Here is a 72,089-nt window from a genome sequence, read left to right on the forward strand (position 1 = left end):
AAATAATATATTTTTGAAGCGCCGAATTCTCAAAAAATATTTCATGGAATAAGTTTTAATTTAGCTCGTATAGGCGAATTTGCATCACCATATTTTACACTGTTAGAGGAATTTTTCAATGTGGTTCTATATCAACATCGATTAATGTGGTCTGAAGTTACTTTGTGCAAATTTGGTGCTTTCATCACTAATTCGCACAATTTTCCCCTAATTCCCCAAGCTATAGAAGTTTATTTTTCTTTACAGTTATTCTTGTTTCTTTGTTGTAGCTGCTGTCTTTAGTCAGTATAACATTGATTCGCGATTAATGTACTATGAGGATATAAACTCGAGATTGACAGATTAATCATAGTTAGATACCTTAATGATGCCCGCAGACTAATAATTAATTCCAAGAAAAGTCTGGATATCTAGACAAATTATGAAAGATCACTGAAGATTACGACAGTTTACGTCATATTTTTATTGCCTGACTAAATCAACAGTCGTGGCGTCATTTCCCTCATAATGACGCATTGTAACTTAGTAACGGGTTCTAAACTTTCGGAACAATGGCGGACGCCCTTATGAAATACTTCTCCGACGAGCATAAATGTGTATCTAAAGGAGAAAAAAAAATATAAATCTGATCATGTTTTGACTTTTATACATTCTGATCACATGACCCAGCATGAAGAATAAAAAGTACCGTTTTTCTTTGTTTTAGAACCAACCTGCTCGTTGTTGGGCGGACGTGACATCAGACTATTGAATTCAATTAGGAGATACTGAATAGCCGTCTCCGAAAACCAAAACAAAACACGTAATTAAAATTTTGGCCAGAAATCTCGTCCTTCAATTATCAATCGATTTAACTCTCTCCTTACCAGCTATTTTTAGATTTTTTTCCCCGAAAATTCAGTCACACTTGTGTTAGACTTTTCTTACCCAAACAAAATAGTAACAAATGAGCTCTATAACACAGTGTTTAGTATTTATAGATGTAATCAAAGCATTTCTTTAAATGTTGTAACGTACAAGAGAAATCAGAATGAGAAAATGGTCGGTTGCATCGTAACGGATGTGACGATTTTTCTGTGGGTGGCAAGGAGAGGGTTAAATGACCTTCCTCGTAGCAAAAACTCTCAAATCTGGTAGTTACTAAGTCTCAAATCTGAAATTTTTTGCCAAGATGAGGGTCATTTTAGTCGATTGATGTTTGAAAAACGAGTTTTTTGGTCAAAAATTTAAATACGTGTTTTTTTACAGAGTGCACCAGTTTAGTTACAAAACTTCAAATCAGTTTTTTTTCCATTTTGTATCCTTCAGAGTCAATAGATCAATATGTGTCCCTGTTTCTATAGCATGAAACAGACAACAGTGATTTCTTGCTACCCTATTCATAGGACGCTTGTCTATCGCAAAGTACTTTCAGCTAGATCTAACAGACCCTGCTACTCATTCTGCTGGTGGGTGGGTGGGGGAGGGGGGGGGGTGGATGGAAAATCTTTATCGGTTCCTTTGCGTGTGAAGCGAGTGTTCTCGAACTGAGATACGTGACACCCTCACTTCAAAATGACGTAAGGAAAATATGGCACATTAACTCACTCAACCCTAACACCGACTTTATCCGTAGTTTATCCGGGTTACTTTTACCCAATGCCTGTTTATTACATTTTTCTGAGACAAATTATAGGCGTAGTATCAAAGTTATTATTTTTAGATTTTACATGTTAATGGTAGTTGAATAAAACTATCTATGTACATGCTCATTTTTAATACATTCTCGTTGTATAGACAGAGAGGTAGATCTATAGATGGGGAGAGGCAACGATATATATATATATATATATATATATATATATATATATATATATATATATATATATATATATAAATGATAAAAACAAAAACCATGAAATAATAGTGCTCAACTTTTGGATAAAAGGAGCTATTTATATATATATATATATATATATATATATATATATATATATATATATATATATAAGGAGAGAGAGAGAGAGAGAGAGAGAGAGAGAGAGAGAGAGAGAGAGAGAGAGAGAGGGAGACAGGAGGGGGATTAAATGAACCAGTAACGATTTATAATATACGATCAACTGACTTTATTTATTTCAACAACTAAAACACACACACAAAAACATCATTAACAACAAGATAAAGGTTACATTGACGAGAATTGTAGCGGATGAACAAAAATATAATTCATAGGACTTAACTTCAGATTACTAAAATCATTCCAATTAGCAGTTGTCTATTATATTATTTCATAGAGATGTTTAGATAAATTTACATTTTATGACTATTTAAAAAATATTATGAAAAGTGTACACAATGGCACACAATATATTTATAATAATAATAATAATAATAATAATAATAATAATAATAACAATAATAATAATAATAATAATAATATATAATAATAATAATAATAATAATAATAATGATAATAATAATTATAATAATAATAATAACGATAATAATAATAATAATAATAATAATAATAATAATAATAATAATAATAATAATAATAATAATAATAATAATAATAATAATAATAATAATAATAATAATAATAATGTCATATTTTCAAATATCAGTTGAACCTCGTCGTCTTGTCTTAATCTGAAAAAAAAATTGATTAAAAAGTTTTTGGCCAGAAAACTTGTTTTTCAATCGATTAATATGACCCTCACCTTGTCAAAAACTCTCAAACCTGAGGCTTCGTGAGTGACAACACGAGAGTCACTTTAATCGACCGATATTTCTGAAGAACGATTGGATATGGACCTACCGTCCTTGGAGGGGAATCCCACCCACCACTACAAACAATGTTAAAACACGACATTTTAAGTCACTTGAATGCCACTGCAGAAATGTGAATTGCAAGTAATTGAGCAAAAATAAATGTAAATAACATGTCTAAAAATATTGTATCGCCAATATGCCAAGTCTAAATGGCATTGTCCAGGATTCGAGAACAAATTAATAATGTAGTATATAAACCTTTACTTGAGAACATTTGGTAATGAAATATATTATAGACCTTCACTTGAGGACATTTGGCAATGAAATATATTATAGACCTTCATTTGAGGACAATTGGTAATGAAATATATTAAAGACCTTCACTTGAGGACATTTGGTAATGAAATATATTATAGACCTTCATTTGAGGACAATTGGTAATGAAATATATTATAGACCTTCACTTGAGGACATTTGGTAATGAAATATATTATAGACCTTCACTTGAGGACATTTGGTAATGAAATATATTATAGACCTTTACCTGAGGACATTTGGTAATGAAATATATTATAGACCTTCATTTGAGGACAATTGGTAATGAAATATATTATAGACCTTCACTTGAGGACATTTGGTAATGAAATATATTATAGACCTTCATTTGAGGACAATTGGTAATGAAATATATTATAGACCTTCACTTGAGGACATTTGGCAATGAAATATATTATAGACCTTCATTTGAGGACATTTGGTAATGAAATATATTATAGACCTTCACTTGAGGACATTTGGTAATGAAATATATTATAGACCTTCACTTGAGGACATTTGGTAATGAAATATATTATAGACCTTCACTTGAGGACATTTTCTATGTAATATCTTTATTACATTCTCTTGAGAACATATTATAGTAATGTAATATATTGGGCCTTATCTTGAGAACTTATTGCACTCATGAAATATATCTAACTTTTTCTTGAGAGCATATCATTGTAATGTAATGGGTCTTACCCTGAGAACATTTGGTAATGTAATATATTGGATAGTCTCTGGAAATCATAGTGTACTAATGAAATATATCCGATCTTATCTTGAGATCATATGGTAATGTAATGGATTTTAGATGAAAATATTTGGTAATGTAATATATTGGACTTTCTCTTGAGATCATAGTGTACTAATGAAATATATTCAACCTTCTCTTGAGAGCATAATATTGTCATGTAATATACTGGACCTTCTTTTGAAAACATATAATAATGAAAGATAGTTGACCTTCTCTTGAGGGCATATTGTAATGTTATGGAAGTTTTTTTTGAGAACATGGGTTAATGTAGTATATTGAGCGTTCTCTTAAGAAGAAATGGTAATGTAAAATACTGGAACACCTCTTGAGAACATAATGTAGTAGTAATCAAACACATTGGACCTTATCCTGAGGACAAATATTAATAGGTTACATTAGGCGTTGTCTTGGGAGAATATTATAGTAAAGGGAAATATTGGATCTTCTCTTGAGAAGATTGGTGATATAATATATTGGACCGTACATAGAAGTCTACACAAATAGTAATGAATAGCATATACAGGTTAAATTATATATAGAGCAATCGTATATGGACAATGGAGAAGGAAAGTTTGTCATAACAAATGCTTGGTGGTTTAGTTGATCATCATACCCGGGTATTACGTTAAACGTTTATTTAATGTCCAACCAAGAACTCATGAAAATATAGATAATAACAATAACAATAATATCAATGGATATGGTGATAATAATAATAATAATGATGATGATGATGATGATGATGATGATGATGATGATGATGATGATGATGATGATGATAATAATAATAATAATAATAATAATAATAATATAATGATGATGATGATGATGATGATGATGATGATGACGACGATGATGATAATGATGATGATGATGATGATGATGATAATAGTAATGGGGGCGAAGTGGCCGAGTGGTTAAGGCATTGAACTGTGGACCGGATGACCCGGGTTCGAGCCCCGCTTCAGGCACTTTCGTTTTTTTCCTTGAGCAAGATTATTAACCCCCAATTGCTCACTTGGACACAGGTGATTCTTTGAATCAATTTGTTGTGAGTTCTATATTCTCGTGGAAGCTAGGGACGATATCTTATGATTCGTGCGCAAAGTAATTCTAATAATTTTCTGAAATAAATAATATATATATAATAATATCAATAAAATAATTTAAAATAATAATAATAATATAATAATAATAATAATAATAATAATAATAATAATAATAATAATAATAATAATAATAATAATAATAATAATAATAATAATAATAATAATAATAATAATAATGACAATGAAGAGGATGGTGACAAAGAAGGATTGAACAGCAGACAAAACCTTTAAATGTGTAAGAATTTGGTGGCACAATAAAATGTGTTGAAGATTATAGATTTACTAATTTAATTCGTTTTTTATTCTCAGTTCTATCGAATATGTATGTCTTTGTTATGTTATATTATTTTGGTGAAGAGATGATTGGTTGTGAGATTGGATGTTTTAGATATTAACTCAAAGAAGATTTAAAAAATATGACGCCATTTTTATTGACCGGAGGAGCAGGAAGAACAGAATCCCTTGTTTATTATTATTATTACAAACGTAGATCGTACATTCTGTACTTCATAAAATTATCATGATCATTATTAATACATGTATGAACAAGGTACAGATGAGTTTATACTCAACAGTCTTGTCATTTGAAGCGATTTTATTGGGGATGGGTTGGTGGTAAATCCTCCCTTCAAATATAAATAACTTCGGCCCTAATTGAGATGATACAAAATTTCAACTGCATATTTTGTCCAGAAATAGTGCCATTATTTGAATAAGAATTAATATGGAGTTTGAATATTTCCGATTATGCCAGACCACCACAGAAATGGTTATACTTATTCACTAATAGCTTCATGTGTGTTTTCAATACAATCTCGATAACGTATTTCTGTCCAAATAAATTCTACAGAAAGAAGCCTTTGTGGTAATGAAATTTTAGATTGACCCATCAGCTAGTGTCAAGTCCTGAATGTCGTAAAATTGAGTGGCTGCTTATTAATTTATCTATTTATTCATCTTTTATTTCTAACAAAAAATGTCTTTTAATGTATTTACGGCTTAATCAAAAGTTAAAATACAAAAAATTGTAAACATCGTCTCATAATGAATGGTATTATGTCTGAATGATTAAGACGCTGAATATTGAATTTATTGATATCGTAACTTAGAATGCTAAATAGCAATAATTCAAAATTTTGACCAGTTTAGCCTTAATTTATTTTTTTTAAGGATCTGGTTCATTCCGACAAAATACCGTTTTGAGATAATGGGTCACCTATATTTAAGAAAAATAAGTCAATCATTTTTACGACATTAATCACTCTACGTGTGTTGATCAAAACAGCATTGTCTTTATCGCTTTTATTATTCTGATTTGGGGCGTTAAAGTTTTTATAAACATTATTCTCATTTATTTAGTACTTATTGCAAACATTCATTGTAATGTTTGCCATCTTTTGGTTAAGTACTACTTAATAATAGAAAGAAGTAAGTTATTATTGTTAAAAGTTGCTTTGGTCTTTCTCGTTATTCCATGGCTTTCCCCGTTTCATTTCTCGTTATACTTTCTCTCAGTTCCTAAAGGGATTCAAACGAATTCTCCTCATCAACATTTATATGATGAAAGTCAATTCTGAATCTCATTGGGAATTAAATTTGTTTTATCGATTTTGTGTCATCAAAGATCAAAGCACCCAATACTATTAAAGACGTCAGGAGGAAGTGAGCTTAATAGAATAATATGTCAAGTATTTTTGATTGATTCATCTTAAAATTAAACATAAAATACAGATTTTTTTAAAATGCAAAAATAGGAGCAATAATCTGCTTCATAAAAATTACGAAAATAGAATAAATAAAATTCAACGCAAGCTTATAATCTCACATGGAATTTACCATACTTTAAGAAGGTTTTTGTAACCAAAAAATGGTATTGGTAAAACAGTTTGACAAACATAAATTCAGTCGACCGGTGAGTTCAATTAAATGGTGAAGGGCTATGTTATATTAACAGAGAGAGCCAATCCGTTTGATGTCAAAATTGAAACTAGTACAGTTGACTCATCAAATGAGGCTTAATAGAAAATACAGTAAAAGGGCTCAGATATCCATTTTTATATTTGAAATTGAGTAGGATGGAATTCTTGGCCAGATTTTACGATTTTAAAGAAACTCACTACTTGGAATAAATTTAATATCTGAAAGCACTGATTTTATCAATATGTTTGCTCTGTAGCTTTGTTATACAATTCAATTTGTCCTGTTAGTCTTTACGATGAAACTGCCATGCACTTATTTCTTCTTCTTTCTGCAAACCCCTTGGGGTGTATTGTTGCAGACTTCGGTGTGCATGTTGGTGTTAAGAAGCGATTCTGTGTCTGGATTGTTTAACGTTTTCAGAGCTAAGTACATCCACAGGCAAGCTGTTCCAAATTCTAATCGTTGATGGAAAAAAAACAACTGCTCATGGCATTGCACTCTTGATCGTTGAGTTTGGCTAGGTTTTCCCCCTTGTTGTTGCTGGTCCAAGGTCGTGGGGAACTTCAACGTTGTGATTTCTGGTATTTCTCCTTGTTGTTGCTGGTCCAAGGTCGTGGGGAACTTCAATGCTGTGTCTTCTGTCAAAATCTCTGAAAAATTATTGGGCAGTTCTTCTTTGCACCATCTCAATCATTTTCTTGTTTTAATTAGTTAAAAAGTCCCACACAGTGCTTGCATATTCCTCGACATATCCTTACCAGAGTCGAGTAACATTTAGCCTTAATGTTGCTTGGACAACTTTTCTTTACATTTCGTTGAAGAAGCACGGTGTTTCCATTTGCCTTCTTTATAATTTTGTCGATATGGTCGTTCCAGGATAAAGTGTTGCCTATGTAGCAGGTCTGATAAACCAAATTGCTATGGGCTCATTGTTGTGGTGGGAGTACTCGTAAACCAACGCAAAATTGTCCTTTACAACAATGTTAAACCAAGCCCATGATTGTGTTCGGTCATCAGACGTGGAAGAAACCCATGTTTAAGTTGTTCAACCCTCTCCTTACCACCTACAGCAAAATTGTCACATTTGTTACGACACAAAATACAGTTGTTCTTATTTAGATTTATTTTGTACATCACAAAATTTGAAGAATCATCTTTGTTTGATAAATAAGAACATAAAATTGTTTTTTAAAGAGCTTGTTTTGAGTTTTTAAAAATCCATTTTTCTACTAGGTTAGCCTGCCATTTTTGGGAAAGTATTGAAAATGATCGGTAAGGAGAGCGTTAAAATCCAACATGGCCGCCGTCATTATGGCAATGTTAGAAGTTGCACACATTAGCTTCATTTTCAGGCCTTGATATGAGTTGAATACAGGAATAAGATGTTTTGACGACAGGTATCAAACAGGATGGCTAAGATGTTGTTTATATTACAATGAAGAAAGAATGTAATATAAATATTGGAAGAGTTAAGAGATTTACTTACATCACATTCATGATGTGATTCGCTCTATTTCAATAAACGGTAGGTGCATTGTAACTGCAATAGTTGTATCATTCCGAGGATCATCAACAAAACGATAATAAACAAATATAAAATTCCAATACGTTTAATGTGTCAGACAGCTAGAAAATGTCTCGCGTTTTGACTTCATTCATAGGTGTAATCTTGAATACGAATCAACAACAATAACAACATGGTGCTTTTGTGTGTGTGTGTGTGTGTGTGTGTGTGTGTGTGTGTGTGTGTGTAAATTTTGATGGTGTTGTTGATTTCGTTGTTGTTGTTGTTGTTAATGGTGGTGGTGGTGGCCGTGATGATGATGATGATGTTGATGATGATGATGATGATGATGATGATGATGATGATGACGTCAACAAGATATCAACGATCAAACTAATAACTGTATTTTGTCGGTAAAACGGGGTCAGGGCCCGTCGCTAATAATTGAGTATACATCTCTATAACGTGATGATCGTGATTACTATGTTAGTAACAGTAACAATGATGGCGTTATAATCATGATGAGAACGTTGACAATAACGACGGAAATAACCGTTATACCATTAGTAGAGGTTTCCATGTGTTTAAAATGATAACAAAGTAATATTTCTATTTGAAACATATAACAATATCAATACATTTTAAAAGCAAACAAGTCCCATGATGAATATGGTGACAAATTTAAATACAAATTTCCTGAAATTAATTTTTTAAATGAATACAATGTCTTAACAAAAGATGAAACTTATGTAAAGAATGTTTCGGTCTAAAAAACCCTCTTCAGGAACAAACAACACGATATGTGGAAAGACGACCTCAAGAATGAAATGGATGTTGTTATTGTTTGGTATAATTACTAATTAATAGCACACGTTTCTCTTTGTTGAATAAAGGTTTAACGATGTTACGTTCTTTGTTATAATACAATAACAGGGGTAACAGTATTTCCATTTTGTAAGCGAGCCATGGATTTATTTTGTTGTTTCAATATTCATTGACTATAATATTATGAAATTGAAATAAAAATGAAAACGTTTTGTATACGGAGTAAATTGACACAAAACAATACAACAGTTATTTGAGATTTGGATATGTATTTATTCTGCCGTGTTTTAGATAACTTTTCTCACAAGCACTTTGTCCCGAGTGAATACTCTTCATTCAACAGTCGTAACGTCACTTCCTTCCTAATGACGCATGGTAACTTAGTAACACTGGCTCTAAACTATCGGAACAATGGCGGACGTCCGTATAAGATATTTCCCCGGCGAGCATAAAAGCGTATCAAGAGGAAAAAGAAAACATAAATTTGATCATGTTTTGACTTTTACCCATTCTGATCACAAGGCATATGAAAAGTTCTAGCCAACATGAAGAATAAAAAGTAATGATTTTCTTTGTTTAGAACCAAGATGGCCGCCGTTGCCGGGTGGCGTGACATCAGACTACTGAATCCAATTACAATAGACACCTCGATAACAGTCGTCATAATGTAAACAATGGTAATGATTGGTAAACATAGCAAACTAAACAGGTTTTTACAATCGATGGTATGTGTATAAGTAAAACACCCGCTTGATCAACAGATAGTGTGCGCTTGACTAAGAAGCTCACAACATTGCCATCCGGAGTATATTGAACCAACACACAAAACAATGCGCAAACTTAAATGTTTATAGTCTGGTTAATACAGTTTAGTGAGAACTAATAATAAACGCGGATGGCAAAAAACAATAACAAAGACCTGAGTGACGTCACTTCATTCTATCTATAGATAGTTCGAAGTTGACGTCACTCAGGTCTTTGTTATTGTTTTTTTTTGCCATCCGCGTTCATGAGTAATTCTCACTAAACTGTATTAATCAGACTATAAACGTTCATGGTTACACATAGTTGTGTGTGTTGGTCCGTTATACTTCCGGGTGGCAATGTTATGAGCTTCTTAGCCAAGCGCATACTATCTATAGATAGTTCGAAGATGGCTTAACTCAAGCCTTTGTTATTGTATTTTGCCATCCGCGTTTGTGAGTGATACTAACTAAACTGTATTACCCCGACTACAAAAGTTCATGGTTACACAGAATTTTGTGTGTTGGTCCGTTATACTTCCGGATGACAATGTTATGAGCTTCTAAGACAAGCGCATACTATTTATAGATAGTTCGAAGATCACGTCACTCGGGTCTTTTTTATTGTTTTTTGCCATCCGCGTTTATGAGTAATTTTCACCAGACTATAAACGATCATGGTTACACACAGTTTTGTGTCTTAGTCTTTTATACTTCCGGATGGCAATGTTGTGAACTTCTTAGCCAAGCGCATACTATCTATAGAACGAACTCAGATAACTATGTGTAAACTTAAACGTTCACAATAATATAATCTAGAACATTATGTGATAACTAGTCACCCATTTTATTATGTTTATAGATAGTTCGAGGATGACGTCACTCAGGCCTTTGTTATTGTTTTTGCCATCCGCGTTTGTGAGTTGTTCTCACTAAACTGTATTAACCAGACTATAAAAGTTCATGGTTACACAGAGTTTGTGTGTTGGTCCGTTATACTTCCGAATGGCAATGTTGTGAACTCCTTGGCCAAGCGCATTCTATCTATAGATAGAATGCGCTTGGCCAAGGAGTTCACAACATTGCCATCCGGAAGTATAACGGACCAACACACAAACTCTGTGTAACCATGAACTTTTATAGTCTGGTTAATACAGTTTAGTGAGAACAACTCACAAACGCGGATGGCAAAAAACCATAACAAAGGCCTGAGTGACGTCATCGGCATACTATCTATAAACAACCACTATGTTTGACCGAGCAAGTGTGAAGGTGTGTCACAAATTCCATGTTTTTGATTGGTCAAAAATCTACTGGTTAATAGATCTGTCGTCAATAGATAGTATACGCTTGCCCAAGGAGCTCACAATATTGCCATCCAGAAGTATAACGGACTAACACACAAAACTCTATGTAACCATGAACGTTTATTGTCTGGTTCATACAGTTTAGTGAGAAGTACTCATAAACGTGGATGACAAAAAACAATAACAAAGACCTGATTGACGTCATATTCGTTCCATCTATAATACATGATATTTCAAATGACTCCTCGTACTATTAGTTCAATCATGTTTCCATGTTTTATTAAACAAGTTAGCCGCTAGAAAGTCATGTATTTCAAAACTTGATCAGAAAACGTCTTTCAAATATCGATCGATTGAAATTACCTTCATCTTGGTAAACATTCTCAAACCTGGGACTTCGTGAGACTTCCAGAAGTCCCAGGTTTGGAGAGTTTTTGTCAAGATGAGTGTCATTTCAATCGATCGATATTTTTTTTAAAAGACGAGTTTTTTAGGGGCATTAAAACAAAAAAACAAGTGTTTTTCCAGAGTGCCGATAAGTATTGAATTGTAAGCTTCTATTTATTAGACGAAGACAGATACTGTGGACGTTTCGGGTCTCCCCTTTATCAACAAAACAGGATGAATGAAACACTACAGACGAATGTGATAATTTAATCCTGTTTTGTTGATTATTAAGGAACGTCCACAGTACGAGTCTTCGTCTAATAAATTGAAGTTTACAATTCAATACTTATCATTATTATTTTCCCTTCGAGCTTCAAAAAGCAGCATTTTCATTTTTCCGGAGTACGGGAATTAACAGGTTAACTGTGTGAAGAATAATTTATCATGACCTAATTAAGTAATGTTATTTATATAGTCATTATTCCGTTACTGCCCTACTCATAAAAACACGTAGTTAAAGAATTGACCACAAAAACTGGGTCCGTCAAAAGTCGATCAATTTGACTCTATCCTTACAGCCCTTTTCAGGATAACTTGATTAAAAAAAACAACTCAAACTGAAGAGAAATAAGTACATACTTATACATATTTTTGCAGCATATCAAGCTTCACAAAACAAAGATTTTTCATAAAATTTTGTGATGTACAAAACTTTTCTGATTAATCAAAATGCTCTTTGAATCGTAACAAATGTGACGATTTTCCTATAGTTGGGATGAAAATAAATAAAAATAAATAAATAATAAATAATAAAATTCCCTTTATTCATCCCCAAGGGGAAATTTATGTTTAGGATCTATTCCAAGGGAAGATTGGAATAACCAGGCGTCAGCCGCAGTGCAGCGCCGCAAAGTGAACTAGGGCTCGGTGACTTGCTCAAGGCCACACAGCGCAGCTGCCGGTGATCGAACTCGTTACCGATGAGCCACCCTGCCCCTAATCTTAGTAAAAACCGTTAACTTTCTGGAAGATTTTGATCGATTGACTTTTGAAGGACGAGCTTTCTGACCAATTAGAAAAAAAAAACAACTCAGTCTGACCTTTTTGTCACAGCACTACGTAATCTTTTTGGGATTTGTTGTCGCTTGTGAACTATAAATAAACAAAATATGCTGCTTTCTCCATAATGATACAAATGATTAGATTCCGTGAGATGCATTGGACGGCTTGATCATAAAGTTCAATTAGCATTAAGGTTAAGGTAAGGACACTCATTAGACTTTGGTTTGAGTTGTCTTTGATTGCCCCTATTAAATCAGATCGGATACAAACTTTCATATAAGAGGTAGAGTGTCTGAAGTACTCTAAGAAACAAGGAAGAAAGACTTACGGACACATTTTCTTGACAACTCAGATACATAATATGGTCTGTAGTTTCCTGTATTTGTCTAAATATAAGGTGTCATGTTGGTTTTAAATTGTCAATTGTTCATTAAATTGTAAACTGGTCAAAACGAATTTGGTATCAATATCTATATAACCGCCTTTTATACTTGCCGTCTCTGAGAGGATACTTATTGTAAGTCATGCTCCTATGCGCGTCATTAGCACTTCATTATAAATTTCACTATAGGTTATAACATAAATTTTGACTGTCCTATTATTGATAATATTACTATTATTGTTTCCATTGTGTCTTCATTGAGATACACATTTACATGACACAACATTATTTTATAAGACCAACTTCCCGGCACAGTCTCAACGATTGCAGAATGAACAAGGCCGTTTAATGAGGCGCATACATTTGGTCCAAAGATATCTTAGTTTTTGTCTGTAAGTTGAGCTTAGCGCAAGGTAGATGATTGGATTTGAAAAGTTATTGATCATGTAAGATGTAGGAGCCAATTTCAAGGTGATGTGTTCATATGTCGAAATGGGGAATGTATATCCGATGAAAAACGCTTTGACTGTCGCATAGTAGGGAGGAATCCAACTGACAATGAATATGCTTGTCACAAGAAAAAGCAGTCCGGTAATTTTGAAATCCCTCCGCTGTCTTTTGGCGTATTGATTCTGTGAAAACAGGTTTAAACTTTGCGAAGCGATGCATTGTGAGTCGGCTGTTACCAATGGCGGTGTTGGAAGTGAGCGATTCAAATCGCTTTTATTCTCTTCTGATTGGTTGTTCTGCGTTTTGGTTGCATCCACTGATTTATTCGTGACTGTTTCCGTTTTTGTGTTCACGTTTTGTACAATAACTGTAGTCTGAGGCCCAGGAACGATGAAAAGCTTTGGTACAGAAAGTCGTGGAGTTCTGTTCCCGTTGGAACTCAACCGCGGGACGTTTAAATGAGCAGAGGACGTCGTTTCTTGACTTGTTTCTGCCTCAGAGCATTTTTGTCTTGATAAACCTTTTCCGGGGACGGTCTGGCTAGTGAAATTCTGCATGGAAATCGGCTGAAAAAAAATATTTTTGAAATGAAGAAATAGATTGATAAACGGTTATCCAACTACATGTCAGCTATAGGGAATGAGATTAACGGAAGAGTAGCGTCCCTTGATTGGACGTCACCCATAGTCTGTGACGTCACCGGCTGAAAAGTTATTAGAGAGAGAACGTCATGTTGGTTGTGCGCATGCGTCTCTCGTCCCTCATTCCCTAATGACATACTATGATTACTAAACGTTTTAAACCAATCAATAAAAACATTCTCAACTCGATTTATTTCCTTTCCATATTATAATTCCTTTGTGAAATATAATAAGTAATCAAAATATAAATATGTCACTCGATGCCTTCATTCAAAAAAATATAAACAAAAATGAAGAAATGTTAAACTTTAATAAATAACAGAGACGAATTGACTGTAAATCTATTGGGTATACCCCCCCCCTCTCTCTCTCTCTCTCTCTCTCTCCCTCTCTCTCTCTCTCTCTCTCTCTCTCTCTCTCTCTCCCTCTCTCTCTCTCTCTCTCTCTTATTCTTTCATAACATGCACGAAATATTAAACAACTAGATGCTGTTTTTTTTAAAACACCATACATTCGTTCCAGTTTTCATGCATAATGATTTGTCAAGATGAAGGGGAAACTCAAAACGTTGGAAATTATCTATCTTATGTTAGTTATACCAGCTTTACTTTTGTCTTTTGTTTTATTTATCTATTTCTTCTTTTTATTGTTTGAGAACTGGATAATTCATAAACTATATCCACCATTTCAAAAATATCAACCAAACAAACTCACCACAGTGCGATCCGCCATAACACCAACTGTTTTACGTCTCTTACGAACCTGGTGGGAAATGAAGAAGAAACGGATCAAATTCATATCCTTCTATTTGGCAACGTGGCTCAGCGGTACGGTCTTTGAAAGGTACCGAATTCGAAAACCCGCTGCGCTGTGTGGCCTTTAGCAAGTCGCTTCGCCTCAGATCAGGTTCAGCCCTGCACTGCGGCTGACGCCTGGGTTATTCCAGTCTTCCCTTAGAATAGATACTAAAGACAAATTTGCCCTACGAGATGATTATATGGAATTATTTACTATCTTTATACTTTTAACTCTTGCATTGTGGCCCATTGCGCTGTGATCCGGAAGGCCCGGGTTCGAACCCCGCTTCAGGAACTTTCGTTTTTTTTCCTTGGGCAAGATTATTAACCCCCAATTTGATCATTGGACAACATGGGTGATTCCTGATGACTTCAGACATCCTGTTTGATGACTTATCTATATCCCTTCATGGAATGCCTAGGCGACGAATTCTTACGGTGCCGTTGCGAAAGGGCGTAATTCTTTTTTAAATTGATGACCCGCCCAATCGGGAACACACATTATATTTATCTCCGTATTACTCTTGAATGTAAAATAAAAGCACACCATCTCGTAGGGAAAATTTGTCTTTAGTGTCTATTCTTGGCAGTCAAGGATTGCTAGGCACCAGGAGAAGACAACACTCCAACCCAGCGGGTCCCCAGGTCGCGGAAAGGGGAACGCCCTGTAATGGGGTAGCATCGAATATCCAATAAACAGCCCCGGACAAAGTCATGGGAGGCCCTTTGGCAAGGCCGAGTACCCATCAGCCACCTTGCTCGGGTCACAGCGACTTGGAGAGGAAATGGGCGCTGCGAAGTCTACCAAGCCCACTGAAAGGTCTCGTGGGATTTGACGTGGAACAATCTAATGAGGAAGGCCCAAGACCGTGATGAGTGGCGTCGAATCGTGAAGTCTGCATCCCGAGAGTCCCCCCGACGACCAACCGGTCATGGGATAGAGTGAGTGAGAGAGAGTCTATTCTAAGGGAAGACTGGAATAACCCAGGCTATGTGGTCTTGTGGTCTTGTGGTAAGACAGCTCTTTGTTCACATTCTATCACCGTGATCAGGTGTAAAATGAGTACCTGGTCGTAACCTGCATTGTCTTTCTCCAAAAATAATTTGTAATATTCCCTAACGGGCATTATGTTTTGTTAAGTGTTGTTGCTTTTGGCTAGAGGTTGAGCACGTCTGGTGGATATTGCGGAATATAAATGTTCAATTTTGTTTTATTGCTGATTAAGAGAATCACTTTATATCCGTTGGGACCAATCATCATTTTGACTATAAAAAAAGACTGAATATCATGTTATACTTAACAATGAAAAGCACATTCAATCATTTCAAATTGTGTGGTCAATGCAATTAATCTCTAACGACACATTAGGGATCAAGCACTGCGATGTAGGATAAAGATATGAAAAGTGTGTATGAAACAGTGCCAGACAAAGCAAAAAAAATATACAAAAAAAAAATAGCTCCCAAAGTTTGAGTCTTTCTCGAGAAAGAGAAAAGGAGAATATTATGGCGAAATCCATTGCGACAAAGGAAGTCCTAAATACAACTACAATAGGGTTCAATAGTCTTGACGTCACTTCCCTCGTAATGACGCAATATAACTTAGTAACTGGTTCTAAACTATCTGAACAATGGCGGACGTCCTTATGAGATACATCTCCGACGAGCATAAAAGTGCATCCAGAGGATAAAAACATTATAAATCTGATCATATTTTGACTTTTATAAATAGTATGCGCTTGGCTAAGAAGCTCATAACATTGCCATCCAGGAAGTATAACCGACCAACACACAAAATTGTGTGTATCCATGAACGTTTATAGTCAGGTTAATGCAGTTCAGTGAGCATTACTCATTAACGCGGATGGCAAAAAACAATAACAAAGACCTGAGTGACGTCATCTTCGAACTATCTATACATTCTGATCATATGACATGTGAAAAACGTTATAGACAGCATGAAGAATAAAAAGTACCGATTTTCTTTGTTTAGAACCAAGCTGCTCGTTGCTGGGCGGACGTGACATCAGACTATTGAATCCAATTACAGGATGTCGCAATCAACGAATGACTTATTAGTACCGACACTCTAATTATGAAAATCCTTTGTTTTCTTTTTTTTTTCGCTGTGTCTGGCACTGCATGGTATTCGTTGTTTCATATGTTCATCTTAACCAATCTCTAGACGGGAACTTAACATTCATAAATTTGTTGCGGCTTTTCTCTCTTACCTTGAGCGATTGAATTTATTTTAGACATACGACTGATTGAACATTATCCTTCGTTCGCTATTGAGCGTGCGGTTTATTATTTGAGATGAAGATTAACAGAACATACCATCAAAAGGAGAATATTATGGTGGAATCCATTGGGACAAAGGAAATCCAATACAACAAAAGCAGACAACCACAATTACAGGATGTCGATATCCCTGAATAACTTATTTGTACCGACACTGTGATGATGAAAATCCTTGAAACTGTATAGATTGCATGTATCGCTGTTAAATAATATTTATTGTCATACAGATTAAATGAAAAATTCAGATTTTAATCACGTCCTCTTTACAAGAATAATAGCCACCTAAAGACTGTTTGTACAACAAAAATGTTCTATTAATTATTATCTAGTTTGCATTCGTGCTTAGCTAAGTCTTGACATTTGACCATGAGGTTAATTTCAGGTCTGTCTGTTACAGTAGATGCCTCTTAAGAAATAAGATGACCAATGAAGTGGTATAGAAACCAACATGAACTCCATGCGTTTAATCGTCTGAAGGACTACTACAATTATATAGCGCAAATATTTAAAGCAATATGTGAGCCATCGTCCCAAAACAGTATTATGTCGGGATGAACTAGATACCAAAAAGCCAAATAAAAGCTAAAATGGTCAAAATTTGAATTATTGCTATTCAGCATTTTAAGATACGATATTCATTCTATTTAATAAAACATACAAACTCATTGCAAGTCGGATATTTCTGGAAATAAATTCAATTTTCAGCATCTTAATCATTCCGAAATAATACCGTTTTGAGACGGGGGGTCACCTATGATCTACATCAAGGTAATCTTACCGTCCAAATTATGGCCATGTAGCAAATTATTACAGCAAAAGTGAGGGCAATGAACAGAGCAATGATGATGCTGAGGATGAAACAGTAATTGGAATAAGGGCAAATTTGAACAATCATGGTAGTGATCACGATGTTTATGTTGATGATAATGATGATGATGATGATGATGAAGATGATGATGATGATGATGATGATGATGATGCTTATGATGATGATTATGATGATGATAATGATGACAATAATAATGGCAATGATGATAATGAAGAGTATTTCTATGGTGACGATAAAGATAGTGATGATTGATGATTTGATGATGATGATGATTATTATTATTATTATTATTATTATTATTATTATTATTATTATTATTATTATTATTATTATTATTATTATTACTATTTTCATTTAAATCAAACGACCTTTATCGAATAATAATATAGTTTACTTACCAATAATATGCTTTGACCCAGGTCTTTTTTGTAGCGCTTGCGGCCACTGAGCAAACACCATTTGGAGTATTTGTATACATAAAAACTGTTGGAAAACCCATGATAAACGTGATGACGGTCAAGACCAAGCAAATGTTTTTGGAACGTTCGGCAGTCATGTCAAGTTTGGTCTCACAGCAAATCTTGATGTAACTGGTGGATGAAAATGAAAAAAATAAAACGAGTAAAATTTATCCTTTTTAAAATCTGTCGATGCGTGTCAAACTGTTAACTAGAGGATTTTAAACTAGAGTATCTCTTTAGAGTAATATTCACTAAACATACTCAAAGCGCTTTTACAGGGAGTATTAAGCAAACAGCAAAATTTAACATGTAGGACGAGACATGATCATCGTTATGCAATATTACATTAATTTTATTTTTCAACACAGACAACGGTGTTAACGATCAGGTAATTATTATTTTACATGAGGACGGTGAAGGAAGGTGATCAAATAGCCCTTTCCAAGGACTCAACTATACGTCGTTCAGAGCAGGGACTAGAGCTCTGGACCTTCTAGTCAGAAGGCGATTGTCATGCATACCACTAGACCTCATAACCGCACTTTCACCTAAATCATAGTGTTAACATGGTATTATGCTTGCTAGATATTTCATAAATTAGAACATTTGGGATGGAGTTAAAAGTTGGTATATATGATTGTATTTCGATTGCAACCTAGACATCATGCTAGTCTTGTTCCAGAATAAAATTATAATGAAGTTGGTGATCGAATGGTTCAAAATTAAAACAATATATGGAGTGAAGTGTGTGACTTTTTTCCCCATTCGCATCTCAGCAATGGAATAAACTCGACACGATAACTAAGAAAGCACCCAACAGCTAGAGCTTCAAACGGTTTCCTTTCCTCCACGCCAATATGAAGACCAGACCCGGGACAGGCTTTAACTGTCTTTAATTTGCTGAAGTTTTGGTCTGAAAGGAAGAAGATGATGATAATAATGATGATGATGATGATGATAAGGATGAGGATGGGGAGGAGGAAGAGGAGGAGGAGGAGGAGGAGGAGGAGGAGGAGGAGAGAGAGAGAGAGAAGAGAGAGAGAAGAAGAAGAAGAAGAAGAAGAAGAAGGAGAAGAAGAAGAAGAAGAAGCAGAAGAAGAAGAAGGCGGGACATTAAGCATAAATCATTATAGACCATTATAATACCATTTCTTACCGTTCAATGGAGATGAGCCCGAAGAGGAAGATGGAGACACAAACACTGGTCTGTGATACCCAGCCCACGAAGATACAATACGATGTATTGGTCAGTTGCACCCAAAAGCCTAGAAACTCTAGCAAGTACCCGGTAACACGGAAGACACACGAGACCAGGTCGAACAATGCCACGAAGAAGATATACCAGTCACAGCTGCTTTTATTCTGGGCGGAGAGTAGCAAAAGAATGAAAACAATCCTGTTAATTTTAGCGAAAGATCAATCGGTCATTTTCAAATACCTATCATAATCTCAATTAACTGTGTTTTCTTCTTCTTTATCATCATTACATCATCATCATCATCATCATCATCATCATCATCATCATCATCATCATCATCATAAACATCATCATCACCATCATCATCATCATCATCATCATCATCATCATCATCATCATCATCATCATCATCATCATCATCATCATCATCACCATCATCATCATCATCATCACCATTACCGTATCATTCATCAAGAACATAATCACCACAACCACTTTAGCCATTACCACCACTGTTATCTAATACCACCATTTCCAATACTTACTACTCTAACACCACCAAGCTGTACGTACGCTGTCATTTCAAAGCCCTGACCTTAAGTGAGACAGTTGTCAGCATCATTGCAATAATCACTCCCAAGACTCCTATCATTGTCTCAATATCGTAATTAATCATCCCAGATCCCGACTAAATATTTCAATATTGTGGGACTATGTGGCCTTGTGGTATATCATTCGTTTTCGGATTGGAATGTCCTGGGTTCGAGCTTCGCTCGGCGCATAGTTGAATCCTTGGAAAAGGATCTTTACTCACATTCTGCCACCGTAATCAGGTTTAAAATAAGTATATGGACGTTTACAGCGTTGTCTCTTTTGGAAAAATTGTAATATCGCCCAACAAGCGTCATATCTCGTTCTTTATGTTACCCGTTGTTGTTGGCCAGGTACCCTGTGTGTTAAGCGCTTTGAGCACGTTTAGTGGATATTGCTCTGTATAAAAGGTCACGTTTTAAAATTAATTGATTCAAGGACACGATCAATAGGCCTCAACAGTCGTGACGTCAGTTCCTCGTAATTATGCATAGTAACGTAGTAACTGGTTCTAAACTATCGGAACAATGGCGGACGCCCTCATGAAATATTTCTCCGACGAGCATAAAAGTGTATTCAGAGGAGAAAAACATAAATTTGATCATGTTTTGAGTTTCATACATTTTGATCACATGACATGTGAAAAAGTTCTAGCCAGAAGGAAGAATAAAAATCTTAACCCCAACCCTATCATCTTTAAAAATAACACACACACACACACACACACACACACATTTATATATATATGGCCAATATATATATATATATATATATATCAAGGAGGACTTTAGAAAGGAGGTTCGCCCTCGATTTTCAGTCCCCGCTAGTGGGGGCCATTGGTTGGATAACGGTTTCAAGCAAAACTACCACTTTTCTGCCTTTACAAGTTCCTTGAATGTGCAATAATTGATTCCGTCCATATAATTTCGGTACTTTATAATAAATTTGTTAAATTGGCGACCATAAGTTTTAAACAATATTTCTTATGTCTTGAATGATATGAAAATATACAAAAAGGAGTGAACTATCAACAATTTTACAGGCAAGTATGAACTGTTTTTCTAAGACGCCCTCTTACAAACTGAATGACTGGGTTTGTTATCTTTTTTGAAATCGAAAGTACGAATCTGACTTCAATACCTTTTAATAACTATGGCTAGTTTATCGAACCAGAATCTTTGAAAAGCGGTAAGTACAAATAATAATTGCGTAATAATTATTTAAGACATGTTTAGAATTAGCATCTGGCTGTAGTTCCTGCAGACGATAGTTGGACCCATTGTCGTGCTTGCTCTAATGGTGATCAGACTCTGACATCCTGATTCGGATTACTGTTTCTTATTTTATTATGAATTATGGCCTGTGGCTTTATATTTATATATATTTTTTTCTATATGGTTAACTGATAAATATTGACTTTATTGTATAAGTCTAGAGGGCCCCTTTGCTCGTCACGTCAACTTCACAACTTGAACTTGAACAGTCCTTTCTATTTCTACTACAGTTGCTATCTAGTTAGTGGGTCTGATATCACCATGTCATATTCATATATGATGGAACTTGGACTCTGAATATATAGTTATGCCCATTACATGGATCTGGTGTTGCTGATATGACTGTCTATCGTATGGGACTAGTAACTATGACTCTGAATTTTGCCTCCTTTAATTTGAGATGTTACTGAGTTACTGTTACAGTTACACTCAATCACTCTACTATTACTATTATCTCTGTGACTATGGAAAGGAATTATGGATTTTGTCTCATTGATCTAAGATGTAACTCTATTAATCAATTCTATGACTATGGAAGGGAACTATGGATCTGATTCTGATGCTACTCATTGACCGTAAGGAATGAACAATAGTAGTCAGATTTCTTATGAATGGCGCATGTTTTTACAGTTTTTCTCAGATGTCCCTCTATCAAAAATTGTAAAACATATTGTCAATCTCCAAATCAATTTCTCTTAACCGAGTAAAGAATTTGGCCCGTATTTAATTGTGGTGCCATATCACAAAAAACGATTTCTTCTTCATGACCAATAAAAAGCCACTTTAAAACTGCTGTCATAAAATTAGAGATTTTACACTGCTAAATATGTAAACAGTTTCGCACCACAAAGTAAGAGATGAATTCATCGTTTTTCAATAAAATCTTGTGACACGGTAGTTCCGGCTAGTGGTTATGAGTTCACATCATACTGTTTTCCGAATAAAAGCAAGACACATTAACTGTTATAAAGTAACAAGATATGTAGTTTGCATCCCATTTTGACCCTATAATTTATTGCTTTTTATTTATATTACATCGCAATTACCGAAGACTGATATGAATCTCTATCTTTAACCCATTTGAACAAGTGATTAAATACTCAAAATTATCAAATTAACATCGAATGTTTATATTTAACTTTGAAAAATTGTATCTATGCATGAACGTTTCACATAGCATTTAAAGTTTTCTTTTAAACCTATAAGCTCTTAAACAATACGATGTGATACGGAATCTCTTTCGGTTCCTTTCTGGTAAAGCTGCGAAAAGAAGTCTACTTGTATCTATCGATCAGCCATTAAAGAGGACAGCTATGGAATTGGAATTTCACAATCAACCATGAGTTTCGCATGTTATTGTTGTTACGGTGTTGTTGAACACATGCACATTTTGTGGAAACACTGTATCATAAATTGATGAATTTCTACTTTTGACTGGTCTCCATTAATTTTATGTAATCCTCTTTGGCATAAATACCAAGCTATTTCTAAAAAAATGAACTCAAAATAATGTTCACTTTTATTTGTGTTCATCTATAACGTATATTTACTGTTATAAAATGTAAACTTGTCTGTCGTTCCTTCATATTCGGATTCTGTACGAACATCATATAAGTTTCAATTAACTAAACATTCCATTTTAACAAATTCTTTCAAAATGGATAAGCGGAAAATCATAATTTCGACACTATAAATCATTTTTTATTTCCAATCCTTACCAGTTATCGATTTTAATATAGCTGTAATAAGCGAAATACTTTCCTATTGTTTTAAAAATTCGTGAAAAAAAAATTTTTATTAAGAAAAAATGATCCAGAGGTTCATACACATTTGCAGCTGTACATCGTGAACAGCTAGCTGAGAAAAAGAAGAAAAAGACGCGCCCCTTATTAAAAATCCGACGATTGTATTCTGAATATATAGTTCTGTCTCATTGTTCTGATATGTTACTTTATTAATTAACTCTATGAATATGGAATGGAGCCAACAAATGTTGTGTGTTCAGATTGCCTAAAGAGGAACCAGAACGGTAAACATGGTTAAACAAACTCCCTCCTCGTGATGATATTGAGCCACATCCAACAAAATTTGTTATTTGTGAAAGACATTGGTCTGCAGGTGTTCCAATGAAAATTCTACCTGGCAGACGAGTGTCCCTTATAGGGATGAAATAGTGTTCAAAAATTTTTTTAAATTAATAAATTCGAGAGATCCTAATTACAACTACTATGTAATGCATACCTGAGTAGATATTTTGGTATTCATATTTTTCTTAGGATCATCCTCCACAGATTACCTCCCTTTGTTGATATTGTACATCTCCTTTCCCCTTCATCGAATTGTTCATCCTCATCCTCATCATTACTCTAAATGTACATTCATTAATCAAGCTTCTAAAGAAATGATCCTGAATCAATCACTATAAGGTCAGTTTTTAGAATATCTAACTACTCATCCTTTCCGTTTCTTGGCTACTCTTATTCACTGCTGATAATAATAATCATTAAATATTTTTTTGGACCCAGAATTCACAATCTCTCTCTAAAATGGTAGATCTCGCCATATAATGCCCTTGCTGTTATTTTGGTTTGAATTTTCTATATTTTTGTTGGCCCCCACTAGCGTTGCCTGAAGATTCCATATGAATGTCTTTTCAGTATAGCTGTCCTTGATATATATATATATATATATATATATATATATATATATATATATATATATATATATATATATATAGAGAGAGAGAGAGAGAGAGAGAGAGAGAGAGAGAGAGAGAGAGAGAGTGAGAGACTGAGTAAGTAATCTCTTGAGGGCCAAGCTCGTGATATGAATTAAAGTTGGGAGTAGATAATAAATGAACAACTTGGCCAAGAACAAATAATATAATCTTTCTGTCACGTTTCACGACACAAAAAGATCATTTCCACGGAGTATATTCAGGCACTATGATCTTTCTGTCACGTTTCATGACACAAAAAGATCATTTCCACGGAGTATATTCAGGCACAATGTCTTCTCGTCTCCTATAAAGGCTTTGTAAAGTAACGATATGCCGTACTCTGGAAAAACACATATTTAAACATGTGGCCAGAAAACTCGTCCTTCATAATATATCGATCGATTTAAATGACTATTTGAAGGACCAGTTTTCTGGTCAAATGTTTAAATATGTGACCCCTCGCCACAAAACAGAATTATGTCGGAATGATGAAGACGCTGAAAATTGAATTATTTGTCAGAAATATCCGACTTTCAATGAGTTTGTATGTTTTATTGAATAGAATGAATATAGTATCTTAGAATGATAAATAGCAATAATTCAAATTTCTCACCAGTTTAGCTTTAATTTGACGTTTTGATATCTGGTTCATCCCGACATAAAACCGTTTAGAGACGATGGGTCACATATGTGTTTTTTTCAGAATACGGCAGAGATAGTATTTCTTCTTTATTTCATACAGACGACCCGGCTAATAGATCATTATTCAAAAGTATTAGGGCAATTTGATGATTAGGTCGGAATTCGATTCAATAGTCTGTTGTCACGTCGCCCAGCAACGGCGAGCAGCGTGGTTCTAAACAAAGAAAATCTGTACTTTTTATTCCTAGAACTTTCCATATGTCATGTGATCAGAATACATAAAAGTCAAAACATGATCATATTTATAATGTTTTTCTCCTCTGGATACACTTTTATACTCGTCGGAGAAATATTTCATAAGGGTGTCCGCCATTGTTCATAGTTTAGAGCCAGTTACTAAGTTACTATGCGTCATTCTGAGGGAAGTGTCGTCATGACTGTTGAAGCCTATTATAATGTTCCAGTATAAGTAATGCAAATTTAGAAAATTGTGGAGCGTAAACAAAGATCAAAATAATAATAAAAATTAAAGGGAATACACCTTTAAAAAGATGATGTTAGGTACCCAACTTGTACAACTTCGATAAGAGAGAGAGAGAGAGAGAGAGAGAGAGAGAGAGAGAGAGAGAGAGAGAGAGAGAGAGAGAGAGCATAGTGTATGTAAGAGAGAGTGTTGGGAAGAGAGGAGGGGGGGGGGGGGGGGGGGGTAGCGGAAAGTGACAGCACTAGCGCTGAGTCTTCAACTGAGGACATTATTTTTGTTTTTGGTATTCATGGGTCTCGGGCAGTCTTGTAGAATGTTTGCTAAATGAGAATTCCTTAGAACATTATGCTATTTTGTCACAGTAAAAAGTCATTACATGCATATAATATATGTATATATAATTAGTTATCTATCTATCTATCTATCTATCTATCTATCTATCTATCTATCTATCTATCTATCTATCTATCTATTATATCTATCTATCTATCTATCTATCTAAATATTTATATATATATATATATATTATATATATATATATATTATATATAGAGAAGAGAGAGAGAGAGAGAGAGAGAGAGAGAGAGAGAGAGAGAGAGAGAGAGATTTTGATCGTTATCGGCTCAAAAGATTCGTCTCGTTCGATCTATATTAATTTCCACAATACAATACTAGTATCATAAATAAAACAGATGAATGCCCGTGTGTAAGAAATAGTTTTTATTTTCCCGAAAATATTGCGGGCTCTCTACTAGCAGTTTACTTACTTACTTACCAGCTGGCGGCGCTGATATGACCTAAATGTGTTGCAAGCGTCGTAAAACCCCTAAAAACAACAACAAAACAAACATAACAAAAAACAAAACAAAAAACAAACAAACAAAAATCAAAAAAAAAAAAAAAAAAAAAAAAACCCACAAAAAAACATCAGAACCATCGACCACCTGAGCTCTAGCCCTTCGGTCTTGTGCCATGACGTAGAAGTTAGACGTCTTTTGTAGTTGTTCCAGGTGACTGACTATACAGTATGTTACTGATGCCTGGATTTGGTTGGAGGAATGTGCATCTCTGGATTTCAAGTGGTTCTACTAGTTAGTAGACTAAAATAATAACAAAAATAGAACTGACAGTGCTCATCGCTAGTATCAAAGTACGTAATCGTTCTAGCCTCGATATGAGGGAGGTTTGATCTTTATCGGAAAACGATTATATGGGAAAATCGACAATTTGTTAGATTGTATTATCTGATGTGATTATTTTCCGAAAATTGCTTTTGCTACAACTAAAACTAAAACTAAAACTTAGCTAAGACGTCATTCCTTTGATGTTTACTCACTGTCAATATTCACTTAAACTAACACACACACACACATACACACACAAAAATTGAGCTTTTATACAGCGCAATATCCACTAAACGTGCTCAAAGCACGTTACAAGGGTTCCTGACCAACAGCAACATTTAAAATGTAGGACGTGACATAACGCCTTTTAGGCGATATTACAGTGCTTTTTCGGCCAGGTACTCTTTTTACACCCGAGTACGGTGAGATAATGTGAGTAAAGAGCCTTCTCCAAGGACTCAACTATGCGCTGAGCGAGGCTAGAACTCAGGATTCCGATCCAAAAGCGAGTGTCATACCATTAGACCACATAGCCGCACAAACACACACACACACACACACACACACACACACATTTCCACAAAATACAAAAACACAAGAAAACACTACGTAAAAAAACACACAATCACACACACACACACACACACACAAGCACACACAAACACAAATATGCATGCGCCAAACACACCCAGGCGCATAAAAAATACTCACACACACACACACCCACACACACACACACACACACACACAAGAACAAATAAGTTCACTAATTCCACCGTTGTACAAGGATATCTAATTTATCACTATTCAGAAAAAAAATGTCATAATCGAGTGAAAATTTAATTCAATTTTGGTGCAAAGACATTTTACGAGTATGTTTTCTTTTCAATTGGAAAATTCAAGGAATGATTATTGAATTCAAAATTATTAAACCCATTAAACCATTATAATACGTAGGCTATGCGTGGGATAATAACACCATACTCTGAAAAACATACACACACACACACACACACTCTCTCTCTCTCTCTCTCTCTCTCTCTCTCTCTCTCTCTCTGTCACACACACACATACATACATACACACATACATACATACACATTTTAAAATGTCCTTCGAATATCGATTTTTAAAATAACTCTCATCTTGTCAAAACAAACAACAAAAACTGGGGCTTTAATAAGGTGGTTCCTGGTATAAGAGTTTTTGACAATATGAGGGTCATTTTTAGTAAGTCCCATGTTTGACAGTTTTAGACAATAATATAAAGATCATCTTTAGTAAGTCCCGTGCTTGACAGTTTTTGACAATAATATAGGGGTCATCTTTAGTAAGCCCCGTGCTTGAGAGTTTTTGATAATATAAGGGTCATTTTTAGTAAGCCCCGTGCTTGAGAGTTTTTGACAATATAAGGGTCATTTTTAGTAAGTTCCGTGTTTGAGAGTTTTTGACAAAATGTATTCGTGATGTTTTCAATTTTTTTATAGATAGAACAAAGTCGACGTCACTCAGATCCTTATTATTGATTTTTTGCCATCCACGTTTATGAGTACCTACTTCTCACTTAACTGTATTATCCAGACTACAAAAGTTTATGGTTACACAGAGTTTTTTGTGTTCATCCGTCATACTTGTTGTGAACTTCTTAGCCAAGCGCATACTGTCAAAAATTCTATCTTGACCCTATTCTCATACACTTATTCATTAGTAACACCGACTCTGTTGATTTACTTTTCTTGTTGTTTTGGACGCTGATCTACTTAACCCTCTCCTTACTAACCATAGGAAAATCGTCACATTCGTTACGATGCAACCGACAATTTTCTCATTTTGATTTCTCCTGTAGATCACAAAATTTAAAGAAATGCTTTAATTAAAGCTATAAATAGTAAATACTGTGCTGTAGACATCATTTTGCCTTACAACAATCTGTGTAAACTGCACATGTTACTTTTTTATTTGAGTAAGAAAAGTATATTTTTGTGTTGGGTGGGTGTTAATTTTGGGGAAAAGTTCTAAAAATGGATGGTAAGGAGAGAGTTAAGCGTTAAGCTTATTAATAGGATTCAATAGTCTGATGTCACGTCCGCCCAGCAACGAGCAGCTTGGTTCTAAACAAAGAAAATCTGTACTTTTTACTCTTCATGCTGGCTAAAACTTTTTCACATGCCATATGATCAGAATGTATAAAAGTCAAAACATGATCAGATTTATAATGTTTTTCTCCTCTGGATACACTTTTTTAAAAAATACAGATAACATGAGACAATTGTTCACTGCATTTGTACGTCCCCACTTGGAATTTGGCAATGTAGCATGGGCACCACGGCTGCAGAAAGACAAAGACCTCATAGAAAGTGTTCTAAGATGCGTAACTAGGGTTATTTCTGAATTCAAAGATCTAGAATACACAGAAAGACTGAAAAAGATACGAATACCGAGCATGCTGTATAGGAGAGATAGAGACCTTATTGAAGTGTTCAAATATACGCATAATCTATACTCTGTAAACATGAGCCTTCTCAATCTTGATTCCACCAGCACCACCAGAGGACATAGATTCAAACTCTCCAAGGAAAGGTTTTCTCTAAACCTTAGGCAGAACTTCTTCTCAGTTCGGGTAGTCGACAAATGGAACCGCATGCCTGCAACAGTTGTCGACGCCACTTTATTGCAGGCATTCAAGTGCCGTCTCGACGATAATTGTGAAACAGAATAATACTGTTTGTAGAGTTTAATTCAGACACCTCCTTCCACTATCTGGCATGCCCAGCTTTGAGAGACGTGAATTAAATACGTTCACGAATGCACAAGAGCAGATAGAAGGCTGTAAAAGTTTGTCGGAGAAGCATTTCATAAAGGTGACGGCCATTGTTCCGATAGTTTAGAACCAGTTACCAAGTTATCATGCGTCATTACGAAGGAAGTGACGTCACGACTGTTTAAGCCTATTATTTTTTTCTATTCTTTTCCGCCTTGACCTAATTTATTTTAAATCTGTGGATATCTGGTTATTCACCCCCCCCCCCCGCCCCACCAAAAAAAAAAAAATCAATAAATTCCAACGCACCACATCTTAAAATCTATCCGTCATCATTATACCGCCAGCCTGACAACTGTGTCGAAAATTTCGTAGAATTACATTTGGCTCCAATTTTAAGGTTTTATACGAATCCCAAAGTAATTGAAACATATTGAAAAATGAAAGTTGATGCCAGTCAACACAATAATCAGGATTTTCAAGAGTTATTCAATCCTTTTGAGGGTAAATTGTTGATTGTTTAAGTTGACGAAAGTGACTACAAGTTGTATTTTCTCCTAAAAATTACGAATTTTAACATTTTCAGTAGGCAGGTCTCATTCCGTGATAAAATACATTTATAGGTTATTCCACTTTAACAATGATTTTCTTCTTTCGCAATATCTTTTCATTTACGGCTTTTTGGTCTTGTGGTATGCCAGTCGCTTTCAGATCCGAAGGTCTGGTTCGAGTCCCGCTCTGAGTTGAATACTTGGAAAAGGCTCTTTACTCACATTCAATCACTCACCGTAATCAGGTGTTAGGTTAGGTTATCCGAACCAGCGACCACCTGAGCTCTAGCTCTTAGATTTTGTGCCATGACGTAGAAGTTAGACGTCTTTTGTAGTTGTTCCAGGTGACTATGAAGTGACTTCACCGATGTCTCGGGTTTGGAAGTTTTTGCCAATATTGAGAGTCATTTAAATCGATCTATATTTGAAGGGTGAGTTTTCTGGCCAAATTTCAAATATGTGTTTTTCCAGAATACGGCAGTATACTTCCCGCCATGTTTGCCAGGATTAACCAGTTGTCTTTTCAGGGTAAATTAATGAATTAATGAGAAGAGCAAAATAAACTGACCTATTATTCTTTCACTATGGTTGATGACATGAGTACTGCCCGTAACAAAAAAATAAAAAATTAATAATGCTTGCAAAAGTCTTCCGGGTAGTACTCAATTCATCAACCAGAAGAGCAAAATAAACTGGCCTATTATTATTTCCCTATGGTTGATGAAATGACTACTGCCCGTAACAAAAAAATTAATAATACTTGCAAAAATTGTCCGGGTGAAGCCAAGGGAATGGAAGTGAATATCACCAAAACGGAATGCATGGTAATACAGAAAAACCCCGAAAACAACAACACCTGCAATATAACGATTCACGGCGAGCAACTTACCAACGTAGAAAGTTTTAAATACCTAGGTTCAATAGTGACAACAGATGGAAGATGTAACCGAGACATACGAGCAAGAATAACTCAAGCCAAACAGGCCTTCATGGACCTGGGAAACATTTTGAAAAACAAACAGATGTCGTTCGGGATTAGATTCCGAGTCTTGAAGTGCTACGTGTGGCCAATCTTGTTATACGGATGCGAAAGCTGGACTACAAATGCAGAAACACAAAAGAACATTGAAGCTTTTGAAATGTGGTGCTTGAGAAGGATGCAGAGAATATCGTATACTGCACACAAAACGAACGAAGAAGTGCTAAAACAAACATACCAACAAAGGAAACTAATGCCCTTAATAGTGGATCGACAACTATCCTTTTTCGGACACATAGTAAGGAAAGATAAGAATGAATACCTGGCAAGTTGTGGAAAAATACCTGGTAAACGCGCCCGGGGGAGACAAAGAAAAACACTCATAGACCAACTGAAGGGCTTCACCAACCTAACAATCCAAGAGCTGTTTGAAAAAGCAAGAGACAGGGAGGAATGGAGAGAGATAATTCATGCAGTATCCGAAGCATGGACCAGGCATGGAACCTAGAAGAAGAAGAATCGTCCGGGTAGTAGGTACTCAATTCATCAACCATAGGGAAAGAACAATAGGCCATCGAGTCTGAGATTATCCCGGTTTCTATTTAGTAAAACAGACAAAAGCAACTGCAAGCTACCCTTTAAAACTGCAAGCACTAAACGATAACGTTCCTAACTTAACCCTCTCCTTACCAACCATAGGAAATTCGCCACATTCGTTACGATGCAACAATAAACATCACAACATTGAAAGAAAATATTTTGTTATAGCTCTAAAAACTTGACACTGTAATTGAGAGATCATTTTGCAGGACAATTAGTATATTATATTATAGAATTTATTGGTTGCTTTGTTGTTTGAATTACTTAATCTACTTTTTGTTTAGAGTGAGTGTAAAATTTCTGAAACCGGCTGGTAAGGAGAGGGTTAAAGCGATTGACGACGTGGAAGAAAACGGATATCTGTCCTAAGATTGATTACAGATCTTCGGGGTTTTTTTTCCATGTCCTTCATCGATCGCTGTAGAATGCGAACGTAATGGTCAACGTATTATTACCAATTTGAGACGATGGGTCACCATTAGGTTTGCAAGGAATGTCCCGCATTAGGAATTATAATTATTTGTGAAGTCAGAAGCCCAATAAATAATTTAGTTAATGTAAAGGTGTTTTTCTCTCTCAACAAATATCCCCTTCGGAGTAAAGTCCTTTTAACACATTAAGGTTAGATTAAAGATTATTTCCGCCTCTTTATAATGTTATTATTCAAACATGCTCTCATTGGCTACATCTCGTTAATGGTGTGAAGTAAAAAAAAAAAAACCCATTGAAAATGAGTGTTTTGCAAAAACATCGTGTTATGTTTGTAAACACTTGTTTATTACGAGATGAAACCTTCAAAGGTGACGGCATAATTAAGTAATTTGCGATGAGTCCAGGAATTGACTGGAAGATAACTGACAAATCGTTGTTGATGTCCCGTGTCGTAATTGACATCAATTGGTCCCTTTTTAAAAATATAATAATTTTATGCGTCCAAACTTCTTGACAGTCCATGTGAACTGACAGTCACGTGATTCTCCATTTGTGACCCCACGTCTCAAAACGGTATTATGTCGGAATGATTAAGATGCTGAAAACTAAATTTATTGCCAGAAATATCCGACTTGCAATTAGTTTGTATCTATGTTTTATTGAAGAGAATGACTATCGTATCTTAGAATGCTAAATAGCAATAATTCAAATTTTTGACCAGTTTAGCTTTAATTTGGCTCTTTAGTATCTGGTTCATCCCGACATAATACCGTTTTGGGACGATGGGTCACATTTGTAACCCAATTCGTAATTGGGCTACGAGGCAAAGTCTATGTTTTGACTTTTATTTAGTAAGAATGAATGTTATAAAACAACTAAAAATAAATAATGGTTTTGATATATATCATGATTTTAGTACTTACGATAGTTTTTACAATTCTTCATTTCTATGTGTCATTACTTTTTGCTGATATGAGATGGTATGTTAAAACATGAGCTTTTATATAGCGCGATAATCATAAACGTGCTCAAAGCGCTTTACAAAGGGTCCCCTGTCCAACAGGAACACGTAACATGTAGAACGAGACATGACACCTGTTAGGCGATATTACAATTTATTTTTGGACAGAGACAACGTTGTTAACGACCAGGTACTCATTTTACACCTGAGTGCGGTGAGAGAATGCGAGTTGAGTAAAGAGCCTTTTCCAAGAACTCAACTATGCGCCGAGCGAGGCTCGAACCCAGGGCCTTTCGATCCGAAAGCGAGTGTCATCCCACTAGACCACATAGCGGCACAAACGTGAAATCAATGACATAATGTCTCCAATCAAGGCAAACTGCTCTTGTGTAGAGATGAACATGATTCTTAATATTAAAATCTTAAAGCTGTTTTTAAAAAAAATTAATTTGACCTTAAATAAATAGTCTTAGAATAAATGTTTCCTCTTACATGTTAAGTCTTAGATCGTTTTTGTTTATTCACTTTAACTACGCCATTCACACAATCTCATTTGTCCTTAGTGTTTCTTTCATCGTGTTTTGTTGATAAAGGGGAAACCCGATACGTCCACAGTATCTGTCTTCGTCTGATGCATTGAAGCTTATGATTCAATACTTATCTTTATTTTTTTCCTTCGATCTTCAAGCAGCAACACTTTCATTACATGTTAAGTGTTGAGCTTTTTTAAAGCTTTTTTATATAGCGCAATATCCACTAAAAGTGCTCAAAGTGTTGCTGGTGGCTAGGGATCCTTTGTAAAACGCTTTGAGCACGTTTAGTGGATATTGTGCTATATAAATTATCTATTATTGAGTCTTTACCTTCAAAAAAATAAATTTGATCCGCCGTTTTAAATTGGTATTATGTCGGGTAAACGACAATTTAATATAATATATAGATAGGAAAAATATGAATCGTAATTTTTACTTTTATTCTTTATGGTGTTTTGCAGCTATTTGGTTTAGTGGTATGACACAGGACCTTTCGGATCGAAAGGTACTTGGTTCGAGCCTCGCTCGGCACATAATTTAGTCCTTGGAAAAGACTCTTTACTTACATGCCCTCATCGCACTCTGGTGTAAAATGAGTACTTGACCGTTGACAGCGTTGTTTCTGTCGGGGGAAAAAAATTAATATCGCCTAATAGGCGTCATGTCTCCTAAATGTTACGTGCTGCTGTTGGTCTGGACCCTTTGTAAAGCGCTTTGAGCACGTTTAGTGGATAATGCGCTATATAAAAGCTCAACTTATGTGTTGGGGGAGGGGTTATGGTGAAGAATAAATTACAATTAAGCCTTAAGCAATGAGCGAGTTTTGAAGACTATTCTTACAAAAAGGACTTTTAACATATCGATGGCCCGTCGATCTAACCTCTTAAGTATAGTAGTACAAAGACGCAACTTCAGAAGTTAGGTCAACGGGCCATTATGAGTAATTCTCACTAAACTGTATTAACCAGACTATAAACGTTCACGATTACACATAGTTTTGTGTTTTGCTCCGTTAGACTTCCGGATGGCAATGTTATGAGCTTCATAGTCAAGCGCATACTATCTATTAAGTGACATTTACTTCCTTACCTTTACGCAAAAATATGCAAGCGCTGTGATGAGGTTTCCTGGGATTCCAAGGCCAATGGTCAAACATAATAAAACAAGGTAGAACGTTGACACCCAACCTGGAAGCATGGGCAGGATGTACATCCGGTATCTGTCTAACGACATAGAGTCATTGAGGTCCGTTGACTGATTGGACAGCTCAGATCTATTTATAAATAATATCGTGTCGTTTAAAAGAGTCAGGTTTTCTTTTGTAATGACATTCATAACTGCGAACTTGATTTAGGGTCTGTTCTGATAGATGAATTCATTTTTAGATACACCGAATTGACCCATTAAAATATTGTAGTTGTGAATGGTATTTCAAATTACATTCTCCATCGGTTCTTGTCCACTTGCGAGTATGTCATATTACACCTTCTATTTGAGGTTAAGGTCTTTGTTGTCCTTGGTAAATAGAATCATACCGCCCTTCTCTTGTGGAGTTCTGATCAAATCCTGCATGTCCTGCGGATATACAAATGATAGAATGGTATAAGCATTATTCCACCCCTCTCCCTGAATATTAACGCAATATAATATCATGTTTTCAGTAATAATATGTGTCGTTAGTCTATATATGTAAATCGTTATATATCACTAATAATGTGATTCTTTAAAAAGAAATATAATTTAAGCGTTTTTGAAAATGTCTTTTTTTTAGTCTTGTATATTTCTCTTTTCAGATCAATGTCTTACATCAGTGTCTGTCCCTTATTTTGTCATTATCTGGAATCTATTTAAGGCTAATAAAATACCAAAACCGTCATTTTTTAAATTGCGGCAAGTGCTGATTCCCCATAATTTATTAATCTTCATCAAAGGTTGCCAAGTTTGGCAATACTTGTTGTATTATACTTGGGGCTCAGGGTTCGAGCTCCGTTTCAGAAAACTCGTCCTTTAAATATCGATCGATTAAAATGACCCTCATCATCACGAAAACAGCTTTGAAAGTTTTTGTTAAAACGAGGGCCATTTTAATGGAGCGAAATTTGATGGACAAGTTTTCTGGCCTAATTTTTAAATACACGTTCTTTTTCTTGGCAGTTATAGATTTGCATTTATTTATTTATTTATTTTTATATTTGGGGGGGGGGGGGGGTTGTGGTCTGGTGCTCTCGCCTGCGTACCAAAAGGTCCCTGGTTTGAGTCCCACTGTGATCTAAACAAAGTTGAATCCTTGGAAAAGGGATATAAAATGAATACCTGGACATTAACGGCGTTGTCTTGGTCGGTACAAAAAATCTTAAAACCGCGTTTTAGTTGAGCTTTTTTATATAGCGCAACGTCCATTAAACGTGCTCAAAGCTCTTTACAGGGGGTTCCTGACCAACAGCAAAACGTAACATGTAAACGAGACGTGGAGCCTGTTAGGCGATATTACATTTTTATTCCGACAGAGACAACGCTGTTAACAACCAGGTACTCATTTTACGCCTGATTACGATGAGGAAATGTGAGTAAAGAGTCTTTTCTAAGGACTCAACTTTGCGCCGAGCGAGGCTAGAACCCAGGACCTTCCAATCCGAAAGCGAGTGTCATACCACAACACCACATAGCCGCGTTTTAGGCCTTATGTTTCATCTTGCATGTTAAATGTTGCAAGCCGTTGAGATTGAATTACAAACATAATCGTGCTGTCCCTATAACATAGGGATAGGCGAGTCAATCGAAATGTCAGGTGACAGCAATAAAAGGAACTACGTCACGGCTCTAATTGCACCACTCAGCTCACTGTATCCTATCACGGCACCGTTATGACAGTGAAAATCTCACGTTTATTGCAAGTGTTTTGATAGATACATTAATTAGTAAAATGCCATTAAGGAATTATTTTTTTAAATCCTTAAACCGCATTTCCGCCTCATGCATCGCCTTACATGTTATATGTTGCAAGTTATTGAGATTGAATTATTAATATAATAGAAATTCATAAAACAAATATAGTACATAATTAAATTCTGATCTCCGATCGTATGTTTTAACCAATTAATTCCCACCTTATGGAAAGACACGTATTAAAAACTGGCCAGAAAACTCGGCGTTCAAATATCGATCGATTTAATGACCCTCATCTTGTCAAAAACTCCAAGATGAGGGTCATTTAAATCGATCGATATTTGAAGAACGAGTTTTCCGGCCAAGTTTTTTTTTCTTCAGAGCAAGGTAGTTAACTGGTTCATATGGCGTGCTTGATTTCTAGACTCACTATATGTTTATATGTTAAAATGGCGTGTTTGATACAGAGGATGGTAGATAGCTTAATTTGCTCACCAATTAAAGAGAGTTTGCAGGGTTTGTTAGCCAGTCTCGTTGTGGTCCCCACGGAAGTCGGGAGAGAGGAGCGCACGATTGGTACTAAGTTTGAAAGTCATATTGTTGTATGGCTGGACAGCTCAGTCGAATGTGCGACCGCTCCTGTCTTCTCTCTCTCTCTCTCTCTCTCTCTCTCTCTCTCTCTCTCTCTCTCTCTCGGCCATGCATTTCATGTTACCATTGATAGTTATTTTTCTTCAAACATCAAGCTAAAATATTGTCGTTACGAAACAAATAAAGACCAGGTTCCGAGAAAGATTAAAATTAGAAAGATCTGTTTGCTAATTGAAAATTGAAAAACTTGTTTTGTGTAGCATTAGATTACATTTCTGCTTGGAATAGAAAAATGCAATAAATGTCACACCCAGAAATGCACTAACTCTCAATGTACAGCAACACCGGATCACATTACAATAAGATGAGGCACTATCCTTATTGTTGTTATTCTCAAAAGTGACTACTTTCAACGATCTTTGTGCGGCTATCATGTGGTCCAGCGGTATTACTCTCGCCTTTCGGACCGGAAGGTTCAGGTTTCGAGACCCTCTCTCTGCGCGGCTCATTGTTGAGTCCTTGGATAAGGGTCTTTACTCACATTCTCTCACAGTACTCAGGTGTAAATGAGTACCTGACCGTTAACAGCGTTGCCTCTGTCGGAAAAAATGGAATAAAGCCTAACAGGCGTCATGTCTCGTTCTAATGTTAAGCGTTGCTGTTAGCTAGGAACACATTCTAAAGCGTTTTTGAGCACGTCTGATGAATTTTATTCTATATAGTTGTACTAGTTTTATTAAAAATTACTTTTCAAAGAATGATACTAGTTTGTTTTGTGTATTTTTTATTTTAATAATTAATTTCTTAAAGGGGATATGTTTGTCAGAGAAGAATCTGAGGTAACGAAAATATATTAATTGACACATATTGGAGAGGAACATACCCACACCCCTCGGACAGTCATCTTAATGTAAACAAAGGCAGTTAGCGCTAAACTAAACAAGTACGGAGCTTTACCATCGACAGCTACAGTACAGTTAAGTAAAATTCAATTCTACACATATTGTTAATCATACCATCATCAATAAAGGCTATGCACACCTGAGCGTCTCTAGTGAGAACTAATCACACAATTTGCGTCCGAAAAAAAAACAATAACAAAGAGAAGAGTGATGTCAACTCCCTGCATTCTATCTCTTGTAGATAACAGATTTGTCCGAGCAGTTTGGCACAAATCCCGCGTGTTGGTTTGTTAAAAATCTAATGGTTAATTCTAAAGACGAAGGAGGGACGTGAGAAAAAAAACAACTAGAGGAACCTGATTGAATTAATTGAGATGTATACAGTCACAGTTTTTACAAGAGGAAAAAAAGACAAAATCCAATATCAAAGTTAACGAAGTCGTTAAAACGTAATCTAGCAGAAATTTAATAGGCATTCTCTGAGTTAATCAAGAAAAATACCGCTCAATCGATAGACTGAAAATTTGTTTGATTCATTAAAAAGTCTCCATTTAGGTCAATAGATTCGTCTTTGCATTTTTACTGCATTGGACTAAACGTATTTTACTTTCAACATTGCTAACTACTTAAGACCAAATGCATACACTTTGATTTTATGAACCATTAAGGGTTCCGGAAATTTCTTAACTCCTCCCAAGAGGGCCCTTGCAAAATTAAAATTGAATTGAAAGCCGATAACAAGCTTTATCGACTTGAGCAATATAAAATTTACTTAAATCAAATGCCAAAGACCAAGCTTTTCATATGTTCTGTATTTGTTCTAAAGCATTTAACCTGGTAACTGTCGTACATTAAAAACACCTATTTACAACTTTGGCCAGAAAACTCGTCTTCAAATATCGATGGATTTAAATGACACTCATCCTGGAAAAAACCTCTTAAACCTGGGACCTCGCAAAACAAGATTTGAGATTTTTTTCCAAGATGAGGGTCATTTAAATCCATCGATATTTGAAGGACGAGTTTTCTGGACGAATTTATTTTTAATGTGTTTCTCCAGAGTACAGCAGTCAACTGGTTAACTTGAATGATTTTCAATTAAAGTATGATGTAATTTTTTTATGAGCTTTAATAAAGCGCAATATCCACTAAACGTGCACAAAGCGCTTTACAAGGGGTCCCTGTCAAACAGCAACATTTAACATTGAGGACAAGACATGACGCCTGTAAGGCGATATTATTTTTTTTTCGGACAGAGAAACGCTGTTAACGGCCATGTACTCGTTTTACACTTGAGTACGGTGAGGGAATGTAAGTAAAGAGCCTTTTCCAAGGACTCAACTATGTGCTGAGCGAGGTTCCGACCCAGGACCTTCCGACCCGAAAGCGAGTGTCATCACAAGACCACATAGCCGCACAATGTAGGACAGTTACAAATCAAAGTAAACTCCCAAGAAGGAAGGGGTCAGAACACAATATGTGCGGATAAGTGGTCTTGTGGTATGACACTCACCTTCGGATAGGAAGGTCCTGGGTTCGAGTCACACTTTTAGTGGTACTTAGTTGAGTTCTTGGAACCCACCATACTTAGATATAAAATGAGTACCTGCCGTTAACAGCTTTGGTTTTGTCTGAAAAAAACGTAATTTCATCTAACAGCGTCATGTCTCGTCTTCCAATGTTCCTGTTGGCCAAGGGCCCTTTGTAAAGTGTTTGAGCACGTTTGGTGTATGTCACCCTATATAAAAGCTCAAGTTTTTTAAAGCGCATTGAGCACGACATCGTAATGGTTTTGCGCTATAGAAATGATATTTACTAGTTTTTACTAAGGATATTTACTAAGGAAATTGAGAACATTTCAAGTAAGGAAGAAAACTATGTTAAGAGTTTATGACTCATTGATTAAAAGTGTAATTGCGTTTGGCTGCACCATATGGTTTGGAGGATGCCGACTTAAAGATAAATCAAAAATTTCAAAATCTATCAAAAAGGCATAAAAAATAATAAACCATCCTCTTGATGGAGTAGAAAGAATTCATGGAAAAGCAATAGAAAGGAAAGCATTCTCAATTACCAACAATAAAAAACATATTTTATACCATGAATTTAGTCTTTTACCATCTGGGAGAAGGTTTTGTCAGATTAAATGTAGAACTAACAAGTATAAATCAACGTTCGTTCCATCAGCAATAAAAATTTTGAATATTTCATATGGTACAGAAAAACCAAGGATTGATTCGTTGACTGATTAACTGATTAATTTATTTAATGTAAGATTAACTGACCAATTGATAATGATGATAATTTTTGGTGTCGAATTGCCACAATCGAAACAAATTGAAAACGAAATGAATATGTTTATGTTGTGTATATCGCACGTGTGAAAGAAAGAGAGGAGAGAGAGAGAGAGAGAGAGAGGAGAGAGAGAGAGAGGGGGAGAGAGAGAGAGAGAGTAAAAAAAAGAAAGAAAGAAAGAAGAGAGAGAGAGAGAGAGAGAGAGAGAGAGAGAGAGGAGAGAGAGAGAGAGAGAAAAATAAGTAGGAGTGAAATATCTGTTCAATGTTACAGTTATCGTTTAACGTTATAACAAGTGTAACTAAATGACAAATTGCCATATTTATGGACAATAAAGATCTATTATTATTATTATTATTATTATTATTATTATTATTATTATTATTATTATTAGTTACCATTACTATGGTGTCCCACCAACGCACAATCCGGTCCAGTCGACTTAGTTGAGGACCTGACTACAGACAGTTACGGATATTGAAAGAGTTTTAGTACAAGAAGGACGTCAAAAAGGCAACTGGTGCTTCATGGAATGGAAATATGGTGTCATATGGCCGGCTTGGGGAAGGATAAATGAAAAAATGTGAAATGCATTGAGCATGGTTGTTGATCCTTTGAAATGAGTTAAATGTACGGTATGTCATCTAATGGTATGACAGTCGCCTTCGGATCGGAAGGTCCTGGGTTCGAGTCCCACTGTAAGTGGTGCATTGTCGACTCCTTGGAATATACTCTTCATTGACATTTTCTCATCTACTCGGGTGTAAAATTAGTATCTGACGATCAACAGCGTTGTCTCTGTCGGAAAAAAAATTGTAATATCGCCTAACAGTCGTCATGTCTCGTCCTTCATGTTAATTTATACTTTTGGATAGGGACCCCTTGTAAAGCGCTTTGAGCACGTTTAGTGGATAATGCGCAATATAAAAGATCAAGTTTTTTCTTTTTAAAAATGTTCATTTTGACGTATTTTGTTTGTTTTTGTTTTTCTAATGCATAATGTCGGATTGGACGTGTACGATAAACAGATCTATATATGAAAGAGTTCTTGATCGAAAGCAGGGAGAAAAATACAAGAAAAAAAGAGCATCCCAAAAAGTCAAACTGCCAGTCGATACATTTCTTTTAAATTGAGCTTTTATATAGTGAAATGTCCACTAAACGTGCTCAAAGCGCTGTACAGGGGGTACCTGGTCAACAGCAACACTTAATATTTAGGACAAGACATGAATGACGCCTATAGTCGATATTGCAATTTTTATTCGGACAGAGACAACGCTGTTAATGGCCATGTATTCATTTGACACCTGAAAACGGTGAGAGAATGTTAGTAAAGAGCCTTTTCCATCCTTAAGTCTCATTAAGTCTCATTAAGTCGAGGTAGGGTGGTTTTTTTATGTCTGATTTACTTGTGCGGTCTACTGGTATGACACTCGCTTTCGGATTGGAAGTTCCTGGGCTCTAGCCTCGCTCGATAGTTGAGTCCTTGGAAAAGACTCTTTACTCACATTCTCTCACCGTCCTCAGGTGTAAAATGAGTACCTGGCCGTTGAGCGTTGTGTCTGTCCGAAAAAAAAACCTTTAATATTGCCTAACAGGCGTCATGTCTTGTTCTACATGTTACGTGTTGGTCATGGACCCTTTGTAAAGCGCTTGGAGCACGTTTAGTGGATATGGCTCTATATAAAAGCTGAATGTTTTTGTTGTTTTTTTTTGTTTGTTTGTTTGTTTTTTTTTTTCTTGTTTTAATTTTATTCTCTTTATCTTGCAATGTTTCATACACACTTTTTACAGATCCTAATCTTAAGTGACCGAAATTGAGATAAACTGTCCTTACCAGCTATTTTCAGAATTTTACCCCAAAACTTCATAATCACACAGCACAAAAATAGATTGTTCAAACAGATTAGCAACGAGTATATTCTGTATTTTGTTCAGAAAAATGAACTCTGCAACACAATATCGCGTTTTTATGGCTATAACTATAAAAAACTGAAATCAGTATAAGAAAATTGTTGGCTGCATCATAACGAAAATGCCTATTTTCATATGGATGGTAAGGAGAGGTTAAAAGTATAATGATCAGAAATCGGAAATTCGAGTTTATTGAAGTTAAAGAATCAAAATGCTTTCTCCTCAATAAAGGCATTAAAAAAATCGTTCAGAGTCATAAGGCCCATGCGTGAAACGGACAACGATTAGCAATTACTTGTTACTCCTTGGATAGGACACTAGTCTATCGTAAAGTACTTTCCGCCAGATCTAATTGACCCAGCTACCCATTTACTGCTGGGTGGACAGTTGGGGTCCGAATAAAATCTTGACAGCACCCGGGATCGATCTTGGTCCCTTTGCGTGTGAAATGAGTGCTCTACCAACTGAGATATCGGGACCCCCACAAAGGCATTTGCATCAAATTTTATACGATAACCGATAAGACTAAAATGTCAATTTAAACATCAGGTTCCCCCTAGATCTAGGTGCACATCATTATCAGATCTGATGGCCAAACGCAATGATGGGCTGATTAAACCTCTCCTTACCAGCCTTTTTCAGAATTTTCCCCAAAACTTCACACCCACCCAACACGAAAACAGACATTTCTTACTCAAACAGAAAAGCAACAAGCACATTATATACATAATATTGTTCGACAATATGAGCTCAATTACAGAATGTCAAGTTTTTGTAGCTATAGCAAAAAGAAATGAAATCTGGATAAGAAAAGTGACGGTTGCATCGTAACGAATGTGACGATTTTCTAATATGTGGTAAGGAGAGTGTTAACAATGTTGTAATGGACAATAGTTTATGTTGGTCTGAGAGAATTCCCATAACAACAATGAGCCCAAACAATTCGGGTTATCAGACCTGCAAATAAGTATGACAAGAATGCTTACAATATGCTTCACTAGTCGTCACTTCCCTCGTAATGACGCATGGTAACTTAGTAACTGGCTGTAAACTATCGGAACAATGGCGGACGCCCTTATGAAATATTTCTCCGATGAGCTTAAAAGCGTATCCAGAGAAAAGAAAACAACATTATAAATCTGATCATGTTTTGACTTATACACATTCTGATCACAAGACATGAAAATTTCTAGCCAGCATGAAGAATAAAAAGTACCAATTTTCTTTGTTTAGAACCATGATGGCCGCCGTTGCAAGGCGACGTGACATCAGACTATTGAATCCAATTGCTTGACCATAATTTATTGACTCGCAGGCAAGGGAGCCGATTCTGATCCGGAAATATATTTTGAAGTCTCTATCAATGTTCCATATCAAGTATTTGATGAGCGATGTTTGTTGTTGTTGTTGTTGTTGTTGTTGCTGCTTGTTATTTGTCGGTTTTTTTCTTTTCTCATTTGTTTTGTTATTGTTCTAAATAATGTTATTGTTTATTATCATTATCATTGTTTATTATTCAAGTTATTGTTATTTTGATAATGATAATAATAATAATAAAATTTAAAAAATATAAAAAAAATAATGAAAATAATAATAATAATAATAATAATAATAATAATAATAATAATAATATAATAATAATAATAATAATAATAATAATAATAATAATAATAATAATAACCCAAAAAAAATAATACTAATACTAATAATAATAATGATGATGATGATGATGATGATGATGATGATGATGATGATGATGATGATGATGATGATAATAATAATTTTGTTATCATTATCATATTTTATCATTATTATTATCATTACCATTGTTATTATCATGTCTATTGATCCAAACATACCAGCAAGCAAAGCAATGATAATATTGTCCTCTATAAAATCCATGAATTTTTTTTTAGTTCGTCATAGACTCAACAAACAAAGTGACAAAGTTGTTATGAATGATGACAACATTAAATACCTCTCTCTCATCATCTCTCCCTCTCTCTCTCTCGATGTCATCTGGTCTGGATTTCGCTGCGACACGCTTGGCCTCTCATGGTGCCAATCGACGAGATGGCGAGAGCTCACAGAGCCTCCTCCGCATCTAATATTATAATCCGAAATGACGGATGAGTATGCTATAGATAGTATGCACTTGGCTAAGAAGCTCATAACATTGCCATCCGGAAGTATAACGCACCAACACACAAAACTGTGTGTATCCATGAACGTTTATAGTCAGGTTAATATAGTTCAGTAATCATTACTCATAAACGCGGATGGCAAAAAACAATAACAAAGACCTGAGTGACGTCATCTTCGAACTATCTATAACAAGATCATAGCATGGCATAGATTGTTCTGCCGTAGGTACCGTAGAATGGGGATACTTTGCACAAAGGGGCGAGACTGCACAAAATGGACTAAAAATGTAATGTGGCCATGGATGAAGCAGGAAGTTTTTTTATTGTGGTATTATAACCTATTTTATGTTGGGGGGGGGGGGGTTGTGTTTTGCCACTACCTTGACAAGGCTCTCAACTAAATATGGAATCAACATTGAAATCAGTTGTTTATTTCATCGACATCCGATACGTATATTTCGTTTCAACGTTATCAAAAGTCTTTCAACCTTAATATATATTTGAATACATAGGATATATTATGATTAAATAAGCATACTTAATTGGAAATCGTGTTTCATGTCATGATCTTCTGATGATAGCCTTGTGCAAAGTTGTCCCAGAATTTGAGCTGGAGTTGTTTTTTCTTCTTTTTTTTTTTTTTTTTGGGGGGGGGGGGGGGGGGGGGGTGTGCAAAGTTATTCTTAGCCAGGTCTTGATCACTAAATATTTAATTCTGGTGGTAAAATGATTTGTAGGATTTATTGAGCATTGCAATTCTGTCGTTTATTGCACTGTTGGATGTTTGTATCATATTTTGTTCTCTTTCATTTACGAATTTATTAAATGATAAATCAAATCTGTTGCCGTATCATTTTACTCTGTTGTTGTTTCTTTCAGACCTGTTTGCGAGACGAAACGACAACCCAAAGAAAGCCTGGAAGTTGGCGTTACAATGATTATGATTATTTAATGAATGCAAACATCGGAGTATGAGAGACACTGCGAAAAGACACACTATATCCCTCAGAAAATTGCACAACAATATGAAAGGAAAGCACAAAACTGCCCTTGACTTGACTTAGATGCCTTTCGCGTCTCGACCGAAAGATCGGGTCGCCATGGCTGTTTCCAGTATTTCCTGTGTGAGGTGTCTCCAATATTGCCGGTCCTCTGCTAGGGTTCTCAGATTTTCAAGGTCCCCTGCCGTTATGAGACTAATGCTTTGTCCAAGTGTTGTGAGGTTTTTGTTTAGGATCACAGGGAGTGTTGTGATCGGTCTTCCTCTGAAAAGGTTCCCGTGTTTTTGGAAATATCCCGACATGGCTTGGTTAGCTGGTATGTTTTTGTCCTGCGTAGTATGTGACCGAAAAGTTGCCATCGTTGTTGTAAAATGTCAAGGGAGATTGGTCTTTCTTTTGTGATCTTATAGAGTGATTCATTTGAGATCTTTTTTGGGTATTTGATGTCCAGTACCCTTCTTAGCTGTGTCCGATGGAAGGCATCCAGATGTTCTTCTTCGGATTTTGTCAACACCCAAGTGACGCAGTTATACAGAAGTGCCGGTTTTACAAGAGCACGGTACAGTTTCAGTTTGGTTTTTCTCTTTATTTTGTCACCTCTAATCCATACATTGGTGAGTTTACTGAGTGCGGCGTTTGATAGCTGTTTTCTTCTTTGTACATCCTCGGTGTCTCCAATTAGTGAGCCGACTTTCTTTGTTCTTTTCCATTCCTCTTTGTTCCTCGATATTGTTGTAAATTCGGTTTTATTTGCATTGACTTGGAGGTTATATTTCATGAGGGTATTTTGTATGATGTCTATATTTGCTGGTGTTGATCCAATAAAATCTACATCATCTGCATAGGCGATTTCTCTAGGGATTGCATTCTCAATATGAGTCGTTGGTTTTGGAATGACTTTTCGAACTTCTTTCAGAGCGTGTTCTAAGTATATTGTGAACAGAATCGGGCTCAGACTATCTCCTTGGGGGGTCCCGATGTTACTTTCGAACTGCGTCTGTTTTGTGGCCCCGTATAAACCCAAGACAAAGTGATAACAATACACAACCAAATAGACTATATCATATGTCGACACCGCCATGAACACTACTCATACGGTGGTACACTGCTAACATCCGATCACAAACTTGTAAAAACGAATTTCAACATAAATGTGTACAGACAACGAACACAGAAAGGTAAAACGGCAGTCAAAATAACCACGGCAAAAATAGTAAATGAGCGAGAATGTCGCATTCATTACCAATATGAACTTAACTCAAGTCTATGGAAAATAAAGCAAAACAGCAATCCAAACAATGAATGGAAAGAGACGCAAGCGGCAATGAAATATGCGGGGGAAGAAAGTGCAGGCTCTATTAATACAACTAAGAACACACCAAATCGAACGCCTAACATCGCTAATAACGATCTATCGCGGCAACAAAAAGAACTTAGGATCAGGATACAAAACACGAAAGACTCCGAAGAAATAATAAACCTGAAAACGGAACGAAACAAAATACTGCATTCAATTCGATCACTTACAATAAAACACAGAAACGAGGAATTAGACAAAAAAGTGGAAGACATAGAAAAGTCCAAAAATAACGCATCGTCTATGTTCAAAGCGACGAAATCTCTGAACCGAAAACCATTCGAGAACCCAAAACTACAGGATAAATTTGGCAAACAGACAACAAATCCCAACGATATCCTTGACATTGTAACTGACCACTTCCAGCAGAAATTTCACAAACAAGTCTCACAAATATCGCCCTTCTCAGGAAACCCTAGAGACCTAAACAACCGCATCACAACAACTGAAGTTAGAAATAGCATAAAGTGCCTAAACAATAACAGATCCCCAGGCGAAGATGAAATTCCCGCTGAATTGCTGAAATGCGGTACCCTCTCCCTGGATCTGAGCATTGCAAATCATAATGAACAAAACATTCTCAACACACAAAGACTGGGACATAAACAGCGGTGTCCTAATTACAATACAAAAACCAGGAAAAACGAAAGGACCCGTAAACAACCTGCGCCCAATAACATTACTGAATACCATAAGAAAAACACTGTCAACTATTGTCCTCAACAGAATTAGACCGAAAATAGAAAAATATCTATCACATAGCCAAAGCGGGTTTCGCCAAGACCGAAGCACATCGGACGTTGTATGGACACATAAATGGTTGGCAGCAAAGGCACTCAAAGAAAACATATCCATAACAATAACCGCAATCGATATGTCCGCAGCCTTTGATACGATCGACAGAGGAAAACTTTTGGAGATATTAACAGACATAGTAGACGAAGACGAGCTCCGAATAATCCGATTTCTCCTCAGCAACACAAAACTGCCCTACTCTGTAAAAATCCATATGTGAAAATTTGGCCATAAAACTCGTCCTTCATATATCGATCGATTAAAATTACCCTCATCTTGGCAAAAACTCTCAAACCCGAGACTTCGCGAGGTCCTAGGTTTGAGAGTTTTTGCCAAGATGAGGTTAATCTAAATCGACATTTTAAGGACGCGTTTTATGGCCAAATGTTCAAATATGGGTTTTTCCACGGCACGACAGAATAGGCTATGCGGTCGACCAACCATATTTTCGTTTGATGCGTCATTGACAAGGTTTAATTGAAGACTAAAAACTGAAAACACCAATGGCAACATCACGCAATAAGAGTTTATTTCCAATAACTGCTGTCCAAGTTGATGGAGAAAGTCAACACGAAAGGTGCTGAAAATTTGACACCCGGATTTCACGCCTGTTGGATTCATCAGTTTCCAGATATCTCCTTTTTCCTATTGCTGGACCACTTACAGACCTTCAAGAATAATCCAAGTCAGAAACAAACAACATCTACATGTACCCCAAATTATAGGAAACGAGTCAACCTGGAGCCTAGCAAGTCTATTTCTAGTAAAGAACGTCTGTCTGTTTCTGTCGGTGCGTTCACTTCTTTCACCATCAAATCTCCTTTTAAAAACCCTATTAGTGGTAGTAGCATGTGGCTACACCTCCAAATTCATTTCGTCAACCCAGCTTCGAAAGTCTTCCTCCGCTCTAAGGACGGTTTCATAGCCACTTTCTAGTTTAGTTACTGGATAGTGGAAGACGATGTGACCGCCTTGTCTCTGGAGCTGCTTGCCGGTCGTCGCCCAGTACAGTACAAAACTGTTGAGAGTAAAGAATATTCAGACTCTGAATCATTGGTTGAGATCAACAATGATGAGTGGCGTCCACCTAGATACCAAAAAGGTCTCCAAAAAACAACGCAACCCTCACATTATGAAATGATTTCCGTTCTGAACGATTTTAAGTGTTCATAGTCAAATAATACTAACTTATGTTGAATTATAGTTTTATCTTTCATTTTCCCTACGTTCCCTTTTTGATATGACCGAACTAAATGTGCTTTAGATGAAATACTGTGCAAAGTAACCCCAATTTAGAATTCTATTTTTTTCAGTTTTTAACACATTTTTTTTCATTAAAGTTTTGTTTAACATTTCACTCATGTATTGACATGAAAAAGAAAACCACAGACCTTGTAGCTGGGGGAATTAGGGACACAAAACCCCCAAATTGTGCAAATTAGTGATGAAAGCATGATTTTTTAATGAAAAAAAGTTCGTGCTCAAAGGTTTAAATTGTGATATAGAACCACTTTCTCATCACTCCAAGAGCTGAGATATTAGCAATTTAAATCGTGTAAAAATTCATGGTGGTGATGAAACTTGACGCCTTCACAACGACATTTTGCTATGGTGTCAAAAGGTCACAGACTACGTCATCGGTACCGAGTACATATGTACACTGTTGCTTAAATCGAAATCGGAAATATAACTTATCATTTATTCATAACATACAACTTATCAAATTCATTCATTTACGAAGAGACTAACATAATTTTCAAAAGTATTTTTTAAAATCCAAAAGTATACCAATTTGGTTATTTCAAATTTTACCGGCATTGAAACGCGGAACACGAGATTGTGAAATCGAAGAAATCAAAGTTGTGGCGATGGAATACGAATATGAAAAATAAAAAAGAAGATTTTTCCCCCTCTCATATCTTTTGTATATTCCGATAGCTTTCAACGAGTATAATTTGTATTTTCATAAAGTCTTTTTAAATTAAAATTATTTGAAAATAATAGATTTCCGCTCATGTGAAGATATCTATAAATTATGCATCGAATTCTGCGGTTGCTAGTTGTGTCGTCTGCTTTCGGGTCGGCGAGGTCACGAAACGGTGTCTACTTGAATTCTGTCACCTTTTACCCACCTCATAGTAATAATAATAATAATAATAATAATAATAATAATAATAATAATAATAATAATCATCATCATATCATCATCATATCATCATCATCATCATCATCATCATCATCAAGATCATCATTAGCAGCATACCGAGCACCTAGATATCGTTTAAGCATCAATGTTTATGTGTCACACTAATTCAACATAGTTATGTTATTATTGTGGTTTGCGTAATAGTATGGTTCTAATCAAATTTCAGGTTGAAAATGTCCGTATCATCATCTTTGACATCACCGTCATGAACATCGCCTCATCCCCATCACCAACAATCCCGTGATCAAGTCACTTAACCCATTAAATCATGGCATTGACAATGTACTAAATCTTGTACTAACCACTAACAATTATATAATGGCAAAATGCAGTATTGAGGTGGATTGGTCAAAATGATTCATTTGTCGAGATAAAAAAAAATTAAAAATTAGAATGCCCAGCTCTGTCAAAGCGGACATATTTGGTCAATGGTACGTGACTTTTGTAGCGTAGCGTTCTGCCAGCTATGGTGTTAAGACTTTTAACGGATTAGAAAATGATAGTGACAAGCTAGATTTGTCTGTTGAAGACCGCTCTGAGGATACACTGGAGGTCCTGAAGCAAAATGATACCAACTTGCATAAATTATGTTGCTTTGATATACGGCCACAAAAAATCAGAAGGCTTGCTGTGAAAAATGAGAAATCACACGAAAACGTCAAATTATCCCGATCTAGACATTCTCTCATCATCCCACTGTCCAAGGAGACAGAATATGCGTTTTCCCTCAGATGAGGTTATCACAAGAAATAGGACACAGTGTATGTTTTGCAACAATAAGATGACGCTTCCCTCCATTCAATAATGACAAGAGACGTGAACGAAAATATCCGCGTGGCTGCAGAAATTATAAACGATGTCCAGATTATCTCCATGTTCTCAAATTGTGATTTGATTGCGCAGGAAGTTCATTATCAGAAGAAGATTTGTCATGTCCGTTTTATGAACATTAAAAATGCTGAATATTACCAAAACAAACAAAGTTCTAGTTTTGCTATTGCTGAAATTGTTTTTTATTCTTCTCCTTCCTTTCCTCTTCAAGCTGAAACTTCCTCGTGGAAGGCTCAGCAGCAGCATTCCCAATTGTTTTTCTGGGAGTTATCCAAATTGTTCCTAGGTCTTATAGTTGAGGGCCGAAACGAGTGAAATGGTAGTCCACTCTAGATTGTGGCAACATAAATTTGCCAGGTTTCCTCTTGTTCTGTTGGAGGCCGTGTAATGACACCTGACCTGGTTTTTAGGACCTTTGTAAAATACATTTAGTTTATTCTTCTCTCACCTTTCCTTCAATGTTCCAAATGTGATGTCAGTGTCATATATGACTTTGATTTGTTTGAGGATTTTGTTGAACGAATTTTATAGGGTTTTTTTGATTGATTCTATTTACCTAATTTCGGAGGTGTGATCGGGATCCCATACCTTACCGCTTTACTCGAGTGTTGGTCGAACATAAACTTTATAGCATTTCTCTTTTATGGTTATTTTGTAGCCGAAGAGGTTTCTTCTCAAGCATCCCAGGGAGGAGTTAGCCTTCCTGCATATGTTTGCTATGTGGTCTTTCCAGGTCAAGCGATTGTTTATTGTTACTCCGAGATATTTTGCTTTGGCGATTTCTTATAGTGAGTTGTGGTGTATTGTGTATTATCTTCCTTTTGTGAGTAATTATCTGGAATCAAAGTCCCGATGAAGAATTTCTGAGTCTTTCTTATGCCTTATTGCTCTGTACAAAAGGCTGTCATCCGCAAATAGTCTCAGTAAAGTTCCGAGCGACAACCTTTCAGGCAAATCATTGATGTAGATAAGGAACAAGAGGGGACCCAGTACGGTACCTAGGGGCACACCTGTAGTACTGGAGCTGACTCTGACATTGCTCTTTCAGTTGTTTACGATTAGTGAGAAAATCCATTACTCAGTCGTGTGTGTTACTCATGATTCCATATCTCCGCCGTTTAATAGCCAGAGTATGGTTATTGACTTTGTCAAATGATTTATTGAAGTCTAATAATATAACATCTGTTTGGAGTTGTTTATTCATGTTTTCTGTTAAGTTGTTGCAAGTTGTTATTCGTTGTGTTTCACAAAAGCTCTCCTTTCTGGAGCCATGCTATATATATAAAACATTCAAGTATAGAACAGAACAAAGAGAGAGAGAGAGAGAGAGAGAGAGAGAGAACTAGAGAGAGAGAGAGAAAGAGAGAGAGAGCGAGAGAGAGAGAGAGAGAGAGAGAGAGAGAGAGAGTCCATAAATTGTCAGAAATAATCAAGATGTATAGCATTGGAAGATGTGACAGTACGGAGAGGGGCAGATGTTGGATCAGACCACCACCTGCTATTGGCAAAGCTTAAGCTCCGACTCAGAAAACACGGGGCCAGATCACATACAAGAAGAAAATTCGAGGTGAATGCACTTGATGGGGAAAAGAATGAGGAATTCAAACTACAATTGAGTAATAGATTCCAACCTCTTACTGAGCTCGAGGAGGACATAGATGTAGAGTCACATTGGGCAAAGATCAAGGAAGTCTACATAACAACTTGCCACGAGGTATTGGGGGTAAAGAAATCGGAACATAAAGAATGGATAAGTCCAACCACCTTGGACCTTATTGAAAAGAGGAGAACAAGGAAGGAACAAGTGAATGCAAGCCGAACAAGGGCTTCAAGACTGGATGCACAAGAGCAGTATCGAGCCATAGCTAAGGAAGTCAAAAGATCTGTGAAGAAAGACAAGGAAGCATTCATGAACAGACTTGCAGAGAAAGCAGAAGCAGCAGCGACTGGAGGACACATGAGGATCCTTTATCAAACTACCAAGACACTTGCTGGAAAATATGGGAAACCAGAGGTACCAGTCAAAGACAAAGATGGGAAAACTATTTTTGGAAAAGAGGCTCAATCTGAACGATGGAGGGAACATTTCAACTGCCTTCTGAACAGACCACCACCAGACAACCAGCCAGAAATTTTGCCTGCAAGGAATGAGCTACCAATTAGCTGTGATCCACCATTGATAGCAGAGATTGTGGGTGCCATTAACAAGATGAAAAGGGGGAAAGCTGCTGGACCAGACCAGATTCCACCGGAGGCTCTAAAAGTTGATGCGGAAAGAAATGCTGAGGCCCTGCACCCACTATTTGAGAGAATCTGGAAATGACGGGATATTCCCAAAGGATTGGAAGGAAGGACATCTTATCAAGCTTCCAAAGAAAGGGGACTTCAGTAATTGTAATAATTATCGAGGCATCACTCTTCTTTCTATCCCAGGAAAGGTTTTCAACCGTATTATTTTAGAGAGAATTAAGAATGCAACAGATGCTAAACTGCGGGACGAACAGGCAGGTTTTCGAAAAAACCGTTCAACCACCGACCAGATTGCCTCTCTGCGAGTCATAGTGGAACAGTCTATAGAATGGAACTCTCCTCTTATTGTCAACTTTCTGGATTACGAGAAGGCTTTCGACAGTATTGACAGAGCAACATTGTGGAAAATTCTGGCACATTATGGACTCCCTGAAAAGATAGTAAACCTCATTAAGGAAATGTATGAAGGATCAAGTTGCAGGGTTGTACATGAAGATCAGCTTACTGACAGCTTTGAAATTAAGACTGGTGTCAAGCAGGGATGCTTGCTCTCTCCATTCCTGTTCATCCTTGCCATTGATTGGCTAATGAAGGAAACCTCCAAAGGGAGAAGAAATGGGATACAGTGGACCCCTGGACACAGTTGGCTGATCTGGATTTTGCAGATGATCTGGCTCTTTTGTCCCACACCCAGGACCAGATGCAAGCAAAAACCACAATTATAAACAGCCTGTCGGAATCAATTGGTCTAAGAATTCACCCTGCAAAGTCAAAGGTCTTGAGGATAGGTACGCGTCAAAGGGAGCAAATCAAAGTTAAAGATCAGGAACTCGAAGATATAGACACTTTCTGCTATCTCGGAAGTATAATTGACAAGGATGGAGGCACGGAAGCAGAGGTGAAAGCACGAATAGGAAAGGCACAGGCAGCATTCACATCTTTGAACAGAGTTTGGAGAACTAAAGATATCTCCCTTCAACTAAAGCTAAGACTTTTCAACTCAAACGTGAAGTCTGTCCTACTGTATGGATGTGAAACTTGGAACGCATCACAGGCATGTATAAGGAGGGTACAGATTTTCGTAAACAGGTGCATGCGTAAGCTACTCAGAATAAAATGGATGGATAGAATAAAAAATGAAGAAGTATGGAAAAGAACACAACAGAAACCAGTGGGAGAGGATATAGGAAGAAGACGATGGAGATGGATTGGACACACGCTTAGAAAGAATGACTCAACTATAACAAAGAAAGTATTGGACTGGAACCCTCAGGGCAGAAGATCAAGGGGAAGGCCACGAGGAACATGGAGAAGAATTAAAGAAGCTGATATACAGAGAAGTGGTAAGACCTGGAATGAGATAAAAAAAGTTGGCTCAGGATAGAGAAGGATGGAAACTGTTTGTCTGTGGCCTATACCCTGACCCAGGGTGAAAAAGGCAATGATGATGATAGCAAAGAATGCTGAGAAGAGTTCGCACCCAGTCGTATGTTCACCCAATCAGGTTCAGAGACAGACAACCAGGCCTCGACAGCTAACCTCAGGAAAGGAAACATTTTTAGCCTTCAATAAGACAACATATTGTTTTCTTGAACACACTCACGTGGAAAAAGCTGACAACAAGATATTGGCTTTATCTTGCCCCGTTAAAATAATTCAAAGAGGTCAGGATAAAGTAAAAAGGCTGCTGTTGAATTCTCTCAAGTCTTCCAAGAAAAATGTGTTCCACAGTCATTTGTCTAATAAATATGATTTTTGTTGGATCCTAATCATATAAAAATGTTACTATACGTCACCAAGAAAGTTTTTCATTTTCGAAACTAAGAGTTACCAACTTCACCATAATCACTACCACTATCACCACCACCACCTCATCATTACCATCATCATCATCATCATCATCATCATCATCATCATCATCATCATCATCATCATCATCATCATCTTCATCATCATCGTTACCACGATAACCACCACCTCATCATCATCCCCATCACCATTATCAATACTACTATCTCCATAATCACCTCATCGTCATCATCATCATCATCATCATCATCATCATCATCATCATCATCATCATCACTACCATTAGCACCACCTACATCATCACAACACCATCAACATCATCCTGATCATCATCTTCATCGTCGTCTTCGTCATCATCATCATCATCATCATCATCATCATCATCATCACTACCAAGATCAGCACCACCACCACCTCATCAACATCATCATCATCATCATCATCATCATCACCACTATTATCACAACAATGACCTCATCATCATCATCATCATTATCACCAACATCACTCCCACCATCATCTTCACCACGATGACGACCAACACAAGTAAAACTGACACCAGCACCATCTCATCCTCTCCCACCCCCCCCCCCCCCCCTCTTCCGGTCCTCATAATAAAGCTATACTACCGGCCCATACGGTTCCTATATCACATAAAGTCACATTTTTAACAACTATAATTATTTAAACCAAAATAATCAACCGCTTACACGGGCTAAAAATAATATATTTTTAAAGCGCCGAACTGTCAACAAATATTTCATGGATTACGCCCCTTTGTTTTAATATAGCTCAAAGAGGCAGATTTTCATCTCCCTATTTTACACTGTTAGAGGAATTTCTCAATGGGGTTCTATATCAACATCGATTAATAATGGTCTCAAGTTACTTTGTACCAAATTTGGTGCTTTCATCACTAATTTGCACAATTTTACCCTAATTCCCCTAGCTATTGTGGCAAATAATAATAATTGTGGTTTGGTGTTTTTATTTTCAAAATATGTAATATGTCGTTCAGAAGTTGAAATTTCTACAAAGTATCCCCGTTTTGCGGTACTCTGAATAAATAAAAAAACAAACAACAACATATTTTTAAAATATCGGTAAGGAAACAAGTCGTTCAAAGATCAATCAATTAATTAGGGAGCATTAGTGTGAGGTCAATATCCTCTTGAAGACCGGATAATACCTTGTGCACTTTAACCCCATAGTTCAGAGGTTTATAAACAAAACAATAATTATGATGTTTTATTAACCTTAACACATCTCTTTCGTCTTCAATGTTTCTTTCTTTCATCGTGATTTGTTGATAAAGGGGAAACCCAAAACGTCCACATAACAAATTGAAGCTTCAATTCAATCTCCTATTGCCATTTAATTCTTCGAGCTTCAATCAGCAACATTATCATTATGTTTGAAAATAGCTAATTACTAATCCAACCAATCCAGCCACCAATCAGGCGTGACCCTGTTGTACTCAAATCATTTACACAAACATGAAACATAATGAATAAATGTAAAGCAAATAGTCAAGAAAAGGTCACCACAGCCAGGTAGTATAATATTCTGTCCGATTTCGTGCGGGATATTAATTAGAATATAATATAAGCTAAAGATTAACATTTAATATCAGTTGGTATTTGCCCCTTTATTAACACGACCTGAAAATCTTATTATTGTTCTCCGAGTATTTAAGGTTATTGGATATTACCTGGCCTTTTGACGACCTGAGGAGATTATATGTGACCAAACACCATTAAACGGTATTATGTCTGGATAATCCTGAACTGTTGAATTTCTTTTTTTAATCTGTGACACATTTATTTTATTTTTTACTCTGACTTTTTAGCCGAACAATTTTTGTCATACTCAACCCCCCCCCCCCCCCCCCCCCGCCCCCCGCCCACGCCCCCTTTCCCCTTTTTTCTTTCAAATACATCCTCCTCCTCCTTCTCCTCTGTTCTTCTCTTCTTCTTCTTCTTTCTTCTTCTTCTTTTCTTCTCTTTTTCTTCTTTTCTTCTTCTTCTTCTTCTTCTTCTTTCTCTTCTTTTCTTCTTCTTCTTCTTCTTCTTCTTCTTCTTCTTCTTCTTCTTCTTCTTCTTCTTCTTCTTCTCTTCTTCTTCTTCTTCTTCTTCTTCTTCTTCTTCTTCTTCTTCTTCTTCTTCTTCTTCTTGCTTCTCTCTTCTTCTCCCTCATACTCCTCCTCTTCTTCCCACTCAATGTATTTATTTTCCGTATTCTTTCCAATTGGACACATACTATTCTCATGTTTATCTCCCCTCCTTAACTTAGTCAATATACTGTGTTATTTTTACCAAAATAACTTTGTATATCTGGTGTTTTGAATACGTTTGCACGGAGCCAAAAATTATTCCAGAATATTATCGTTCGATCCAAATTCATCTTTATATTTTTACTTTCTATCTAAGTTCATTCCTCAAGCAAGTGTAGAAGACACACTTTTAACCCTTCACAAATTAAATTCGGTCGCAAAACGCCTTCTAAGTACACCAGAATTCTGTATGTCGACTTTTCGTCAGCTTTTAATGCGACGTGCGGCAATGTGTTCTAGTGGCATGACACTCGCTTTCGGATCGGAAAGTGCTGGGTTCGAGCCTCGCTCGCGCATGGTTGAGTCCTTGGAAAAGGCTCTTTACTCACATTATCTCACCGCACTCAGGTGTAAAACGAGTACCCGGTCGTTAATACCTCGTCTCTGTCGAAAAAACTGTAATATCGCCTAACAGGCGTCATGTCTCGTTCTACACATTACGTGTTGCTGTTGGTCAGGGACCCTTTGTAAAGCGCTTTGAGCACATTTAATGAATATTGCCCTGTATAAAAGCTCACGTTTAATGCGATGAACACAGATATTTTGCTTCAAAAGTAGTACAACATGGATGTTCCAAAACACCTTATTAAATGGTACAAAGAGTTTCTGACCCATAGACAACAATGTGTAAAATTGGGTGAAATATATTTAACAAAAGAACGTTTTCGAATGGGTGTCCTCAAGGCTGCGCGAGTTCCCCAATCCTGTACATCTTATTCATCAACGACTGCAGAGCAGCTTCTGAAAATTGTTTTATAGTGAAATATGTAGATGATAATGCTATTCTTCGTTTATTAAAGGAAAAAATTACCAAAATTAATTATGTCGACTAAATTTATATCTTCACTTATTAGTCTAAATAAATCAACTTGAATTAAATTTTTAAAAACGAAAGAACAAGTCTTTAGTATAAAAATTACTAATGATCGGTAAAGATGACGGTGAAATACTTGAATATTTTAAATATTTAGGAATTAATTATTAACATTTAATAGTACCCTCAATTTCTCTCAGCGTATAAATATTATATCTAAGAAAGTTGCCCAAAGATTATACATCTTAAAGAAATTGAGAACATTTTAATTAAGGAAGAAAACTTTGTTAAGAGTTTATGACTCACTGATTAAAAGTGTAATTGCGTTTGGCTGCAATATATGGGCTGGCGAATGCCTACTTAGAAATAAATCAAATATTGCAAAATCTATCAAAGAGGCAGCAAAAATAATAAACCATCTCATAATGGCGTTGAACGAATTCATGGAAAAGCAATGGAAAGAAAAACACTCGCAATTACCAACAATAAAAATATATTTTATACTATGAATTCAATTTTTTACCATCTGGGAGAAGGTTATGTCAGATTAAATGTAGAACCAACAATTACAAATCAACGTTCGTTCCATCAGCAATAAAAATGTTGAATATTTCATATGGTACAGCTAAACCACGGACTGGCATGTTGATTGATTGACTGATTGATTGATATAATATTAGATTAATTGACAAATTGATATTGATGATAATATTCAATGTCTGTTACAACAATTGTAACAAATTTTTAACGAAATGCCAATGTTTATGTTGCATATAATATGTGTTCGCGCACTCATCGGAGAAAAAGAGGAAAAGGGAGATAGAGATAGATAGAGAGAGAGAGAGAGAGAGAGAGAGAGAGAGAGAGAGTAGGTAGAAGTGAAATATCTGTTCACTGTTATAGATATCATATAACGGTAAAACAAGTGTAACTAAATGACAATATTTATGTACAATAAAGATCTATTATCATTATTATTATTATTATTATTATTATTATTATTATTATTATTATTATTATTATTATTATTATTATTATTATTATATTATTATTATTATTATTATTATTATTATTATCCTTTGGTGGTCGTTTCTTTTTTATTTTGACGAATGTTTTTGATCAGTGTCAGGCTATGATTTGATGAAGGCTATAGTGAGACCATAACAATTCCATCCATGTGATTAATGTGAGTCTATGTGACAATAGCGAAGAAAAGACGTGACGTCAAACCTTCTACTCTGTTGGTTCGTTGGAAATGTGTATGTAACCAGAACAAATAATGGATAGGTTTCATTTCGAATCATGAGGTGGCATAAATACAATTTTAGAATCAGGAAGTATAGGCCGATTCTAAGAATTACGGAACGAGGAGCGAGGATGGATGATCTTTATCGACAACCAGCATCTATTCAGACTAGAAAATGAGATGACATCACTCGGAAGCCAGAAGATCGTACACATGGTGTGTATTCCACCAAACGGAAGAATAGTTGTACTCCAAGCATCAGTTACACACGGAAGCGAGGACGAGAGACGCATGCGCACAACCAACATGACGTTCTCTCTCTAATAACTTTTCCGCCGATTACGTCACAATCAAGGGACGCTACTCTTCCGCTAATCTCATTCCCTATAGTCACCTGGAACAACTACAAAAGACGACTGACTTCTACGTCATGGCACAAGACCGAAGGGCTAGAACTCAGGTGATCGCTGGCTCTGATAGGTAAACAAGTAAATAAGTGTAAGAGTAGTTTTACACTTCCAATGAAATAGGAACCAGTTCTTTGACATCACACTTTTCTTCCCTTTTAGCAAGGTCGACTGTCGGGAATGGCTGGGAGTGATGAGTCTAAATGAGTCAGCTCTTATTTTCCTTTATCTAATTGGGTTCACCAGTCGTGACGCCACTTCCCTCGTAATGACCCATAATGACTGGATCGAAACTATCGGAACAATGGCGGGTGACATTATCTCCAGCACCGCCCTTATCTGAAATACTTCTCCGACGAGCATAAAAGTGCATCCAGGGGAGAAAAGCATTATAAATCTGATCATGTTTTGACTTTTATACATTCTGATCACATGACATATGAAAACGTTCTAGCCAGCATGAAGAATAAATAGCAGGTACCGATTATCTTTGTTTAGAACCAAGCTGTTGGTTGCTGGGCGGAGGTGATATCAGACTATTGATTCCTATATATTAAGTAATTATTTTAAAGTATTTATCGACAACCTCGACCGTTATAAAAGGGCGACCAGAATAGTACCGTTATGGAATTATAAAGCCAAGTTGAAATTTGGCTTATGATCGTCTAGATAGGGTTTAGACCATCAAACGTACACATTCCAGAGTCGAATACAGAACGAAATTTGAAACAAAGAATGCAAAATCTATGGATTATTTCAAGGTGTTAGTAGACAGGGCTTATATGATGGGATATTTATATATGACGAATGATACTTGTTTGCACTCCTGTTGACATGGCTTTCAATCTTGTATGTAATTAGCATGCATTGTTACCTTATTATGGTTATCCTCTATATGTATGGATGTATGTGTGTGTGTGTGTGTGTGTGTGTGTGTGTGCTTTAAAGATATATGTTTGTACATCACACATACATTTAGGTTGATATAGTATCCTTACCACGTGTATCATTATTATAATATTTCAATCAATAGATTTCTAGCATTACTATTAATATTAGTGGCATTCAAGGGATTTTATCATATTTCGCCCTATACCATATGTTATGTTATGTTATGTTATATTATGTCGACTTCATTGCATTTGTGGCATTATACGTAAACACATTTCCCCACAAAAATATTTTCGATATAAAACTTCCACTTTAAATTGATGTGAAAAAAAATAATTGAGAAACGAAATTCAGTAGGATTTTCCTATGTAAAGGCAGTAGAACGCAATCTTCAAATCCACAATCTCAAAATCAACGTAGACAAGGCTGGATTGACAAGAATCAGCAAGAATACAGATGATGAATGGAAAACATCCACGAAAGTTGGATCACTGCTTGGGTGCAAAGAAGAATTAATCTTTCAAGAGCAATCCTTAATAAACTTTCCTAATTTACTTTTTGAGCAGAACAAACAGAACCAAGGTGAAAACTCGAATAAATCTATACAAGTCATTGGTAAAATATATCTTATTGTATAAGGCGGGCACATGGGCATTAATTAACCAAAACTTATGAAATCAAAATAAAAGTTTTTGGGGGGTTTTTGGGGGTTTTTTTTTTGGGTAGAAATCAATAAAGGCGTGTTCCGGGGAAAATCCTCATCAGCAAAATATTACGCAAAATATTTATCTTCCGTTGATCCGGTCTTTGAGTAATGTATTTTTGTTTTCATCGTCTTTGTGTGCGTGTGTGTGTGTGTGTGTGTGTGTGTATGTGTGTTGACTAAACAATTGTTTTGAGCCGAAAACGTTATGTGTTTGTCATTTTTTTTTTTTTTAAGTTGTTATATTAACTTTTGTATATTACCTTGTATAGTCCATCGCTTCTAGCAGCTTGGTACAAGTCAAGTATCACGTCAGTAAAAAAAAAGAATTGGGTCAAGATATTGATCCCGTGGCTGAAGTGGCTGAAGTGGCTGAAGTGGCTGAAGTGGCTGACGCCTTAATTAATGTGATGGCTATCTAATAATGAAAATGTGAGACACGTGACGTCCAATTTACCACTAGTACTGCCGTACTGCCGTAGTCTGGAAAAACCCATATTTTAAAATTTGGCCAGAAAAGTCGTCCTTCAAATATCGATCGATTTAAATGGCCCTCGTCTTGGGAAAAAACCCCTCTCAAACCTGGGACTTCGCGAAGGTTTGAGAGTTAGATGAGGGCCATTTAAATCGATCGATATATGAAGGACGAGTTTTTTTGGCCAAATTGTAAAATATGAGTTTTTCCAGAGTACGGCAGAATAGTACCCAGACAGTAAATAGACTCCTTTTATCAATTTGTTCTAACGAGGGAGTTAAACAGGTTGACTGTCGTACTCTGGAATGACTCGTATTAAAAAATTTGGCCAGTACACTCGTCCTTCAAATATCGATCGATTTAAACAGATCTGTCAACTGCTTCGAAAAGTTCGTAGAATTGGGGACAGCGTGGCTCAGCGGTACTTTCTTTGCTTCGTACCCAAAAGGTACCGAGTTCGACTACCCGCCTCGTTGTGTAGCCTGGAGCAAGTCACCTCGCCCTAGCTCACTTTGCGACGCTGCACTGCGGCTGACGCCTGGTTTATTCTAGTCTCTCCTTGGGATAGACCTTAAAGACAAATTTCCCCTTGGGTATGAATAAAGGGAATTTTTATTTTTTAAACGAAATTTTGGCTTCAAGTTTAGAACTTCACGAGCATTTCTAAGTCATTAAAACATATTGAAAATGATGGTTGATGCCAGACTACATAATTTAAGGGATTTTGATATATTATTTAATCTTTGGAAGGGTAAATTATTGATTTATATAAGGTTAACTATAGGGAATGTGGGTTTTTTTCCTAAAACTTACGACTTTTTTATATTTTCAAGTTAGCAGCTCTGATTTAAATGACCCCATTCGCAAAATTCCTACAAAACTAAAAACAATGGATCTTTTAAAGAAAGCTGACTGCATTGAAAGCCAAAGAAAAAGAAAAAGAAGGTGGCGTTGGCTGGGTCATGTGGCCAGAATGGAAAAAGAGTGACTTCCCAAGACAACCCTTGTACTGGACAGCAGATGGGAAGAGAAAGCGGGGAAGACCCAAAGAAACCTGGCGAAGGACCATGGAGAAAGAATTAAAGGAAGCAGGCCTGTCATGGAATACAGCCATCGCAAAAGCAGCCGACGCAAAAAATGGACATGTATGGTGGGTGCTCTATGTGCCTCAAGGCCGAAGAGGATTTAGTAGGTATCGCAAAATCCCAGGCTTGAGAGTTTTTTCTAAGACGAGTCGAGGGTCATTTGAATGTCATTCGATTAATCAAGGACGAGTTTTCTGGTCAAATTTTGAAATACACGTCCTTCCAATCTACGCCAGTAACTGGACAATGATGTGTTTTACAGAAGGTAAATTTAATATTCTATATCTTTATTAGTGAATTGTGACCCCATGTCTCAAAAAGATATTATGTCGCAATGATTAAGATGCTGAAAATTGAAGTTATTGCCAGACATATCCGACTTGCAGTGAGTTTGTATGTTTTATTGAAGAGAATGAATATCGTATCTTAGAATGCTGAATAGCAATAGTTCAAATTTTTGACCAGTTTAGCTTTAATTTGGCTTTTTAGTAGCTGGTTCATTCCGACATAATACCGTTAGGAGACGATGGTTCACAATTTGAGCAGTTATTCCGTTTGGCCTTCAGTTAAAAGAAATCCAAACCATTATCCAGATACCAGTCAACAAGTTCTGGAGACGCACAAATCTTGGTGTGCGTCTCCAATCGTACATGGAGTAAGGCAAAGGTCTGTGCCAAGGACAGAAGAAGAAAGAAGAGTACTGTTGAGGCCCTATGCTCCGCCAGGAGCCAAGAGGCATACGTAAGTCAATTCAACTAGTTTTGGATGTGAAAAGTGTTGTTTCTTTTTCATGTGACTTATTAAATCCCTCCTATACATATTTCAAGGATTCGTTTATGTATCATGTAATTTTATTGGTAATTTTATCAAATAAAAGTGACAATGAGAAGAGTTCTCGAAAAATATTTTTCAATTTCGAATTTTCATCATCACTCCTGTCCTCATTAAAGAAAAAGCAGCAATAAGGAAATATGTATTTATGACATTTTCAAAAAAGTTTTTGAAAAATGGATAGAAAAGAATTTTATATAAATGTAGTTACTGTTATTTTAAAATGTCAAATTCATCATTGATTTTCTACCTGTTATTAAATTCTGTTTGCAATATTACCAGTCCGTCAGTGCAAAAGGTTGAGAAGTACTGGACAAGGCGACGCGCTATTTCATTAATTCAAGCAGTGACCTTTTCGCTCCATGGAAAAACATGAATTAAATTAATTTATAATATTGAAAATTTGATTACCTTGTTTAGATGAAAATCAACTTATCGAGGTCCAAGGTTCGAGAGTTTTTGCCAAGATGAGGGTCATTTAAATTGATCGATATTTGAAGGATCTGTTTTCTGGTCAAATGTTAAAATACTTGTCTTTCCATAGTACAACAGTTAACTGGTCAATGAACAATGACCCTGTATAGATTGAATTCAAGACATTATCTTTAAGAAGCTTTAACAAACATCTGTAACATATTGATATATCACTCTCCTAAGACATTCACAACTTTCACACACATATCAATAGTTTTCAAATTGATTTTAAAGGTTATACAAATAATATTATGTGTCTCCAAGAAACTAGACTGGCGACGGAAACGACTCTCCATATAGAAAAGCATAAAGCAAATACTTTATTCTGTGTTTCGCCCTATACTTTACACATTGCTGACTTCATTGTACAAAGCAGTCTTCCTCTTTTGGCCAGAAATTGTTTTCCGCAATTATCCATCCATTAATATATTTAAGTGTGAGTCTGTGAGTGTGTTTTTGTGCGTGCGCGAGAGAGAGAGAGTGTGTGTGTGTGTGTGTGTGTGTGTGTAGGTATGTTTGTTTCGCACTTTTGTTTCATGTATGTTTGTTTGCGTATATTATGTATATGCTGTAACAAAATGGGAAATTGCCTTCATGGACAATAAAAGTATTCTTCTTCTTCTTCTTCTTCTTCTTCTTCTTCTTCTTCTTCTTCTTCTTCTTCTTCTTATTATTATTATTATTATTATTATTATTATTATTATTATTATTATTATTATTATATTATTATTATTATTATTATTATTATTATTATATTATTATTATATTATTATTATTATTATTATTATTATTATTATTATTATTATTATTATTATTATTATTATTATTATTATTATTATTATTTATTATTATTATATATTATTATTATTATTATTATTATTATTATTATTATTATTATTATATTATTATATTATTATATTATCATAAAGAAAGATTAGAAAAGAATATGGCAAAACTGTCACGCGATATATTAAGCATTTTAAAATAAAAACAATAGAAAACACTGGTTTGAACACATGTCTAGTACATTCCTTCAAGTTTTGATTTCGTGTTTTATAAATGCTCCATTTGGGCCAACGTCGGATAGCGCGGGCAGCATCAAGCCGACATGAGAATCCATCCCAAACGCGCTAGAGCATGTCAAGGTCCACCGTGTTCCTGCACTGTATGAGACATGTCAGTCCGTGTCCTGACTATTCGATCTTTAAAGTCATCTTTACTTGCTTGAGGTGGTGGGTTTTAAACCCTGTCTTTAACATACCCCTACAAGATAAGTCAAGATACAGTCAGGTCCTGCGATCTGGCAGGCCAAGAACAGTCAGCAAAGTCTTTTGCACCTATCCTCCCAATCCATCGCAGAGGTACGCTAGTCTCAGGGACGGCTGGTAATAATGGGCAGGGTGGGCAAATACCAGCCTGTTTTTTCAAGTTATATGCTGTATTACCAGGTCCGAAATAATCAAATCTAAATTAGATAATTTCAAAAGTTACTACTTAAAATTGATACTTTGTACTGAAATCAATTTGTGTGTATTTTTGATAGATTGCGAATCACCATGCATCCCGTAATACATAAACCAGGATACGCTCCTGTTCTTTTTATCACCCCCCCCCCCCCCCCCTCCCCCCAACCACTCCACTCCACTCCGCCCACATCGTCATCTCATCGTCACGTCGCCTGACGGTGATTTTGCTGTCTGGCCTCTCTAGTACTAGGTCGGGCTAATTCAAATGAGCCCACCTTATTAACCAGTGTACACTAAATAGAGATTTTGGCAAACGAACTTTTTCTTATTTATTGCCTTACTTGTGCTGGGAAGGTTCCAGTATTGAATTAAATTTATTAATTTACTAATATTATATCAATTTAGTATTAGTTTGTGTTGTTTTAATATATTTGTTTATCCATTTAAATTATTTCTTTTTTTTCCCCTCGTTTTCTTTAGTGTTTCTCAAAACTCATTTATTTAAATTGTTTTCTTATTTGTTTGTTGTTGTTGTTGTTGTTTTTTGTTGTTGTTTTTTGTTTTGTTTTTTAACAAATTAATTTGTTAATTCTTTTTTTTTTATTATTCTTAAAGTAATTACCGCTGTATTTTTATTGCCAGACTAAATATTTTTGCAAAACAATGTAATTTTCTATTGTATTTCCTCTAATAAAACAAAACACTTTTATTCAAAAGTCACGACTAAATAAATATATAAAATACAACCACCATTTTGGTTTTCTCAACAATTGAATTAGTATACGAGAAATACTCTTCTGAGTAAGGAGATAGTTGAATTCTAAGTTATAGAGGAAATACGGAAGGGTGGGCAGATTCCGTACTTGCCCGTCCTGAAGCTAATACATACATAAGATGGTTCGCGATGAAGAGGCGGGAAGCAAGGGATTGGTTGGGTAAGGAGCAAAGATAACACGGTAATTATTGTGACGATAGTCAAACGAATACATGAGGAGAGATTGGTAACATTATTTTGTCTTAATTATATTGTATGAAGTATTGGCGAAAGCCTAATATTAATAAACGTTGTTTTTGTTTGTCTTATTTTGACTATGGAACTGATACTGATACTTGTCATAGCAGACCTGCCTACTTTAGATAGGAAAATAAAAATCGTAGTTTTCAGGGCTAATAAAATCGTAGATATTTTAACTACCCTTTAAAAAAATCACCGGAATTTTCGTCTGTTTTGATAGATATCAAATTTTTAAAAACGAGAAAAAATAATTGGAAACGTAATAATGATGGTGATGGTGGTATAGTGGTAGCGGTGGTGGTAGTAGTAATGATGATGGTAATATTATTATTATTATTATTATTATTATTATTATTATTATTATTATTATTATTATTATTATTATTATTATTTATTATTAATTATTATTATTATTATTATTATTATTTTATTATTATTATTATTATTATTATTATTATTATATTGTTATTATTATTATTATTATTATTATTATTATTATTATATTATTATTATTATTATTATATTATTATTATTATTATCATTGTTATTATATTGTACGTATTGGTGGTATTACATTGTTGTATTTTTTTTTGGTGGTTATTAATGGTATCAGTTTATTGTTTGGTCCCATTTTGCCATTATTTTCCACTTTCATGTATGTGGTCATCAAATGTATGATTAATTCAAAGCTAGATTGATAATTTTGTATATCTATTACTATTTCATCTCTTTCATCATATATTATTCATTCATCATTATTCATTATTATATCATATCATTATTATTCATATTAACATCAAAATATTACAACAAGTAACATATAATAAAAAATATAACATACATACTTTGTCATCGTTATTAACTATCATTCTAACAACAACAAAACAACATAAAACCCAGCTGTTTTCCACACACACGTGCACACATATTCCAACCATCCAACGAAATATTTGAAACAAGACAGATAAAAAATGCTAATTTGAGCTCTAATGAAACTCGAGTCATATCGTCGTTGTTGCTCTCCATGACTAAGTTCATAGCCAAAACAGTGTAGCAATCGCCGTTGAGAATCATCCAACGGTGAGAATGCTGTATTGTCAAGGTCCACTATGTTCTTCGCTGTTATTCCCTCGGATCTTTTAAAGTTATTATTACTTTGCTTCGGAAGGTTTGGTGGGTTTTAAACCGAATTCATTTTAACATTACAAAACTACAAATATATTATAAACATAATCTCGATCTGCAGCATATAAAGTCAGCAAATCTATTAGACGATCCTCTCTGCCCAATCCAATAGCAGAGTACGCTAGTCTACTACAAAGCATTTTCCGAAAAATCTAAAACCAGGAAATTTAATACCAACTAAGCGGACAGCAAGGTCAAGATAAAAAAAAAAACACACCCTCTTTCTTTCTCAAACGACTCATAATTGAACCAACGGGACCCAGAGGCACTATAAAATAGAAATTATAACGAGCATTTCCTCATTTTTTAAATAAAACATTTGATCAATTTACATTCAACTGCTTAAGGCAGTTGTACTTCTATCTGAAAATGGTTGTAAAGAGAAATACTTGACGTCATTCAAAAATAATAGCTAGAGTTAAATAGAATGTTTGTCAAAAACATCAGTCATGAGACGAATTAATTCTGCATGATTTATACTAATACCACAAACAAAAACAACCTCTTTTACTAATAAAGCGTCAAGAGTACATTTAAAGAACTGACGCCAGCCAATCTTAGACAATTTTCTACCAACCCAAATGGGTCCGATAGCTCAGTTGGTAGAGCACTCACTGCACACGCTAAGGAACCAAATCAAACCCCCCCACCTTGTCCATTCAGCAGTGATATCCTAGCTTGGTCTCTTAGATCTAACGGAAAGTACTTTGCGATAGACCAGCATCCTTAGCGAAAAAAACATTGATCCTAATGTATAACTCGCTTATAAGAATTGTAACTTCCTTTGGTATTGCGATGTGGTATGGTAAGTGTGGGGTGAAAGAGAAGAATAAAATCCAATGGATAATAAATATTGCTGGGAAAATCGTTGGTTGTAATTTTTTAAGAGCATCTGAGCTCCAAAAGAAAATCATCTTCAGAATAGCAAATTCTATACTTACCAACCACCCCACCCCCTACATCATTTATTTAAGTTGTTACCATCTGGTAGACGTTTCGAATGTATTAAAACTAGAACTAACAAGCACTCTTTTATACCCACAGCAGTAAGAGTAATAGATGAAAAGAAGTAATGTCTATAATATCTGATCTGTTATTAGACATTGCCAGATTTTGTTATATTGATTTTTTTCTAATGAACGTTTGAATCGTCATTGTACCTGTCTCTCCCCCCCCCCTCTCTCTCTCTCTCTCTCTCTCTCTCTCTCTCTCTCTCTCTCTCTCTCTCTCTCTCCCTCTCTCTTTCTTTCTCTCTTCTCTCTTCTCCTCTCTCTCTCTCTCTCTCCTCTCTCTCTCTCTCTCTCTCTCTCTCTCTCTCTCTATATATATATATATATATATATATATATATATATATATATATATATATACAGTCCACACCGCTTAACCGCACACTCAGCTTATACGCTACACTTTCCCGAATAACGTTTTTTTTCTATATAATCGCTCCATTTAATCGCACACCTTCTCCGCTTAATCGCTACATCTTGATTCCATCTTGATTTGAGAAAAATATCTAAAAAATACAATTAAAAAAGGTAATGAAAATATGTTTCACATTGAACCATTCAGCGCGTTAATCTCGTATCACACGTGAAAAAAGCTTTCTCGTCAACGCAATTAACTGGTAGATAATCACGCCTCTCGGACAATCGTCATAATGTAAACAATGGCAGTGATTTGTAGACACAGCAAATTACGCAGGTTTTACTATAGATTGTATGTGTTAAGTAAAATACCCACTGTTCTACCTCTTGATCAGTAGAACAACACAGAAAACTATGTGTAAACTTAAACGTTTATAATATGATCGAGAAAATCGTGTGATAACTAGTCACCCATTTGTCAATATAAAAACAATAAAACGATCAGATGGAGGTCGAATTAGTTCACGTTATTGTTTATAAACAACCAACTATGTTTGTCCGAGCACGTGTGAAGGTGTGTCACAAATTCCATGTTTTGATTGGTCAAAAATCTACTGGTTAATTCCACTGTCCCTCTGACCCCGACAAGGTCAGACGTGCAATGATTGTTAAATGACATCAAAGGATTACTTGGCACGACGGGCTAATTGACTCGGAACTCACTGTCTGCAGGTGTGAAACGTGATCGCAGTCCACCCAATTCCGTGTGTTTTTTACATTGTCTGACCACTCGATTGCAATAGGATTCAATAGTCGTAACGTCACTTCCTTCATATTGACGCATGGTAACTTAGTAACACCGGCTCTAAACTATGGAACAATGGCGGAGTCCCTATGAAATATTTTTCCGGCGAGCATAAAGGGTAATCCAGAGGGAAAAAAAACAAAATTTGATCATGTTTTGACTTTTACACATTCTGATCACAAGGCATATGAAAAGTTCTAGCCAGCATGAAGAATAAACAGTTATGATTTTCTTTGTTTAGAACCAAGATGGCCGCCGTTGCCGGGCGGCGTGACATCAGACTACTGAATCCAATTATCTACCTGTGCATTGTTTTCCTCTACTGGGCCTTGAACAAGAAGGCAGGATTACAGGGAGGACTCGCGTCTCATCTTTTGATTGATCTTTACGGTCCATGTTCACATAGATACAATCAAAAGGCGACTGAACTGACATCAACTTAAGGCAAGTCTTTCTCTCGATTAGAAAGCTGGCTCAAGAGATGGAAAGGTCGACAGAATGTCGTGCTTGAAAAAGCACATGACGAAAAACACTATGCTGATATCTCTTCTGCCAGCCAATGGAGTAATGAAGTACGACTCTAATGACATTTACAATGCAGACGAGACGAGGCTTTATTACAATCAACGCTTCACGGTTACTATTCTTACAAACAATAATGTCACACTTTGTTGTCGATGAAACATGAATTAAAAAGAGAATTTTTTTTATTGAAAAAAGAAGGAAACACACACACACACACACACACACACACATATATATATATATATATATTATATATATATATATAATGGATCGTGTTGGATACAAATATGGTACGAAAAGTCCTCGACATGTAACAATGGAGTCCTGACAGTCCTGACGATGGCTGGAAAGGCCTGAAACATCGATGTAGACTGACTCCAACATTGTGGTAAATATTAAAATAATATACATATATATATATATATATAATATATATATATATATATATATATTATATATATATATATATATATATATATATATACAGTGGCGTGGGGCCATTGGATCGAATGGTGCCAGGCACCACACCAATCTTTTAAAAATCATTAATGGCATAATTTAATTAAAAATAAAACTGAGAAATTTTAACTCCACTGTCTTTCGCCAACTCGCCAACAACATACTGCCTTTTTAGTCTCCACTCTATTCAAGATTCAGAATCACGCACTGCGCCGACTCGTGTATTGGTGACATCACTGCGCGAATTAGAATCAACACCGTGGTGCAAAGCAATCCAAGCTCCAGTTAATGCTCTATCCATTAGTATCGCTACAGCTGATTGAGCGAGAAACTGGGTCGAATTATACTATCTTCAAATAGCGGAAAAACCCTCGATTTGTGCCAGGATCTGAGAGCTCCACCGTTGGACGTCATATTTAGGGTAACTTCGGCCATCCAAAATATTACATTAACTGTCAAAAACACTGATCATTGTTAAGTTTATTTGTGAGCAGCAAAGACAAACAACATAAAACTTAAAAATATGACATATCAAAATCCCCCTCCCCCCACCTCTTTTTCACGATTATTGAATAAAGTAATTCTTTGCAACACGAAGCATTGGGGACGAATTTACCAACATTTTTCTTGCTTGTAGTGGCGAGTTGATGGTTACGTTGTGTGAGTGTTTATTTGTGTCTGTGTGTGTGTGTGTATGTGTGTTTGTGCGTGTGTATTTGTGTTAGCCAGAGAAAGAAAGCGAAGATTGTCAACAGTTATACTTTGGTGTGTGTTTTTTTTTTATTTCTTAAGTACTTAAGTGTAGTAATTCTTTCTTTGTGATGCTTTAAGATCTGAATCAACCTGTTATTTGTGCAATCATTAATAGTATTCCATTGATTTCCATTATTTGAGATATACTTTGAAGTTTTGTTTTGTTAAACAATGAATTGCAATGAATCAAGTTCACTCTTTACTTCAACGACCGTTTGGGAGATCGACACTAGATGACAAATTAGAAATAAAAAGACTAGTTCCTCACCAACCAACTAATTTTGAATTAACACAGGTGTGGAAATCTCGAAAACGCTCTTTTTCAGTGGCATGGTATGACAGACAAGAATGGCTCACAGTTAGTTTAGAAAAAAAAACGTTTCTTTTGTTTTTAATGTCTACTTTTTACAGATACAACAAACACTGACAAATCATGGACATCTATAGGCTATAGTGACCTTAACCACTTCCATCGTATTTCTTGACCTCCTGAACGTTGTTTTAGCTCCCTTAAAAGAATGAAAAATTTCTTGCGAAATTCAATGAAACAGGAGCGGTTAAATTCGTTAATGATTCTGTCAATTCACAAAGCTGAAATAGATGCCACATGCCATTCCAGATTTCAATAAACAAATTATAAAAAGATTTGCAGAGATGAAACATCGCCGTGCAGATTTTCTTTACAAGTACTAAAAGTAAGTAATTTCTGTCATATGTTTTTTTTTCTCTTTTGATTTACATTTATCACATATTGATTGCATTATCTACCAAATCCAATCCTTTAAATGGTGGACAAAGAATATTTACAAAGACCTTTTCACACGGGACTTGTATCTCAGTGTTGTGGCTTGTCTTGTTGTTTTCATGAATTATTTGTTTTTG

The 72,089-nt window shown here is 35.8% G+C and overlaps 2 protein-coding genes across 2 annotated transcripts; one reads left to right on the forward strand and one right to left on the reverse strand.

Moving 5' to 3' along the window:
• Nucleotides 1–12,928: 12,928 nt before the first annotated feature.
• LOC144969167 (uncharacterized) lies at nucleotides 12,929–20,394 on the reverse strand. Its single transcript, XM_078908274.1, has 6 exons — nucleotides 20,338–20,394; nucleotides 19,701–19,906; nucleotides 18,482–18,673; nucleotides 18,033–18,102; nucleotides 14,871–14,918; nucleotides 12,929–14,081 (listed from the first exon to the last, which is right to left on the reverse strand). The coding sequence occupies exons 1-6, from the start codon at nucleotides 20,392–20,394 to the stop codon at nucleotides 13,383–13,385; spliced, it is 1,272 nt and encodes a 423-aa protein (XP_078764400.1). The 3' UTR covers nucleotides 12,929–13,382.
• Nucleotides 20,395–28,836: 8,442 nt separating this feature from the next.
• On the forward strand, nucleotides 28,837–29,295 carry LOC144969168 (uncharacterized). Its single transcript, XM_078908275.1, has one exon. It carries the CDS (start codon nucleotides 28,837–28,839, stop codon nucleotides 29,293–29,295), a length of 459 nt encoding a protein of 152 aa, XP_078764401.1.
• Nucleotides 29,296–72,089: the final 42,794 nt, after the last annotated feature.

Source organism: Berghia stephanieae, chromosome 3 (assembly GCF_034508935.2).
Source record: "Berghia stephanieae isolate SIO BIC M18660-M18661 chromosome 3, UCSD_Bste_1.3, whole genome shotgun sequence".
In the NCBI taxonomy this organism is placed as follows: domain Eukaryota; kingdom Metazoa; phylum Mollusca; class Gastropoda; order Nudibranchia; family Aeolidiidae; genus Berghia; species Berghia stephanieae.

Coding starts and splice junctions, on each gene's coding strand:
- LOC144969168 (XM_078908275.1), top strand. CDS start 28,837: ATGAGACAATTGTTCACTGCATTTGTACGTCCCCACTTGGAATTTGGC.
- LOC144969167 (XM_078908274.1), bottom strand. CDS start 20,394: ATGATAGGAGTCTTGGGAGTGATTATTGCAATGATGCTGACAACTGTC. Junction 18,674..19,700: donor GGGCTCATCTCCATTGAACG/GTAAGAAATGGT, acceptor TTCATCCACCAG/TTACATCAAGATTTGCTGTG. Junction 14,919..18,032: donor ACATGGCCATAATTTGGACG/GTAAGATTACCT, acceptor ATTTCCCACCAG/GTTCGTAAGAGACGTAAAAC.